Source organism: Lathyrus oleraceus, chromosome 3 (genome assembly GCF_024323335.1).
Source record: "Lathyrus oleraceus cultivar Zhongwan6 chromosome 3, CAAS_Psat_ZW6_1.0, whole genome shotgun sequence".
NCBI classification, from domain to species: Eukaryota; Viridiplantae; Streptophyta; class Magnoliopsida; order Fabales; family Fabaceae; genus Lathyrus; species Lathyrus oleraceus.
In genome coordinates, this window is record NC_066581.1 from 347,855,953 (window position 1) to 347,928,041 (window position 72,089).

Sequence of the window (72,089 nt, forward strand, 5' to 3'; positions counted from 1 at the left end):
GATGGAATTTGTCCATCCTGTGTAACAGGATAAATGTCTATGGGCCCAATATTGAACTGGACAAGGATGACACGGTCTATGCCTTGTGTTCAATATAGACATAAGAGCAAAAGGGTAATTATACACATAAATATTATCATAGAAGGATTTGTCAGATCACATGATATTTTCGTGTCTTGGGTAGCAGTGATGTGTTGCTAGATACCGCTCACTGTTTATTATGTTAAATGCGTGATTTAATATAATTGCCAATGTCGCGAAAACCTACAGGGTCACATACAAAAGGACGGATTGATGAGAGATAGAGTAACTAAGGAACATCGTAAGGTACGGTGCACTTAAGTGAATTGTAGAACATCGTAAGATATGGTGTACTTAAGTAGAATACGAAATATGGTAAGGTACCACGGGCTTAAGTGATTTTGGCATATTATAAGATATGGGCCACATACACTTAAGTGGGCTTTTTGGCTTGCAACCCATACAAGTGGTTCTATAAATAGAACCCTTGTGCAGAAGCATTTTGAGCAGTTGCAATTTCGTTTCTCTTTCTCTCACTCAAAGCCTTCATTCGTAGCAGCTAGCACTGAGATTGAAGGAATCCGTTCGTGTGGACTGAGTAGAGGCGTTGTCATCGTCCAACGTTCGTGATCGCTCCGTAGATTTGCATCAAAGGTTTCAATCGTCACAAGAGGTAACGATTCTATCACTGATCATGTCCATTCGTAAGGATCACTAAAGGAGAAAATTTTAAATTCCGCTGCGTTTTGGATCGCTATTCTCCTTCAGTGGTATCAGAGCCACTTACGAAACCATTGATATGATAGTTGTTTATTTTCTGTATTAATATGATTAAAAGACAGAATGAATCAAAGAATAAACGAGTAATTAAATTTGGCATCATGTGTGTACGATTTGGATGATTGATGTTGACTATGCTTCGGAATCCGACATTAGTATGGTGAAGCAGCGATACATCGATCGTCCATAGGTTACACAATTGAGATCGATCAAGTTATATATATGATATAAGTAATCCTAATGCAAAATACGGTATATATGATATATTGTTTCTGTTTCGTTCATTCAAACACTTAATGGTTGTTTTCTTTTGAGCGATCAATGGTCGTTTGCTTCGGAATCCGACATTAGTATGGTGAAGCAATGACCTGTTGATCAATCCTACTGAATCAACAATCGAGGCGTGCTTGACGGTCTGAAATTGGTGCATTAGGGTTAGTGACGGCACAAGGGTTGTGCTGTCAAAGAGTTGTGAATTGAGGGCTTGTTGGATCACGTCTGTTGACTGTTTCAAAGCGCTGATTTTGGCCGCGTGACGTTCGTCATGGGCCTGTGACGGTCGTAACAAGCTGGACGTGACGGTCGTAACATGCTTTGTGACGGTCGTCACATTCACAGAATCAAAATTCTCGGCGTTTCTGTTTTGTGACCGGACAGCGGACCCCGGCTAACTCTGCCTAGTATGATCGGTCACCGAAATTTAATTTGGTTTTAATTAAATAAAAGAATTAAAATTAATAATAATAATGTGTTTATTATTATTGTCTTGTGGTGATCGGTTATGACCTTAGTTTTCCTTCATTTTGTTTTGGGATTTTAAAATACGACCTGCGTGTCGTGCCTCTCTTTTAATCTCTTAATGTAACTTCTTTTCTCATCTCACTCCCTCGTATGTAAAACGAGTTTCTTTTATATAATGTAATGATATGAAGAAAGAGAAGAATTCAATATCAAATGAGGACAACCTTGAAGATCTTGCTTGGAGAAGCCTAGATCATTATTAGGTTAGCTTAGGTTCTCTCATTGGCTTGGGAGAACAATTGCGCTAGGGGCCATAACTGTTTCATTATGTATGTTGATGCATGTGAATGTATGTTGATGCATGTGAGAGACGATTTATATGATAAATAATCCGGTGAGCTCAGAATAATTGCAAATTTCCTCAAATTAAATATTAAGTTTACGTTTTCCAAGTTTTAGCACTCATCAAGACTAGTATCGGATAATGTAGGTTTCACCTACGCGAGGTGCATGTTCTATATTAGTAAGGTGTGATGGGATAATTGTAATATCCAATTGCTAAAACAATGGGTCAAACTTAACTAAACAAATTATAATAAGATTATATGTGTTTAGAAGCAAGAGTTGGAAATGATCCATGTGATGGATTGGAATAAGGAGTTATTCACCCAACTAAAATATTCGAGAGTTGTATTAAATACAATTGGAAGGAGTTCCTACCTAAATAACCTAGTTTTGTGTAATCCGCCTACGCAGACTTAAAACAAAGTGAAATGTGGATCTCGACCCACTAAAAAATCTTCCAACGGGATTTCCTAATCAAATGGTGAGGGTTATTTGTTTTGAGTAAAATAGTGGGAGCATATTTAATTAAAGGACTAATTAAATATGTTATTGATACTTATATTTCCATTAATTTCATGTAGATTACCATGACAACAAACACCTCTAACAACATTTTGCGATCAATCCTTGCCAAGGAAAATTGTTTGGGACAAAATTTCTGGATTGACACCGAAATCTGAGGATTGTCCTCAAACATGATAGAAAGTTGTATGTCTTGGAGAAACCTGTTCCTGAAGAGGAACCTCCTAGTTCTGCACCTAAGGCAGAAAGAGATGCTTATAAGAAGCATGTCGATGATGCCAATGAAACTGCTTGTCTCATGCTAGCTACCATGAACTCAGAGTTGCAAAAGTAACATGAGAACATGGCAACGTTCAATATGATCGAACACCTGAAGATGCTCTATCAAGAGCAAGCAAGGCATGAAAGGTTTGAAGTTTCAAAAGCCCTTTTTCAAGGCAAGTTAGCTGAGGGAGCCCATGTAGGTCCCCATGTGCTCAAGATGATTGGGTATGTGGAAAACCTTGAAAGGTTGGGTTTTCCCCTTGAAAAGGAACTTGCGACTAATTTGATCTTGCAATCATTTCCAGATAGATTCAGTCAATTTGTCCTAAATTTCAATATGAATGATATGGACAAATCTCTTCCTGAACTGCTAGCCATGTTAAGAACTGCTGAGCAAAATCTGAAGTCAAAAGGGAAGTCCATTCTGATGATCGGAAATGGAAAGAGATAGAACAAAAGACCCACCAAGCAGGGTGATAAAGGGAAAGGAAAGGAAGTTGCCAAACCCAGACCCACTGTTGCTGCTTTGAAGCCTAGTGGAGGCATAGCAAAGGCAAGCACCTGCTTCCATTGCGGTAAGACCAGACACTGGAAGAGAAACTTCCCAAAGTACCTGGAAGATATGAAGAATGGAGTAGAGACTTTAACTTCAGGTATTTTTGTTATTGAAATTAATTTATCTACTTCTGCATCATGGGTATTAGATACTGGATGCGGTTCTCACATTTGTACAAATGTGCAGGGACTAAAAAGGAGTAGAGATTTGGCAAAAGGTGAAGTTGACCTACGAGTTGGCAATGGAGCAAAGATTGCTGCTTTAGCCGTAGGAACTTATGTATTGACTTTACCTAGTGGTTTAATAATTCAGTTAGAGAACTATTATTATGTACATGCAATTAGCAGGAATATTATTTCCGTTTCTTGTTTGGACAAGTTTGGTTTTTCATTTATAATAAAGAACAATTGTTGCTCAATTTATTTGAATGATATATTCTATGTGTCACATCAAAATTCCCATTGAGGGAGTTGGACTGAACTTACGCATCAAGATCCAAACAGAAGAGAAGTTCACTGAACCGCCGTTGACAGGATTCGGCAATTGCAGGGTAACTTTAATTTCTGTTTTTCTCTAAAACATGCTCCAAAATTTTCTCTAATTTTCTCTTGCGAGTTTGACGGTTTCATTAGGCGAACTGGTTGCTGCAACAGCAACAGCAGCTTGAGGTTGGATATTTTCTTGATTGTCGTAGTGAATCTTTGCAGGTTTTGAACGGAGGTTGAGTTGTGAACTGTTTAGAAATTCAATTGTTCATTCGGTTAGAAGTTGAGAAGTGGTTTGATGAACATTTATGCTAGCACAGTACTAGGCTTCTAAATTCACTGTGAATTAACTTCTTTGAACATATGACTTTCTTCTACTTGAACCTCATGGCAATGTGCTAATGCGTGGTTGTGGCTTGGTTGGTTTTGTAGGTTGGTGGAAGTGAACCTGACATGGGCAATGCTACTTGTGAATGAAGGAAACATGATGGAAGCAAGCTAACGTGCACCTTGGAGGATAAATCATGACTCATGGGGAATTCTTTTTGACATTCCATTTGCTTGTTTTTTTGTTGGATGATGGATTATCATCATGCTGTTGTTGGATTCTTTTTTGGAATGAATTATTGGAATGCTTGAATTTAGATTCTTGATGGAGTTTTTATTGTTCATTAAGATTGTATTTGTAGGATTTATGTAATGGGATGAACTTGTATGAAAATGTTGAGAAATGCAATTTGAAACATGATTTTGTAATTTATGAAAATGTTGTAATGCTATTTTGATTTTGAAATGTACTATGGATATAAAATGGATTTTTTTTTAGAAATAATCCAAGACTAATTTAAATATCAATTTAAATAATAATAAAAAATCAGTAGAAAACCCAATTAAAATCAAATTAATCCAATAATTTGTTAAAATTACTTTTGACATCAATTCTAACATCTATTTGAAAATTAAAATCAATTAGAGTTTTGGATCATTAGTAAAAATAACAATTAAAATTAAATTGAAATTTGGAATTAAACTTAATTTGAAATTAAAATCAAAAATTGAAAAATTACAAAAGTCAAATGATTAAAATCCATTTTATAGTCAAAAGCACCATGATCAAAAAGGCATAGACAATGATCAATGTGTAACGAAAATATGGATTTGGGAATGAATGTATGCAAATGAACTTTAGGCCAAGTGCCAAACAAAAATAAAAAATTCAGGACCAAAATCGGGGTATGACACTATGCTACTGCACAAATAAACAATGGACTATATTTCCTTGATCTTGAAATGCCTATTTATAACATTAATACTAAAAGAATGAAACCTAATGAGTTAAATCCAACTTACCTTTGGCATTGTCGATTAGGCCACATAAATGAGAAACGCATTTCCAAACTCCATAAAGATGGACTCTTGGACTCTTTTGATTATGAATCATATGAGACATGCAGATCTTGTTTAATTGGAAAGATGACAAAGTCTCCATTCACAGGAAAAGGTGAAAGAGCTAATGATCTTTTGGCCCTCATACATATTGATGTATGTGGACCACTGAACATACCAGCCAGAGGAGGTTTCCAGTACTTTATCACATTTGCTGATGATTTCAGTAGATATGGTTATGTGTATTTAATGAAACACAAATCAGAGTCCTTTGAAAAGTTCAAGGAATTCAAGAATGAAGTACAAAACAAACTAGGTAAGAATATTAAAACTCCTCGATCAGATCGAGGTGGTGAGTATTTAAGCCTAGAGTTTGATGACAATCTGAAAGAGTGTGGGATCCTATCCCAACTTACTCCTCCTGGAACACCCCAATGGAATGGTGTATCTGAGAGAAGAAATTGAACCCTGTTAGACATGGTCTAATCCATGATGAGTCACGCCGATCTTCCAAACTCCTTTTGGGAACATGCACTACTGACAGCAGCTTACACACTTAACTGTGTTCCATCCAAAAAGGTTGAGAAGACACCATATGAGATATGGAGTGGTAAGAAACCACATATGTTTTACATGAATATTTGGGGTTGCGAAGTTTATGTGAAACGACAAATTTCAACTAAGCTTGAGCCCAAATCTGACAAATGCTTATTTGTGGGGTATCCTAAAGAAACAATAGGGTATTACTTCTACAATCCTTCTGAGGGCAAAGTGTTTGTCGCTCGAACTGGAGTTTTCCTAGAAAAAGATTTTATTTCCAAAGGAATCAGTGGGAGGAAAGTAGAGCTTGAAGAAATTCAAGAATCACAAAGCATTGATACACCTATGGAGGAATTAGAGCAGGAAACACAAGTAGTTGTGGAAGAGCAACCTGCTCAAGTAGAACAAGACCAGCGTAGGTCAAGCAGGATACGTCACCTACCTGAGAGATATGGATATTTCATAACTGATCAAGGTGATGTATTACTCATGGATCAGGATGAGCCTATGACCTACCAAGAGGCCATAACTGGTCCCGAGTCTGAGAAGTGGCTAGAAGCCGTGAAATCTGAAATGGATTCCATGTGCACAAACCAAGTTTGGACCTTGGTAGAGCCTCCTGTAGGAGTTAACCCTATAGGATGCAAGTGGGTCTTCAAAAAGAAGACTGACATGGATGGTAAGGTATATACCTATAAGGCAAGACTGGTTGCAAAAGTATATAAACAAATTCATGGGGTTGACTATGATGAAACCTTTTCACCAGTTGCAATGCTTAAATCTGTTTGGATTTTACTTGCTATCGCTGCATATCATGATTATGAAATATGGCAGATGGATGTCAAAACTGCTTTCCTTAATGGGAATCTTCTTGAGGATGTGTACATGACACAACCTGAAGGATTTGACATACCAGAAGAAGCCCAAAAGATATGTAAGTTACAAAGATCAATCTATGGATTGAAGCGAACTTCCAGAAGCTGGAATCTTCATTTTGATGAAACAGTAAAACAATATGGATTCATCAAGAACGAAGATGAGCCTTGTGTCTACAAGAAGGTTAGTGGGAGCATGATCATTTTCATGGTATTATATGTAGATGACATATTACTCATTGGAAACGATGTCCCTACCCTACAACAAGTAAAGTCTTGGTTGAGGAATTGCTTCTCTATGAAGGACCTAGGTGAAGCAGCCTATATATTAGGAATCAGAATCTATAGAGATAGATCACAAAAACTGCTTGTCCTAAGTCAGAGTACATACATAGACAAAGTGTTGAGACGCTTTAATATGCATGATTCCAAGAAAGGATTCATACCTATGCAACATGGCATGTGTCTATCAAAAACACAATCCCCTTCAACTAAGGAAGAAAGGGATCACATGAATAAGATTCCATATGCATCTGAAATAGGATCTATCATGTAGGCCATGTTATGTGCTCAACCAGATGTCTCGTATGCTTTAAGTGCAACGATTAGGTACCAATCTGATCCTGGTGATGCTCATTGGGTAGCTGTCAAGAATATCCTTAAGTATTTGAGAAGGACTAAGGACTCATTCTTGATATATGGAGGTCAGGAAGAGCTGGTTGTAATTGGATACACCGATGCTAGCTTCCAGACAGATAAGGATGACTTCAGATCGCAATCTGGTTATGTGTTTTACTTAAACGGTAGCGCTGTGAGCTGGAAAAGTTCAAAGCAAGATACAATTGTTGATTCTACAATTGAGGCTGAGTATATTCCTGCCTCAAGTGCAGCAAAGGAAGCTGTTTGGATCAAAAAGTTCATTAGTGAACTTGGCATAGTTCCTAGCGTTGTGGATCCCATTGGTCTCTATTGTGATAACAATAGTGCTATCGCACAAGCTAAGGAGCCTAGATCTCACCAACGATCCAAACACATACTTAGGCGTTATAACCTCATTAGAGAGATAATAGATAGAGGAGATGTGAAAATATGCAGAGTACCTACACTTGGCAATATTGTTGACCCACTAACAAAGTCTCTTGTGCAGTAGAAGCATGATTGCCATACTAGATCTATGGGCATTAGAGGTATGCCTGATTGGCTCTAGTTCTAGTGGGAGATTGTTGGTGTAAGCCCTAGAGGCAAATACTTTTGGTACTTGTATCGAATTATTTATTAATAATAAAAGGATTTTTCTTTATTATATTTGTTTAATAAAGTCCCTAGAATAGCTAGTCCGTTTAGTGTATCAAGTGTGACTTAATCATGAGATCACATTAAACATAAGGACACTATTCTTAAAGTATCTGTAGTCGAGCTTTATTGTGAAGTGGGATAACATTAAAGCATAAGACTATTATGTCTTTAGACTGATGATCACATCTCATAGATCATGGATAAGGAGTTATCAAGTCTTAAACATAGGTATGAATATTAAGAGTAATATGTATACTGGATTGATCCACTATGAGAATACTATATGGAATGTTATGCAAAGTGTCATAATTTATTCTCATGGTGATAATGGGGTATACCACCCTTCAACCTGAAACCACTATGGACCCTAGATGTAGAGTCGAGTGCCTTATTGCTGATTAAACATTGACCGTCACTAGATGACCATAAAGACAATTGATGGGTACTCCACGAAGCATGCTAAGGGACATGAGTGACCTAGATGGAATTTGCCCATCCTGCGTAACAAGATAAATGTCTATCGACCCAATATTAAACTGGACAAGGATGACACGGTCTATGCCTTGTGTTCAATATAGACATAAGGGCAAAAGGGTAATTATACACATAAGTATTATCACAGAAGGATTTATCAGATCATATGATATTTTCGTGTCTTGGGTAGCAGTAATGTGTTGCTAGATACCGCTCACTGTTTATTATGTTAAATGCGTGATTTAATATAATTGCCAATGCCGCGAAAACCTACGGGGTCACATACAAAAGGACGGATTGATGAGAGATAGAGTAACTAAGGAACATCGTAAGGTACGTGCACTTAAGTGAATTGTAGAACATCGTAAGGTACGGTGTACTTAAGTAGAATACGAAATATGGTAAGGTACCACGCGTTTAAGTGATTTTGGCATATTATAAGATATGGGCCACATACACTTAAGTGGGCTTTTTAGCTTGCAGCCCACACAAGTGGTTCTATAAATAGAACCCTTGTGCAGAAGCATTTTGAGCATTTGCAATTTCGTTTCTCTTTCTCTCACTCAAAGCCTTCATTCGTAGCAGCTAGCACTAAGATTGAAGGAATCTGTTCGTGTGGACTGAGTAGAGGCGTTGTCATCATTCAACGTTCGTGATCGATCTGTAGATCTGCATCAAACGTTTCAATCATCACAAGAGGTAACGATTCTATCACTGATCATGCTCATTCATAAGGATCACTAAAGGAGAAAATTTTAAATTCCACTGCGTTTTGGATCGCTATTCTCCTTCAGGCACTTCAACAACAAAGAAAAGCCTTGCAAGACAGTGTCCAGTTCTTGCAAACACAAAGTCCTCAAGAAAGGAATGTCGAGGAGGAGCCTATGGTCTCTCAACTTTTATCCAAAGCCATATGGGATGATCAACCCCCAAAGAACTTTAAGCCACCGTCGCTAATATCTTTCAATCATAAAACTGACCCAATGGTGATCAGATTACAAATCCAGAACTGGAACATGAAACGTGTTTTAGTCGACCCGGGAAGCTCGACAGATGTTCTATGCTAGGAAGCATTCAAGGGAATAAACTTTGATATCACTGAGTTGTTTGCCTTTAAAGGTTCGATGGTTGGATTCTCGGGGGAACCGACGCAGGTGCTGGGACACTTGCCCATGGTAACAAATTTCAGTAAGGGGAAAAGCGGAAAGAGCATTCCATTAAAATACTTAATTGTCAATGTTGTCTCCCCCTATAATATTATTATAGGTAGACCTTCTTTTAATGCTCTAGAGGCAATGTTCTCCACTATGTACCTCACACTAAAATACCCTTTGAAGGATGACCGAGTAGGCATAATAAAAACGGATCAAGAGATAGCAAGGAAGTATTATAAAGATAGTTTGGAGATTAAGAAGGGAAATCTCGCTGATGAGTCAGTCAAAGACGATCAGATAAAAGTGAACTCAGTTAACATCGACCCAAGGGAAGATCCGGTAGAGGATAGTCTTATTCCTATTGAGGATGTAAAAATAATACATATTGGTGTTCAATCATCATAAACAACTCAGATCAACTCTAATTTATCCCTAGAGGAGGAAAGAGAAATCATCAGAGTTTTAAGGAAGAACTTGGATTTGTTCGCGTTGAAGTCGTATGATATGCCCGACATTGATCCCATGGTTGTTTGTCACCACTTAGCGCTGGATCCCACCATCAAACCCATAACACTAAGGAAGCGGGAGGAAGGCAAAGAAAAGAAAAGAGTTGTAGAAGATGGAGTCAGAAAGCTAATGAAGGCCGACTTCATTAAGGAGATCAGGTACCCGACTTGGTTAGCTAACATAGTTATGGTGAAGAAGAAGTCATGAAAATTGTGAATGTGTGTAGACTTCACAGACTTGAATAAAACATGTCCAAAAGATCCCTACCCATTCCCTCACATCGACCAACTCATTAATGGGGATTTCGGTTTCTGTCTTCTTAGTTTTTTAGATGTTTACTCAGGATATAACCATATTTGAATGAATCTGTTAGATGCCCCCAAAATAACATCTATGACCAATAGGAATAATTACTATTACGAGGTGATGCCCTTCGGGATAAAAATCACATGGGCTACTTGCCCCCTCCCATATAGGACGAAACTTGGAGGTGTACGTGGATGATATGGTGGTAAAAACCCCAGAAGATCGGAAGCATGTTGAAGACTTAGAAGAAACATCTGCATCAATCTGGGGTTATGATATGAGGTTGAACCTGAACAAATGTACGTTTGGAGTACAAGCAGGGAAGTTCCTGGGATTTATGTTAACTAGTCAAGGTATAGAAGCAAACCCGGACAAGTTCCAAGAAATCATTAACATGAGGAGTCCGTCGAAAGTGAAAGAGGTACAATAGTTAACAAGGTGTTTAGCCGTCTTATCTCTTTTTTTTTATCTTATGCAGGGGATAATAAGTCAATCCATTTCTTCGTTGCAGTGAGGAAATCAAAGAAATTTCAGTGGACGGACGAATGCAGGGAGGATTTTAAAGAAGTAAAGTGTTTCTCATCTGCATCCCCGGTCTTGATATGACCCAGGGAGAATAAACCACTTATCCTATACTTAGAAGTATTAGACAAAGCTATGAGTCTGGTATTGGTTCAGGAGACCGATAAGGGAGAAAACCCAGTGCACTTTGTTAGTAAGGTGTTGAAGGGGGTAGAGTTACGTTACCAGAAGATTAAACGTCTCGTGTTGGAAGTGATTATCACGACCCGGAAATTAAGATATTATTTTCAAGGACATCCCATTATCGTCAAGACTAATAATTATATTAAACAAGTCTTAAAGAATTCGGATTTGGCGGGGAGAATGGTCACTTGGGTAGTGGAGTTGTCAGAATATGATATAAAATTTATGCCTCGAAGTTGCATCAAGTTTCAAATCCTTGTTGATTTCTTGAATGAATTAAGTGCTCTAGTTTCAGAATAATCGTCGTGCAGATGGACTTTGTATGTTGATGGCCCCTCTAATCTCAAAGTAAGTGGAGCCGGGATAATGCTCGAAGGACCAGGATATTTAATGCTTGAATACTCTTTGTGTTTTAATTTTCAGGCTAGCAACAACCAAGCAGAATATGAAGCTTTAATCACAAAAATGAAATTGGTGAAAGAGGTTGGAGTAACACACTTACTCGTTCAAACCGACTCCCGGTTAGTCGTCAGTCAAGTCAAGGGAGAATTTCAAACAAAGGATTCGTCATTGATCAAATATCTACAAAAATCTATCAAGATGTCCAAAGCATTTGAAAAGTTTGAGATAAATCACATCCCTAGAGGAGAGAATACCAGAGCCAGCCTCTTGGCCCATTTAGCGAGTACTAAGGGAACTAGGTTAAATAAAATAGTAATTCAAGAAACCCTTAAGACACCAAGTATCGACCTAGAGGAAGTCATGATGCTGAAGGAGGCTAAGGGTTGGATGGCACCTATCATTCAGTATTTAATTTAGAACGAACTACTAGAAGAGGAAAGATAAGCCAGGCATTTTAGAAGAATATTCGCAAGATATCTCATCGTGGCCGATCACCTTTATAAGATGGGAAGAGCAGCTCCTATGTTAAGGTGCATCTCGGAGGAAGATTCGATTTTTGTCATGAAGGAAGTATGTGAAGGAGTCTATGACAGTCACATTGGAGGAAAGGCATTGTTCAGAAAGATATTAAGAGCAGGATATTATTAGATGAGCATGTTGTAGGATTGTGCGAAGTTTGTAAGCAGGTGTGAAAAGTGTAAGATGTTTTCTTTTCTTATTCATTCTCCTGTAGTAGCGTTACATTCAACGTTTTCACCATGGTCGTTTAATCAATGGAGGGTAGATATTTTAGGTCCATTTCTCGTGGCATCTGGACAATTAAAATTCTTAATAGTGGTTGTTGATTACTTCACCAAGTGGGTGAAGGCAAAGGTTGTGGCTCGCATCACAACAGAAAGGGTACGCCGGTTTTGTTGGAGAAACATAATTTACCTCTTTGGTTTTCCTGGCGTTATCGTATATGACAATGGCACTTAATTTGCTAGTACCTCAGTTGTTGAATTTGGCAAAGACATGGGAATATAAAATCCGTTCATCTCGGTGGAGCATCCTTAAGCCAACGGTTAGGCAGAAGCAACAAACAAAATCATTTTGTCGGGAATGAAGAAAAAATTGGACGAGGCCAAAGGATTGTGGGGCGAGTACATGCATGAAATTTTATGGTCTTACCACACCACGCTGCATTCAACTACTTGGGAAACTCCCTTCTGGATGGTTTATGGTGTGAATGCAATGATACCAATTGAGCTTAATACACCAACATGGAAGAGTTTAGTTTTTTATAAAAGCATCAACTCGGAAGGCTTAGACATTTCGGCAGACTTGTTGGATGAATTTAGAGAAACGGCTCATGTGAGAGAACTTGCATCTAAACAAAGAATTGCTCGGAGGTTCAATATCAAAGTGAGATAGAGGGGATTTCACGAGGGTGACTTAGTGGTAAAAAAAGTGACTGATCTCACGAATATTGGAAAATTGGCTCCGAATTGGAAGGGACCCTACTGGGTTCGGAAAAGGTTAAATAAATGGGCTTACAATTTAGAGAGCTTAGAGGGTGTTGAAATATCCAAAATTTGGAATATAACTAGTCTTAAATTTTATCTCAGTTAGACTATGTAATAAATGTATTGAATCAAAATTATAGGATGCATTCTTTTCCCTTGCAATGACAAAGGTTTTTAATGAGGCACCCATATTTAAAACAAATGTCTTTATATAGAAAATCCTAGGACATGATCCAGGAAAAATTCCAAGCTCACTTAAAGCCTCTAGTATAACCGGCTTCGTCCGGGTAACGTTTAATAAAACCTTTGGTCTAATTGAAGTCCAAGAGCACTTAAAGCCTCTAGCATAATCTGCTTCGACTGGATAACGTTTAATAAAACATTTAGCCTAACTGAAGTCCAAACACACTTAAAGCCTCTGGCATAGTCGGCTTCGACCGGGTAATATTTAATGAAACCTCTGGCCTAACTGAAGTCCAAACGCACTTGAAGCCTCTGGCATAATCGGCTTTGGACAGAGCTATGTAAAATGAAACCTATGGCATAAGAAAAACCCAAGTAGCTCGGGGCTTCCGGCATCTCGGCTGCGACTGGGTAATGCTTAACAAGAGCATTCGTCTTCATTTAAATGTCAAACCCATAAGGCTATGAATGTCATATAAATCCAGCATACATATGAAGTTTAATGGTGCAATCGATTTATCACTGATAAAGCATCTGACTTATCTTAACTTCCCAAACTCTATGGTCAGAGATAAGATAATTACACCGACCTATAAGGTCAGCCATAAATTCATAACTCAAATAATAATAAATAAAGTTAAAGGGAATGCAAATAAAAGCAATAACTTCGTCGCAAAGCCTTTGAAAGGACTACTTGTTTGACAGGTAAGAAAAATATTGTTTAAAAAAGATACGAGGTGCACATCACCATTAATGGCCAACAAAAAGTTTAAAAATAAATTCAAATTTCATGTTCGTTTTCCTAAGCTTCTGATGCTATATTATCATTTGTCACGCCTCTTGAGCTTTATGCTTCAGGCGAAGCTTCAACCATGTCGATTAGCTACCAGTCCACCACGGTCTTAAAGAAATCCATCTTCGACATGTCTAAGTCTACTGCGATGCATAGAGCTTGGGCTTTGGCCCTGTTAAAAGCTTTGTCGCCAGTATAAAGTAAGTCCACATATGCATCTTGAAGCGATTTCTTCAAAGTCTCATTGAGATTCTGAGATTTCTCTACTTCTTGAGTTAAGCTAACATTAGATGCTTCCAGCTTCGAGCACCTAGTTGTCATGTTTTCATTCTTCATAGTTATTTCTAATAATTGAGATTCTGAAATCTTCTTTTATTTTTTCATCTCGGAGAGTTGTTTGATCAATTTATCTACTTGAGTAGTTAGGGGTTTCAAGTCATCCCTTAACTGGTTCAACTCTTTGTTAAGGCGAATTTCGTTCTGCTCATGTGCATTACCCACTTCAAATAAACCCCTAGTCATAACGGCGCACCTTATTAACTATGCCCCGTGGTTATGGGTCGTTGTTGAGCATCAATAGACTTTACCTTTTCAACATCCTCGAATGCGTTAAGGTGATCATAGAGGAACCTCAGCCCGTCGAAGTTGTTGGACCAAAACTTAAACTAAGAAGAGCGTTTAGCTTGATGACTACTACCTGAATCTTGCATAAGAATGGTAATTGTCAAGTCTATTTGACTGACGCCAATACTCATCAAGTTTTTCATTTTCTTTGGAGAAGTAGGCTTTGGATCCTCAGAAGTAGGGATAGACATTGGTTAGGGGCACGTCATGACGGAAGCCACCTTAGAAATATCCAACTTCTTTCGTTTGAGGGCTCGGGTCTGTATATCTGTAAGGTATCTCTTGGAAGCAGATTGATCTCTGTGCCTTGCTCTAACCTCGACCATCAGCTTTTTCTGTTCGAAGAGTTTGAGGTTTGTCAAGTTAGCTGAAAGGAAAAGTAGGATCAGTAAAAAGGATGATCAATGACTTAATACTAGAATGATAGATAAACATATGGATGATTACCCAAAAAGTTAAGAATTTTTTCAGGGTCATCAATCATCTGTAAAAGATCTTTGACTTTCATTACCTGTAAAATATCAAACACGCCCAAAGATCGAATTTGCTAATCATTCAGTTTGTCATAGTCAATGCCAGAAACAGGAAAGGGATTGTCTGACCAGTAGATCGGGAAATGATGGTTCCCATCTAAATCATACATAACCTGGGGACATCTTGCCTCACTTTTAACTCAAAGGAATTTATCTTTAAATCCCTTATAGTTAGTGGTATAAGTTTGCAAAAAGCTCTTTCCCAAAATTTCACTAGGGAAACCCAACTTCCTTTTTCTGCACCCTTTAACTCGAAAAATGAGAAGAACAAACCTAATGTCGACACTATATCTATTGAATCACAGACAATCTCAAAAGCCTTAATAAAGCCACATCCATTAGGGTGTAATTGTAAGGGAGTTATGTTTAGGATTTTGAGAAGGTCAGATTCGAAGTAGGTAAATGAAAAATGGACTTTAAAGTCTTCGATAACTCCTGAATAAAAATAAAAATATTCGTCTGACACTCCTTTATGATGAATAGTGCATACTTTTTCACCTGTTACACAAGGTTCCAAAATTAGTCTTCATTTCCAGTAAAAGAGACTGAAGTATTGGAACGAAGCTTCAAGATATAGCTTTCATCAACAATATTGTGGTTGTAGCTCAAAACCTCTTTGTCTTTCAAAGATCATGTTGCGTCCATCTGAATATTCGGAAAAAACTTAGGAGGGAGACTCCAAATCAGCGTTACTAGTGGGTGAAGGGATTTCACCGTAAAAGTCTCTAATGATGCAGTCAAAATCCTCTCTATTTAAATAACCCTCACATTCTCGCATACATGTATTCCAAATTCTATTCCTATCATTAAAAATGATGGTGGAAAACCGATTATTCCGTCATAGAGAGGTCGAGGAAGATTTTCTGGGCTTTTCTTGTCCGAACACATTGATCTTTCAGACCTCGTGCTCGGGGGATTTATGTACATCACGAAAAATTAGTTAACCAACCAAGGTGTGAGATCGACGAAGCCTATTTTGAGCACGTGAGTTCTTTGAGGTCGAGTTCGCAATATTGTCGAGAACAATATAGTTAGAAGATCAGTTAGTCAGGATGTCATATACTAATCGAAATCCGGTTAGGCTATCCGAGTAACTAGGGCGGAACTGACTTCCCACAAGTCGAGGATGATTCAACTAGTATAAATCAGATTCGATGATAGGGCTAGGATGTTGTCACACCTCGAAAAATGGGGATACGACTTTAAGCGAAGCGCGATCGCACGCTCGCAATGATGGACTGAACAGAGTCGCCACCGAACTTTATTTATTCCTAAAAAGGAAAGGGGAAATATCGATAAAACCCAAGAAAGAACGACAATGGTTATGGTCATCGCAACCAATATCAGGGTTCAGGAGTCGATTACGCGATGGGAAGGTATTATCACCCCTCACGTCCGTTGTACTCAACAGGAACCATTTAGTTAGTTTCGATTTGAATGTTAGCTTATGTTAGTCTTCTCAAGTTATTAAGTGGGAAAGAATAGAATAGAAGAGAGAAGAAATGTTTTTGGATTTTTTTGACTAAGGACTAAACCTAAGTTTTTTATTAGTGGGCCTGACAAGATTTACAAATCCTGCTCCTACGTATCTCAACATAGAAATCAAGGCTTACGTAGTTCTGGGTAGAAAATGTTTGTTTGTTGGTCGATTTTAGCGAAAGCTATTTTGTATTAATCGAAGAAAAACATTGTTTTACCCAAAACAGATGAGGAGTGGACGCATACCACACATCGAACGGATTTACAAATCTACATTCGGAAAAGCGTCACTTATCTCAACTCAACTATCGTGGCCGAAACATTGTTTTGCATCACTTTAAGACAATATATCTTTCGTTTATGAAAAAAAAATCTTGATTAATCGCACAGCGGCGAGAAAGAGTTTGATTGGTTGGATGTATTTTGAATGATGGCGAGAACTTGAATGAGCGAAACATTCATCTCGAATCCTAGTCTCAGGAGTGCACGGTATACACCATGTTCCATTTCCATCTTTTTTGGCAAAAGTGTTTAATAAAGATTAAATGTTTTGAATTTGATTGAGAAAGGGGTTTGAAGAAACCGCATTGGCAATTTTAGTCGATGGCGAGAGCTAAGATAAACAAGGCATCCACCTTGAATCTTAACCTCAGGAGTGCACGGTATACACCATGTTCCATTTCCATCTTTATTGAAAAAGTGTTAAGGTAGGAGTTAAGTATATATTTTGAGTTTGGAAGACAAATATTTGATGAGAACGAGACATGAGCCTCGGGACCAATCACTCGGGGTTCCATTGGAATGCTAGATTCCAATGGTCCTTTTTCATTCAAATTATTTAAGAAAATTATTTAATGGACAACGAACACTTGGTGAGAATCAAATGTTCAAAGGGTTACGCCAGAATGCTTGATTCCAACGACCCTTATTTTTTCCAAATTAATTATTAAGTGTTTTAAGAATGAAAGAAAAGAATGAACGGTTAATCCCAAACGTGAGGCTCAGGACGAATTATTCGAGGGTTCCCATCGGAATGCAAGATTCAAATGGTCCTCTTCTTTCGTGTTTTTTAAAAAAAAGGAATTTAATCGGGTTGTAAAGATAGTTTGAAAATAAAATTATATTATAGGGATAAAATTAATTTTACAATTTTATATGTATATCGAATTAATTTTATATATATAATTGAGTTCCCACCAGAATGCTAGATTCTAATGGGAGGAAATGAAATTAAATGTCGAAACTATGGAAAGTTAGTGAAATTTAAATCGAAAATTTAGCGAAATTGAAAGTGATTATTTATATGTGTAAAAGTATGAACATGGGTACCAATAACCTAACTAAATTAACTAACACAAAAATCGACTAATCGAATAAAAAACAATATTGGAAATTCAATCATTAATTAAATCTAAAAGGTAAACATTTAAAAATATAAACAACTAAATAACGATTAAATTAAATTAATAAAAATATAAAAGTAAACTAAATAGTAGAAGTTATAAAAATTTTAAATGAAATAGTAAGCATAAAAATAAAAATATTGAGATATATGCTACTCCCAAGTATCGAACCCATCCCACTATAGAAAGTGAAACAACTCTCTCTCCACTAGGCCACTTATGGTCATTTGTTATCTTAATAATAACTTGAATATATGAACCAGAATAGATTAAAATAAAAATTAAAATAAAAAAACTAAAATGAGATGGTTTGTTAAAGGACAACTAATTAAACGATGGAGGAATCCAAAAAGTAAACCCTAGCCGCCTGGCTGTTGGGTTTCCAAAAGAGAGATTAATGGGTGGGGATAAACATACATTAATAATCACTAACACCAACAGACCAAAGTTAATGACAAATTGAAAAAACTAAACGGTCACTTGGTGGGATTTAATTGTCTGTTTCTTTTAAAAAAAGAATAAATAAAAGAAAAAGAGAATGAGAGAACGCATTGCAGGACCCAGAAACACATTCATCTTCCTCACGAAGAATCTCCCTCTCCTTCACTCTCACTCGTCATCTCTCTATCACTCTCACTTCTCAAACTCGCATCTCTCTCTCTTAAACTCGCACCTCTCTCTCTCTCTCAAACTCGTTCAAACTCTCAATCGCTCATTCCAATCTCTCAATCCCTCATTCCATTTCTCCGTCTCTCATTCCATCTCTCGTTATCTCTCAAAATGTCAACGATCCTATTACTTCAAAGAAATTAACAACAAAATAAAAGTTCACCTTTGGCGGTGGCTCGGCGACGACGGCGAGCTTGGATCTTCCTTCTTCACCTCAAAGTTTTCTTTTTTAAGGTTCTTCTCTTTCGCCGCTCAATTCTTCTAGCTCTAGGGTTTTTTCGCCGTTTGAAGAAATTAGGGTTTTCCGTCCCCTCTCACCTTTCCGCCTTGCTCCTTTTATACCCAGCTTTCTAGGGTTTCAGGTGGCTTATGGAGATTCAAAAGAGTATCTCTGCGAAATCTCTTTAGGGTGCTCAAATTTTGATTGCCCTATTTGATGTTTGGTCTGGAACGGTAATGCAAATCTACACTTTCTCGCTCTATTTTGTCTTAATTCTCTTTTGGGATATTTTTTGAATTTTTACAGCCTTTCTAATTACTTGTGCTTTACTGCAGTGAAAAAAACATTGGTGAAAATTCATGAGCGGTTTGACGCTTTGCAGGATTTTGTTGAAGATGAAAAGTAAAGCACTGGAAGCATGATGAGATTCGCGGTTGAAGCGGTGAATCGATTTCGACATAAACTACTCATTGAAGGATTCGTGATGATGAATGACGAAGAGTGAAGCCCTATACTCTGAAATGTCGTGAGTCTCCGTTCTTATCCCTCTTTCAATACGCTTTCGATTTCCTCTTCTTCCTGTTTTTGATTCTTTTCTTTTCTTCTTCAATTTCTTCTTTTCCTGTTGTGGCCCCTGTGTGAGTGCTGTTGTGATAACTGGTGTCTGTTGAAGGTTTGTTAGTTAGAGTGGAATTAGGAATTGTTGTTTGTTACAAATGCTATTAATTCTAAATTAGACTCTTGTCAAATTGAGTCTGCTGTACCATTTTGTCAGTAGAAGCTTGCCCAACCAATTAGTAAGGGCGGATTCAGGTTGTGGCTTTGAATCATGTTGTGGGAGGTTAGGTGGATATTGGAAAGGGCCTCAAACGGCTTTCTAGAAGCACTCCAACTGCAGTTGCTGATGATTTTGCTCAGATTAATGGATAAATTAATGGAAGCTAGTTAGTGAAACTGGTTAGCTATATCTAGAAAGCAAAATGCAGATTGGGCAATAAAGTGCAGGTTGAGTTGGCGGTTAACTGAACTTACGTACAGAAAATGGTGATTCAATTGGCGGTGTTAGGGTGATGTACAGGTTTGGGAGCTTGTTGCCTTTTAATGCATCGTCGGCAGATGAAAGGGATAACCCAATGACACCACCAGACTTGATTGGACTGTGTAGTTCTGTGGAAGAAGGTGATAACTTAAAAGTTTTTTTCCTTTCTCATTGTTGATTGAAACATTTATCTCTTCCCCTTTGAAGATTACGTTGATTGTTATCCACTTGTATGATTGATAAGTTTTCTTTATTATTTTCAGGATTTATACTGAATACATGGCTATCTCAGGTATCTCCGGGTTCAGGTTTCCCAGCCTCTGCTACATGAGTGTTAGAGGATATTTTGGTACCCATATTCCTTTCCAATATTGCGTTTGCGAAACCAAGGGCAATATTTGTAATAGTTAGAATTAACTCTTCATTTTTCATTTCCTGCTGAAATTAATTTGCACCAGGTATGATAGTGATGATGATGATGCATTGGTTTGTGTTGTGTGCAGGTTCATTTTGGTTGGTGGTTATAGCAGATGAAATGAAGAGAATGGTTGAGTGGTTATAGTAGTTGGAGTGAAGGACGATCCAGGGTGAGAGAAAATGATTGGTGAGAGGATTATGAACAAGAATGAAAAAGAAACTGAGTTTTGCAGAATCAATGGATGCTGAAGATTGCAGGTAGCGTATGGTTGTTACGGTTGCAGAGTGAAGGGTGCAGAACAGAATGAAGAGATAAGAGAAAGAGTGAAGAGAAAGATTGAAAAAGTGAAGAAAACTCGTGGCTCGAGCCAATGGTGAGAACTGCCAATTTATAGAGTTTCTATGAAGTGATTTCGTTAACTCTGTTAATCTCTTCTCCCACCAAATTTGTTAACCGTTGAAACTCGGTTAGTTAGTTTGTTTGTTAAATTAATTATTCTGTTAAAATTTTGTTGACAATCTCAAATGGCTTTTGATTCTCTATGATGAATGCAGCTTCTGTTATCATGGATGGTTCAAAAAAATGCAGGTATTTTTGAATTTGGATGCGCAGGCCTCGTCGTTTACTGCGTTTCGCATTTGCTTCAAGCTTGCTTTGGACGTTTGTTCGGTAGAGTCGAGTTTGGGTGTAAAAGGTTCATGTTGTTACCCGTTCGTTGACAGTTAGCTAACCGTTGGAATTTAGTTACATGGTCAGTTGAGAAATGGTTAGAGGGAGTGAAAGATTGTTTTTTTTTGGATCGTTTGATTAGATGCTAGGCTTCAGATGTGGTTAACGGTTGTATGTGGAATTAAAACTATGTATTAATATGGTTTATATATGAAATGGAAAGTTTGGAAGTTGGTTCAAACAATGGTTTCTTGGTTCAATTTTATATGATGTGGATTGGAATGCTTGGAATGCAATCTTGTAACTTCAGATACTATTTGTAATGTTTATGTTGACACATATGTGGTTGTGGTTTATAATTGGATGTAATTAGAATAGAAATGTGAATGTATTATGGTTTATGGAATTGAAATTCTCATAATTGTTGGATATATTTGTTTATGAAATTGAAAATGAATGTATGTATGGTTGAATTGGAAATTTGATGGTCACAGGTTAATAAAAAATGGAAAAGTGAATGTATGACTTATGTTGTAATTTGAACTAATGGTTTAATACAACATTGTATGGTTTAAAGAGAAATTGAGTGGTCGATTACACATATTAAAATTGAATTGGTTTATGTATGGTATAGGATAAAAATGGTTTAGAAGGTGAAAGAAGAATAGGGTCTAAAATGAAAATGAACAAAATAAAGAAATGGACTTTATAATGAACATGGCTAAAAGTGAACATGAGCATGAGTTAAGACTTGGAAAGTGTCAATGGTCATATAGTTGACTTTGGTCAACATGGAAAAATTGTAGTTTTTTTTCTTCATGTATTGATACATTTGAATGTAATAATGGACTAAGGTTCCATGGATCTTAGATGCAAATGAACTTTAGGCCAAGTGCCAAATGAAAAAAATGAAAAAATTTCAGGACCAAAATCGGGGTATGACAGTTGCCCCTATTTAAACATCTTCCACTAGAGGAAAATGAAACAACACTTTTCATTGGATCGCAGTGGGGGATGGTTAAATACCATGGAGACCCAGATTTTGATCCTGAAAAATGCAAATGGTATGATATGATATGCATGGATACAAGACTTTCTTTTTTTGTAATTTTTATCTACTAGGGATATGGTGAACCCTTAACAGGAGATGCTACTAGACAGACCAATCTGTGGGGAATGCTGATGGTCCACAAGGAGACAGACAAATGGTAAAAAACAACTTGTTGGGGAAAACAATCCTGCTGGAGAGTCAGACACACACCGGGGAGTACTCAAAGTGAAATTTGATAAACGATACTTAGAATACAAGATATTTCAGTAGTAAGTTCACATATGACTTACTAAACCCGAATATGAAAAATTTCTACAACAAGTTCATACATGACCTGACAACACCGAAATAATCATAGAGAAAGATTCTTCAAAATAGGTTCACACATGACCTGGTAATACTGGAATAAAGCTCAACAACAGGTTCATATATGACCTGACAATGCTGGGGAATATCAAGAACCTGGTAATACTGGAATAAAGCTCAACAACAGGTTCATATATGACCTGATAACACTGAAACAATCATAGAGAAAGACTCTTCAAAACAGGTTCATACATGTCCTGACACTGGAATAAAGCTCAACAATAGGTTCATATATGACCTGACAATGGAATAAAGCTCAACAACAGGTTCATATATGACCTAAATAAAGCTCAACAACAGGTTCATATATGACCTGGCAATGGAATAAAGCTCAACAACAGGTTCATATATGACCTGACAATGGAACAAAGCTCAACAACAGGTTCATATATGACCTGAATAAAGCTCAACAACAGGTTCATATATGACCTGACAATGGAATAAAGCTCAATAACAGGTTCACATATGACCTGAATAAAGCTCAACAACAGGTTCATATATGACCTGACAATGGAATAAAGCTCAACAATAGGTTCACATATGTCCTGAATAAAGCTCAACAGCAGGTTCATATATGACCTGATAATGGAATAAAGCTCAACAACAGGTTCATATATGACTTGAATAAAGCTCAACAACAGGTTCATATATGACCTGACAATGGAATAAAGCTCAACAACAGGTTCATATATGATCTGACAATGCTCAACAACAGGTTCATATATGACCTGAATAAAGCTCAACAACAGGTTCATATATGACCTGACAATGGAATAAAGCTCAACAACAGGTTCATATATGACCTGAATAAAGCTCAACAACAGGTTCATATATGACCTGATAATGGAATAAAGCTCAACAACAGGTTCATATATGACCTGAATAAAGCTCAACAACAGGTTCATATATGACCTGACAATGGAATAAATCTTAACAACAGGTTCATATATGACCTGACAATGCTCAACAACAGATTCATATATGACCTGAATAAAGCTCAACAACAGGTTCATATATGACCTGACAATGGAATAAAGCTCAACAACAGGTTCATATATGACTTGAATAAAGCTCAACAACAATTGGACTTTTAACCGTAAGTAATGGATTATAACCAACATTTAACGGATTTTGCCAACAACAATTGGACTTGAAAATGACTGCGAAAACCGGATGTTGGTTTAAGGGCACCAAATACAAACTGGAATTAGAGGTCAAAGGATATAGGATCAACAACAAGACCTGGGTTAATGCAAAATGGGCACGAAGTACATTTCGGTTATGCATGATTTGGATTTTTTTATGCATGATGTATGAATGATCATGATATGAGAATGCTGACACTTGAGTGGACTGGGAGTTGTAGAGGCTTTTTATGGATATCATGATTCCTTAACACCGAGAACTCAACCAAATATTTATGATAGATGTTGTCAAAGGAGAATTCTATCCAGCTTGGCAGCCACAACTTAGCAAATGGGATCCTTTTGTAGGATTAACGAATCGTGCTAGCATAATTTACGGGCACTCGTCTTAAACTCAAAAGTTGTTGACATATGGCAGAATTTGTTTGATCAATTTGAAAGCATGAAGGGGGTCTGCTCCTCTATGGCTCATCTTGCCCCAGTCTGTTGGGACTTTGGAAATGTTCACCTTGAAAGTGAGTTTGGAAACAACTTGCCATGAGACTCCCTCAAGATGGCTTGCCTCAAGTGTTTGAAACTTGCAATGGTCCGAACTTGACTAACCAAATGTTGGAATGATAGACTCTTGATTGACTTTCCTTGGATAGTTGGACTTACTGAGCTCTGAGGTGGCTTGCCCCGGTCTGAGTCTTGAAGCAAATTACTCTTGGCGAGATGACCCTTAGGGTGATTAGCTCGAATTAACTGATGTTCAAAGTGATTTGCCCCTGACTAGACTTCTTTCACTTCATCAAGTTCCTCAACTGTGTATTATTGGAATTTCTTCGATGCTAAGTGTTGACTCGCAAATAAGATTGTTCTTTCAAAAATGGTAATTTTAATGCAATGCTTATTACAATAATATAAGATTGTTCTTTCAATAATATAAGATTGTTCTTTTAAAAAAAGTAATAATATATTTCCACTCTTATTACAATAATAGAAATAAATTATAAATTTATAAAGATTAAAATTAAATAATTTACTTTTTAAAATGATTAACAAAGTAGAAGAAACTAATAACGTAGAAGCACTTTGCACGGAAAGAAAGAGGAATACAAAAGTGGTTTGTTTGTGCTTGGAAAGAGAAAAAAAATTAATAGAAAAAGGAAATGAAGAGTCATTTTTTTATTCAATGCATATATTTTATTTAATATATAAAACTAATCATTTATCAAAAAAAAGAGTGTACCAAATAATTACATTTAATGGGATGATATGTGTGAGAAATTAAATTATTCAATATTTATTAATTAAATGGGGACTTATTACAGAAACTTCTTCCAAATTTGTATCATATTTAATATAGAAATATATTATTACTACTATTACTAAAATTGTGGTAATTATGGTGGGGCATGAGCCAACTCTTTGAGGCAACTCTCTCTCTCTCTCTCTCTCTCTCTCTCTCTCTCTCTCTCTCTCTCTCTCTCTCTCTCTCTCTCTCTCTCTCTCTCTCTCTCTCTCTCTCTCTCTCTCTCTCTCTCTATATATATATATATATATATATATATATATATATATATATATATATATATATATATATATATATATATATATATATATATATATAATCTCCTAATTGATGGACATTCATAATCATGTCATTTATAACACTCTTTCTTGAATGTCCGTAAAAGATATGTCTCATTAAAACCTTACCACAAAAAACGCAGTGGAAAAAAATCTAGTGAAGCAAAAAGAGTACATGTCTTTTTAAGATATTCATTCTCCCCCTTAGCTGAACGATAATTTCTTTGTCTATGAAGACCAATCTTTCACACTAGTTGATTAAAAATTCTATTAGAGAATGATTTTGTGAAAAGTTCAGTAAGATTATCACATGAATAATTTGTTGGATGCTTATATCGCCACTCTTCTGAAGATCATGGGTGAAAAAGAACTTTGGAGAAATATATTTTATTCGGTCTTTTTTAGTGCAACCATCTTTCAATTGAAAAATGCATGTAATATTATCTTCATATATGATTGTTGTATTTATTTTTCAGGAAGTTAAACCACAAGTCTCTTGTATGTGTTGAATTAGAGATCTCAACCAAACACATTCTCGACTTGCCTTATGTAGTGTCAAAAGTTCTGTATGATTAGATGAAGTTGTGAGTGCACTTTCCATTTAGAAATATTTTGAATGATTTCAAAATTAGAACACTTAGTATTTGTGTATATTGAATCTTATCCTCAATGTCAACATGTACATTTTTCTATTAGGATACTTAAAATCAGGTTATAAATACTTTTAGAAGTTAAAATTAATTTTTGATGTGAAAAACTAGTCTATGTGTCAACGCATAAGGTTTTCAGATTGACACATAGAAGCCTTTGTTGAGTATAACACATAAGATTTTCAGGTTGACACATAAAAGACACTGTCCAGTATATGTCGACGCATAAACACTTCAGATCGACGCATAGGTCCTTTAGGTCGACACATACGTCATATAGGTCGACGCATACTGAATTTGCAAAACCAAATTTTATGTCCATTCGAGATCAATGCATAGAGTCTTTAGATCGACACATAGAAGCATAAAATTCCAAAAACTTGTAATTTTTCTAAATTCTATTTTTTTCTATTATTTTTCTTAGACACATATAATGATGCGGCGTTGTTCAATTTTAGAGCTTGTTGTGTGCATCATGATAACGGACTAGTTGCTCAAAATAATATATGGATATGCAGAATTACAGTGAAGGAGGAAAGATGAAAATCTTGTCTGAGGCTTTATGAAAAAACAGCAAGATGTCTCTGGATGATATTCTAGAAAATACTGATGTAAATGTATGTCAAGTTTCAACGCTTCGTATTAGCTGTTTGTATGCTGCTGTAGGTTTCGATTGAGCTAATGATAAATGAAAAAGTGAATTAATTTTGTAGTTAAAAACTCATACGCAATAAAACAATTGCAAAATAAGAACATAATAGTTTAACGAAAAAAGATTTCATGTATCTATTACACTATTTACTCGAACATAAGCAATAGACACAAAAGTATAGAAGATGGATAAAACACTGGAAAGTCCTATAAAAGTTCTTAGTACCCAAAAGTAAGTCCAGAAGAAGATAAACTAAGCAAAGACAAATCCGGCAAAGGTATATCCATCTCCAAATACTGCACAACTTGCCTCATATTTGGTCTAGCCAAAGGTTCTGAAATTGAACACAACAAGCCAAGTTTCAACACCAACTCAACCTCTTCAGACACATAATCTGTTCCCAAATTTACATCCTTTGCCTCAAGAATCCCACCTCTTTTCCAACACTCAAAGACACAATCAACAAGAATTACACTCTCATTTTCCCCTACCTGATCTATAGGCTTCCTTCCACAAACAACTTCAAGAAGAAATGCACCAAAAGCAAACACATCAGAAAATTTTGTTGCTTTACCTGTTCTAATATGCTCCGGAGATAGATACCCCACAGTTCCAACCAAATGAGTTGCGTCAGGATCAGCACCATGATCATACAACCTTGCAAGACCAAAATCTCCCAATCTACCATTCAATTCTGCATCTAATAACACATTACTAGCTTTTATGTCTCTATGAATCACAACTTGCTCCCATCCTTCGTGCAGATAAAACAAACCCGAAGCAACACCTTTTATGATTGTGAATCTTTGACTCCAATTCAAGCTCATTTTTGGTTGGTTGTATAGATAGGTGTCTAAGCTCCCATTAGGCATGTAATCGTAGACCAGAAGTAACTCACCTTTTCGCCTGCAACAGCCAAGAAGTGGAACAAGATTCCTGTGACGAAGACGACCAATACTAACAATTTCCGACACAAATTCCTTAATTCCTTGTCTTGATTCATGAGACACCCTCTTCACAGCAACCTCAAGTTTGGAACCTGGCATCACACCTTTGTAGACTCTACCAAATCCACCAACTCCCAGTAGCCCCTTTTCCCTGAAACCCTTTGTGGCAAAGTATAGATCTTTGAACTTAAATCTATGTGGGCCATACTCATGTTCCCAATCTTCAAGCAACTCAGCAAATTTCTTCTTCCTTTTTATATAATAAATAACCCCTAAAGTTATCATGAAAACCAAACTTAGCAAAAGCAAAGGTAACCCAACAGTTAGAAATCTGGATTCTTTTTTCTCACCAAATCTTGGTAGCTTAGGAAGTTCAGAAATCACAAGGTTTTGAGCTTGACCATTAACCTTAAAACTCCAACCAAGAATATAATGAGAAGTATAAACTGATCCAGTAGCTGATGAAAATCCAACATACATACTATTGTTAAGAATTGGAGAAAGATCTTTGACAAACGACAACAAAGGTTGTTTTGGTTTAACAACATCAATAGGAGCTAAAGTAACATCAATCTTCTTCTTCTCACCATCATATTCAATCCATACCTGCATAGGATAGCCACTGATAAGGGTCAAATCCTTGAGTTGACCATTGCTATCATAATATCCTGCCGGAGCTGAACTAACTGATTTCAAATCATTGATATCAATACCAACATGGTTATTATTGATATCATTAAACTCACTGCTTTGAATAGTATCAAGTTCCACCCCAAAAACATGGTTGCTACTGTTTCCATTGTTGTATTTGTCAAAGAGACCAAGGTACTGACTTGGTAGTGAATTTGGCAACCCTTTTGTTGGAGAAACAACAAAGACAATTCCATGACCACTAAGAGTTGGATAGTCAGGTTCAGGTCTAATGGCAAATACAAAAGTGGTTGAGAAAGAAGAAACACTTCCATTAGAATTGTTTTTGAAAACTATAGGATTTGGATAGAAAGCATGTGCTTTTTCTTGTTTGGTGTCAATGGCGATTCTGAGTAACCCATTGGAGGCTAACTCGGCAATACCATCAACATACAAATAAGATGATTGGAATCCATTATAGGTGAAACTGATATCTTTACTTGCTCCCAATGTAATAAAGGAAAACAACAACATAAATTTGAGGAACATGACTATAGTTTGTGAATAATAATTCTCTAGTTCTGTTCAGTGTTTATTTATTATTTATATGATATCGTCATAAGTGAAAGAAAAATATTGCTTCGGGTTTGGAATACTCTCTAGGCCACTGAACGGCACTTGATCCAGAATCGGAATCCCAATAAGATGAGAGTATTCTTCCAAAGTCGGCAACAACTGGAAGTCCGGAAATAAGAAGCAATGATGCAACGGATCGTAGAACTGAGCCAAGGTACTCATCAATCCTTCATCAACCTGAGTGGTGAGCAGAGGTAGAAGCTTCCCATAGCGAGCCTTGAAACCCAAGGGATCTAATACATATGATGTCAGATTCCTTAACTCTTTTACATCGGGCTGCTTAAAGCTGTACTTCTTTGTATGCCTTTTCGGTCTTTCCATGTCTGAAAATTTTGCAAATAAACCCTTTAAGTTCCTTGAAAATTTTCTCTTTTGATGACATGAATGCGGATGAATGCGTGAATGCATGAATGCAACAATCACACTCAAGGATCAAACAAAGCACGCTAAACAAAGGTCGTGGGAAAGCTCTATGTATCCCTAATATCAATCATCCATTTTGGTGGATTTAGGTTTTCACCTTATCGACACCCAAGTTCCATTGATATTAACGGTACATGAACCGGTTCTAACATTCTTAATATCAACCAGCCGCTTTGGTGGATCTTAGGTTTTACACCTGATCCGGGATCCATTGATATTAACAATGTTTGAACGACTCAACCACGAATCACAGGTTTGTTGAGAGTCACGAGCATGGAGTCTCGGTTAAGAACCACCCAAAGGGAGTGTACTAGGGTTTAAACCTGCCAGACATGTTCTATCAGAGGTTCCCATAATCATCGTTCCATCTTTCGAATATTATCGGAGGAACGAATACTCGTATTCCAAGAATATTCTCAAGAGGAACTCTTATGAGTGTAGTATCGCGTAACAATCGCATCAGAACTGACATCTGAACGACCTCCGCACTACGTTCCTAAAAATAGGCCAAGATGGGTTTGGTAAACTACGGTCCTTGGCTTCTGCGGAACATGATTGAAAGAATAATGCCTAACCACAAATGACTTGTGTGACATTATTAGTTCAACATGACCTCCACCAAGTGAATGGGCTCGCAAGTCAACTGGCTAAGGAATACTCCACACCAGTCGACAAGACTACGCCATTCTCCTATCCTAGAGTGCACTCGAGTTCGGGTATAGAACTCATCTCACAGATCACCAAAGCAAACAACAATTGTATATCAAGCAATTCAAACATTACAATCAATACAGTGATCCCAAATTGTACAAAAATATGTCATATAACAAATGATAATATAGCACAACAAGGGTGAAAAGTAGGCAATACCACCAAGGATCGATTTTTCCCCAGTGGAGTCGCCACTTTTCTGTAGCGGTGTATTCGTCGCTATATGATTTTATCGATTAAACCATAAGCAAGTTATACAATGAAATTTCGAGTCGCCACCGCACTTTTATTTATCCAAAGGACTGGCTAAAAAGCGAACAAAAGCCTAAGAAGTTTTACACGTAGAAAACTAATAAAAAGATCAGAGATTCTGGGTAAGGGGTAAATTACGCAATGGGAAGGTGTTAGGCACCCACTACGTCCTAGGTACTCCTAGGGAGCCCTTTTCACACTTGTTGTATAATATTGTTATTTGTTATGACATAAACATTGTGCAAACATGATTGGGATGATGAGAAAAGAATATACAATTTTTATTGGGTTTGAACGGATGAACCCGCTGCCTACGTACCTTCCATCAAAGATAAGGATCAAAACGCCGTAGTTCGGCTAAAAGATTTCCAAAAGTTGGTGGATTCAATTTTAAACAACAATAGCACTGAGGCTTTTCATTATCAATGGGAGAACACTCGACCAAAACCAACATCCACCATGCGAGGATAGCTTCGACGTACTAGAGGGGTTAACCCTGTTTTCAGTACGGAAGTCTTATTGTCGACTCACTAAAGATAAGGTGAGGTTTACATCAACCACAATGATAATTGAAACCTATGGCTAATGCATGAAAAGATTAACAATGGACAAAGCCAAAACAAGTGAATGAGTGAAGTTAATTGATTGTGATTATGAAAGTGAAGTCAAAGTATGATTAAGATTGATTTGAAAGAAGTATTATGAAAATGGAGTTTGAAAAAAGTCAAGGACTTGGGGTCCAGGTTTTTAGTTAGAAAACATGAAGATGTTTGCACAATATCTATGTCAAGTTTGAAAGTAATGTGTGAAAAGGTTTAGGACACAATGGGGATGAATGGATGGAGATGGATTGTAAAACTTCTTAGAAGGTTCACTTCTTGAAATCATATGAGAGATGATTCAAGTGTGTCCTTTGGAATGGAAATAAGCAATAATAACATAAACAAACAAATGATACCGGATGCCACTCAATGGTCTTACTCCAATCTCACAAACAAAAGCGGATATCGGATACCAATAGATGGATTTACACCAATCTCCTAAAATAGCAATGGATATCAGAGGCCACTCAATGGACTTACACTAATCTCCTAAAACAAAATGAAACTTGGATACCGGATGCCAATCTGTCTGGACTTATACCAATATCCAACATATGATCATAGGAAAGCAAATGCCAACTTGCAGGGACTTACAGTTGCAACCTCACATAAACAAAGGAAAACAAAACATGGATGTCAGATGCCAATCTGTCTGGGCTTACTCTAACCTCCACAGTATGGTCCTAGGAATACAAATGCCAACTTGCAGGGACTTACAGTTGTATCCTCACATACAAACAAACATAGCAACATGTGATTATAGGAAAGCAAATGCCAACTTGCAGGGACTTACAATTGCATCCTCAAACAAAGCATCAAGCAAAGATAAGATGAGTGGCCAAGGTGATGGTCTTATACTCACTTCCATATCATAGGAGCAATGGCCAATGAATGGTCTTACAATTGTCCTCAATGGGTAAACAGCAATGATAAGTCATAAAGACAAATGAGATGATTATGCATTAATGAGCAATAAATGATGATGAGTGCACAAAGCATGCAAGCAAACATGTGCATATGAAGCAATCAATCAATCAATCAATATCAAACAGCACACTCTATAACCAAACAAGGAGGCTCACACAAGAGGGTTAGGCATTGAAGCCAACTGGAAATAGGTTAACAGGTGCTCTTAACCTTGCCATTTAGGGGCTAAGGTGAAGCAGATGAAAGGAGATGAGGGGTGTGCCTCACTGCTCTTATCCCTGGTCAGGGAGAGCATCTGAATATCAGAAGGTGTGGGAGTTCAGAAAGTAGGAACTCTCTCCACATATTATTGACTCGATTGATCTTGGGCTTGGATCTCAATGCTACAACCATGTAATGGGAGCAAGGAGAAGACTCACTGAATAGTAGGGGATAGGTTGCTTATCCCTTTGATCTACCAATTGCCTTACTTGAAGGACTTTTCCTGCTTGGGACAAATATAAACACACACAAGCATTGCCTCTTAAGGAGGACTTCAGACAGTTTGCCCGGCCAAATAACAGGCCGGGTCTCCAGACTACATGAAGAAATAGGAATTATACCTCAAAGCAAATTGCTATTAAAGCAAAGCAAAGCAAGTTCAAAGAACTTAAGCAACTAATGGTACCTGAAATAGTCAAACAAATCAGTACACAGTTCAACAGTTAAAGCAAAAGGAAACAGGAGTCAACAGTCAAACAGATAGACAAATGTGCAAAGCACAAGGCACAAGGCTTATGAGCCAAGCAACCTACAAAACAAAGAGGTTAGCACATGATAAACAATCAAGCTCAAACAAATTGGATTGTTCTCTTTGAAGCATTTGTAGCTCAACCTGAAACAATGAACTCAAACATAAGCCAGGAGACCACTAGGACAAGCCTAGGGTCAAAAATAAATGAGAAAGTCAAAACAGCAAATGAAAGTAAACCAAAATCAAGTTCAAACATTTAAGAATCAAGAACAATTGTTCTCAAGTTCATATCATGCATCATCATCATTTTATAGACAAAAGAAGTCAAAGCATGGCAAATGAAAGCTCATAGAAGTCAACAGCAAGACTTAGCTCAAAACCAATCATAATCAATTCCAAAAATCATCAAATAAATCATGATCAATCATAATCCATAACATGACATGCATATCAAATTTCAACTCAATTGGATCATGGGAAGATGGTCAATTAAAATCAGGAAGTCAAGATAATTTCAAGTATGCCCAAAGAAGTCAAACAAACATGTATCAACTTCAAAAAATCATAACTAAATGAAAACAGATGAGAAATGAATGGGATCAACACCAATGCAAAGCTTAAGATGTCTAGTATGCACATGTAAAATTTCATGATCATCCAATAAGATATGAGAATTTCACAAAGGATTTGGCAAGATATGTCATACAAAGTCAACATTTGACTAGGCAGGGAAGAAAAATCTCAAACAAATAGGAAATGGCACAATTAATTCCAGGAAAATTCACACATCAACTAGACATATAAGAGATGGCTCATGTAAAATTTCACATTAATTGGAGGTCAGGAAGCATGTCTACAAAAATCATGAAATTGCATATCAATGGTGTGACACAAATTGTCACACCCTACTTCCAAAATTCATATCTCACAAACCACATATGATAAATTCAAGAACTCTACATCAAAACAAACATGAATGAGTGTAGATTAACCACAAAAAATTTCAGGGGCATTGGATACATCATCATCATTTCACAAAAGAATTGGCAAAAGGTGTAAAATGTGCATACATGTCAAGAAACCTAATACCATTTAAAATCCAGCCAACCAAAAATTCAGCAAAAATCATGATAAAATAATAGACATTCATGTGAACATGATGCAAAAATTTTCATGAAATTTGGAGTTGAAATGAGTGAATTATGATTTTTGTAAGATGAGGAATGAATTTGGAATAACATGAACAAAGTAACATGGTTCAATGGTCAAAGTGTTGACCGAGTGGCATTTTTGTGAATACGTGCATCATTTATCAAAACGCAACGTTTAGCACACGCAGAGGAAATGTTGTGATTGGCTAGTTCTCAATGGAACAGTACACATGCAGACGTGAAACCCAGAAAACTGGAAAATAATTAGGGTTTAGCACAGTGTTTAGGGTTCAAGCTACAGTATTCATCTTCATCAACCAACAACCATCGTGAAATTCAAACATGCCCAGAAACATCAATCGAGCACACCATTACGATCAGCAAGCAACACATAACACGAATATGGCATCCATTTTCACTAATTCATCTTGAACAAAACAAATCGAGCAAAAACTTATTTGAGCATAAAAAATGAAATCCAGATTTCTCACAGCATAGTTAACCAATTCGATTGATACAAGGTTCACAATACTCAGCAAGGCAAGAACTACACAAAACATGGCAACATTTAGAGAAATGAGAGATTCGAAACTTTACTTGATTTTGAAGAAAAAGTGAAACAGTGGTTCTTTGGATGCTTCAAGCTCAAAGAGGTGGAGATTATAGTTGGAAATGATGAATGGAGGATGGCTGGTAGCTCACAGACCTTGGGAATAGCTCAGATTGAAAATCACCATTGTTGTGCTTGGAGAAAACAGAACACGAGTATGTTGTTCCAGCTGGGGTTTGATGCTTCCAATAACTTCCAAATGATGGCCAGATGATGAAACAATGAAGGTGGCTTGTGGTTCTTTGAGAGTTTTTTGCAGATTTTGGAAAAATGAGAAAATGGATTTTTGAGAGAGTGGATGACTTCTGTTTTCACAATGTCTGCTAGGGCTTCCAAAAGCTCAGAAAAAGAGTTTATATGGTCTGTTTTAGCTTGGCTTAACAAATGCTAATCATGTTTAACTCAAAAATACCAAATTGCCAATTTTGCTAAACTTCAACCATTTGCACAAGGAGGGTGTGGTCTTCCCGAGTTGGGCCTTGAACATGTTTCAAATAACCTCTTAAGTGAATCCCAATTGGCCAAATTGTTTAAAAATTGCTAAATCAAAAAGTCAACTTTTGGTCCACACTTGAATTTAAATAAGACAAGTCCAAAAATGCCATTTTGATCCATAGATTTTTGGTACATGAAATTTATATTTTTGGAAAGAGGAGATGAAATGTGGTTTGTAGGAAAAAACCCCACCAAAATTGGCCAAATGGTTTGAGAGATATGGCCTTTTGAAGTTCAAGATTTTGTGAAAATGAATTGATCATATCTTGACAACCATACATGGGATTTGAGAGTTCTTGGACTTTTTGAAAATGGGAGAACAAGATCTTCAACTTTCATGTTGGGCAAAAATTCATTTGAAGCTTGTATCATGATGTAAGTTTAAGATCAAGAAGTTTCCATTTTTGGCAGTTGAAATTACAGGTCCACTTTCTATTTTGGGAAATTTCTGATTTTGCTCCAAATTCTTCCATGATGAGGTTTGGCATGATGTATGAGGCTTGTATGGACATGAATGAGCTCCTTCAAATCAATTCCATCCATCAAATCACTGATTAAATCCACAGTTGACCAAGTTTGACTTCCTGTTGACTTTTCTAGGGTTTTGCATGATTGAACCACTTCTGATGAATTCCAAACCCTAATTCCTTGAGAACTTGATTCCAAATGATGTCCCAAGTCATATGAACCCTTGATTATTGATCATGGTGCCCAAATTCTGCAAGAATGGCCACCAGGCACTACAATGACTGACTTTGACTGATTTTGACCTAATTGGCTGATGATTGCTTCAGCTGCAAGTAACATGGTTAGCTGACAATATTTTTGTACTTTTTGAATGATAAACATATGAAAAGCAAAGATATACAAATGCAAGGCATGCTTGGTGATCAAGAACCACACTCACAAGGCAAACTACTCACTAGGAGGGAAGCCAGGGCATGCAATGATCCTTGAGGCCATGATATGATATGATATGGGCCATGAGGGATCTTAGGGCCAAAATTGGGGTCTTACAGATGCCCCTATTTAAGGTCATTCTAGCCGGAGAAGTGAAGTTTAGAAATCTTCATCTCGACGCGGTAGAATGGGCTTAAATAACAGTAATGAGACAAATTTTGGTCCCTAAGAGACCTCATGATGCAAATGTATGCATGCAAAAGACACAAATTCTGTGGGGAAATTGATTCACAGAGAAGAAAAGACGATCCATCGGAGTGATATACTCACCAGGAACAGAGACTCTGACAAGACTCTAGTTGGGGATAAACAAAACTGACACAGCGTGAACAAGACACGACTCTGATTAGGGAAACAGAAAACAGACTGGAGACCTCACTGGGGAGTGAAGGACTCACACTGGGGAAAAGAATTCCAAAGGAAAATAAATCCATTGGAGAGACACAAGCTGACTCGTGGGGAGAAGCAAAAGGAAAACTTCACTGAGGAAGCACCAAAGAAATGAGATGTTACCGGTATAAGAGTAACAAAAAATCAGGAAGGAACACCAAGGATACCGGGTTGTAGGTATGTAACAAGTGACCGACCAAAGACGTGAATTGGTGTGTGTTCCAAAACACTCATCATCCTGAAGAGAGCGAAAGCAAACTTGTTTATAGGATGGATATTTGATTCTGTAAAGAATGCAAATCTTACTCAGTTGGGGAAACAAACAAAGTGTTCGACAAAAGAGTGCATGAGATATATTATCTATAGCCGTCAAGACGTAGATAATGTACTCGCATGGAAAATTATCCTGAACCGGGTTGTAGGTTGTTTGTAGGATAAAATCCGAAATCGTGAATTGGTTTGTGTTCCAAAACACTCATCACCCTGAAGAAAGCTAGAACAGCAGACTTGTTTATAGGATGGATATTCGATTCCACAAGGAATACGAATCTTACTCTGCAGAGAAAACAATCAAAAGATTGACCCAAGAGTGAACGAGATATAATATCCATTACCGTCAGAACGTGGATATTATACTCAAAAGGAAAATTATCCTGAACCGGGTTGTAGGTTGTTTATAGGATAAAATCCGAAATCGTGAATTGGTTTGTGTTCCAAGACACTCATCACCCTGAAGAAAGCTAGAACAGCAGACTTGTTTATAGGATGGACATTCGAATCCACAACGGGAAAACGAATCTTACTCAACTGGGGAAGATCAACAAAGGATTCCGACCATAGAGCGCATGAGACATATTATTCATAGCCGTCAAAACGTGAATAATAACCTCGCAAGGAAAATTATCCTGAACCGGGTTGCTGGGTTGTTTATAGGATAAAATCCGAAGACGTGAATTGGTTTGTGTTCCAAAACACTCATCATCCTGAAGAAAGCTAGAACAGCAGACTTGTTTATAGGATGGACATTCGATTCCACAAGGAATACGAATCTTACTCGACTGGAGAAGGTCAACAAAGGACTCCAACCAAAGAGCGCATGAGACATATTATTCATTACCGGCAGACCGTGAATAATATACTCGAAAGGAAAATTATCCTTAACCGGGTTGTAGGTTGTTTATAGGATAAAATCCAAAAAGAAAGGCATCGGGATACCAGAATAGGTATATAATGATGACCAATCAAAAGGAGCAACAGACATTACCGACAAAAGGGTAAATGAAAGGCGATCTGCTGAGGATAAATTGCAAGCATCCGGCAATTATCCACAGGGACTAGCTGGGGATGCATTGGTATACAACCAATGATCTGGGGAACAAATCACTAGCAAACGGTGAAAGGACCCACTGGGGATGAAATTGCTAGCATACGGCAATTATCCACAAAAGACTTGCTGGGGATATAAGTGCTGATCTGAGCAACTTATCCAAGCAAAGGAACATCAACATCAAGAACTAGATGAAGATAACCACAAGGGAAAATGTCATCGGTTGGGATGAACAACAAAGTTAACTCTGCAAGGAGAGAACAAGGGTTTACAACTACCGGTTTGTAGGTAGAAAAACCGCAAAGATAGGACTTACGACTGCTGGTTTGTAGGCAGAGGGCCAAAAGATGGGTGGAGGTGACCACAAAAATTAGGGTTTACATCTACCGAATACGGGGTAGAAGACCAACAATTCCGCGTGGGGATAGAACAAATCACAAATCCGCACGGGAAACCGAGATAGGGTTATAACAAACCGCAAACTGCTGAAGAGCAGGAAAAATAGGATTTACGACTACCGGGTAGTAGGTAGAAAACCAAAAACTCTGGCTGGAGAATAAAAGGTGTATAACCACAAATTCTGTCAAGAAAGCCAGGAAAAGTAGGACTTACAACTACCGGTTCGTAGGTAGAGGCCCAAAAACTACTCCGCTGGGGAACAACCCGCTGGGAAGCACAAGACATATGACAAATAGCCAATTCGGGAATGATCCGAAAAGACGGACTGAATAAAGACACGTCCTAATGAGGATGTAACTCAAATAGGAAAATCCATCCCAATATATGTGTTGGGAGGAAACGGAAGAAACCGTCATCCACGAGGATATATCTCAGTGGGGAACTGCAGAAGGAAAGACAACATTTTCTGCTTATGGGGCTGACTCTATATGGAGAGATTTATAACACCCGACATCTGCTTAGGGAGATCTGTAAAGAGATCTATATCACCACAGCAGGAGACAACAATCAAAAGATATATGGCAAGAAATGCAACATGAATATCTGAATGTTTATGAATATGCATGAATATGCGTGATTTATGTTTGATGAATGCTGACAAAACAGACAATTCTAACACAAATAGGTTCAGGAGCAAACGTCCGGTATTATACTTCCAGGGGAGAAAACCAGCTGGAGAGCCAATCTGCGGAGATCTATATGCTGAGAAGCAAAGATCTGCGAGTACTGCTAAAGAAGCAGAGGATCAGAGATATCAGGAAATAACCCAATCAGGGTACAGAAAGTCACAACGGGCCAAATAGCCACCAAGACAAATCTGTAGGGGAACAAGAGAAATCCCAAAGTATATCTGCAGGGGTTCCTAGTGTTAACTGTGAAACAAAGGGTGCATTGCACAAGCACAAACTGCTGTAGAAGCAACTCCACACAACTCCGTTGGGGAACAACCCACTGAGGGAGAATGATATCATCCAAATAGAATCCAACTGCATAAGCAATTCTACTGGGGAAAACTGTCAGCTACTCTCTTGGGGAACAAGCCACTGAGGGAGGACAGATCAAACAAGTAGATTCTGCAACAAACCACTCCGCTTGGGGAGAATATACATAGCAAACTGATCACAACAAGTAGATTCTGCAATACAAGCCACTCTACTGGGGATCACAAACAGTCAGGAAATCAATCCGTTCACTGGAGGCCAGAGCCATCATCCGACCATACTGGGGATTGAAGGAGTATTCAACAGGCAAAAACTGCCACAACAAGCATTCTGCAGACTAAGCTGAGGAAAAGGTGGTTGAAATACTGGGATGTCAACCCAAATCAACCACTGAATAGGAAAATAAATCCTGCTCTGCTGAAGAGAAAAACTCTGATGGAGAGATAACAACAATTCCGCAAACGACTTCGCCGGGGAGAAGGTAAAGTACCGGGTATCAAACCACTGTCTTACCGAGTCTTCAAAAAGAAGGCGATCGTGCTGAGGAAACAGCCAATTCCGCTGGCAACCGCACTGGGAAGAGTGACAACAACTCTGCTCGCAACTCCGAGGGGAATATCAATCAACAGCTATACTCATGACTGTGCTGAGGAGACAAATCAAGTCTGGGGCAGGCGACCCACTGGAGAAAGCGACGGGGCACCAGGATGACAAATCATCAACCGCCGAAACTTCACAAGAAAACACCCATGCTGGGAAAAACTGCTGCTGGAGAAAACGAAGTCTTCAACAACACTCTGCTTGCGATTATACTGGGGAACAACCCCACCAACAACTTTGTTTGAGGAACAACCCCAACAAAGATCTGAAGAAAGAAGATACCACCAAACCAGGAATATGAACAAATGTCTTACCTGTTGGAAATCATGCCACCCTCGGGAGAGCACTGAGATATTCTTGAGTATCCTTTCAATCTTGTGAATGTTCACTTTGTTTAAAACAATATTTTTGAAAAATTTAATTTGTTTAAGACAATGACATTTTATCAATTAAAACATGCAAAACATTTGTTGAATTGAAACAAATAAGAGTGCAAATAATTGGATAAAAAGCTCAAATTGATTTGATGGAATGGTAGCCTGCAAATGGCAAGACTCCATAGATCTGTACAAATTTGAAATCAGTGATGTATATTGGAAGAGGGCTACATTGAACATAATGATCCTTTCTCTACCAATTTGAATCTCGATGTATCCGAAGCTTCGGTTGACGACGAATCGAGAATCTTCTGACGAAATGACGACTGTGGAACAGAAAAGTCTTGTCAGGATGCAGTTACTTGCCAAATCCCTAATTTTTGCCTAGATTGCCCCAGGGTGAGGTACTCAATCTAGCGGGATGCAAATATATTCTTTTTTTTTCAAGTCTCTAATTTTTGCCTGAATTACCCTTGCGGGTTCTCCACCGAGACGCTCATTTTTGCCTAAGCCGCCCTTTCGGGTTTTTAACTTAGCGAGCTATTCTGTTTTTTTCATTTGCATATACTTTTTTTTCTAGGCAAAGTATCTCTTGACTGCATCTGAATTCACAGGACGAGTGAAATCCTCCCCATCCATTGTTGTAAGCATCAAAGCACCGCCTGAAAAGGCTCTCTTAACAACATATGGACCCTCGTAGTTTGGAGTCCACTTGCCCCTGGAATCGGGCGCGAAAGACAAAACTTTCTTGAGCACGAGGTCACCTTCTCGGAACACACGAGGCTTGACCTTCTTATCGAATGCTTTCTTCATTCTCTGCTGATATAACTGACCATGACACATGGCAGTTAATCGCTTTTCTTCAATTAAATTCAACTGATCATAACGACTCTGAATCCAATCAGCATCAGTCAACTTGGCTTCCATCAAGACTCGCATTGATGGGATCTCCACCTCTACTGGGAGAACGGCTTCCATGCCATAAACAAGAGAGAAAGGGGTTGCCCCTGTTGAAGTGCGTACAGACGTACGATATCCATGCAAAGCAAATGGCAGCATATCATGCCAATCTTTGTACGTGACAGTCATCTTCTGGATAATTCTCTTGATATTCTTATTAGCAGCTTCAACAGCCCCATTCATCTTAGGTCTGTAGGGAGAGGAATTATGGTGTGCAATCTTGAATTCAACGCACAACTCATCCATCATCTTGTTGTTCAGATTGGATCCATTATCAGTAATGATCCTCTTTGGCACACCATAACGGCAAATCAGCTGGTTCTTGATAAACTTCACAACCACCTGTCTGGTTACGTTCGCGTACGAAGCGGCTTCAACCCATTTGGTGAAGTAATCAATTGCTACGAGAATAAACCGATGTCCGTTGGACGCTTTCGGCTCAATCATGCCGATCATGTCGATTCCCCACATAGAGAAAGGCCATGGTGATGAAATCACATTCAGAAGTGTCGGAGGAATATGAATCTTATCCGCATAAATTTGACACTTGTGACATTTCTTCACATACTTGCAACAGTCAGACTCCATTGTCAGCCAATAGTAGCCTGCTCTCAGCATCTTCTTAGCCATGGCATGTCCATTGGAATGAGTACCAAATGAACCCTCATGGATCTCAGTCATCAACAGGTTTGCTTCGTGTCTATCCATGCATCTGAGCAAAACCATATCAAAATTTCTCTTGTACAGCACTTCACCACTGAGGTAGAAACTGCCTGACAACCTTCTCAAAGTTTTCCTATCCTTCACAGATGCCCCAGGCGGGTAGACCTGGTTCTGGAGGAAATTCTTGATATCAAAATACCAAGGTTTGTCATCTTTCACGTCTTCGATTGCAAATATGTGAGCTGGTCTGTCCAAGCGCATCACAGTAATATTGGGGACATCATTCCACCACCTGACCACAATCATGGAAGCAAGCGTAGCAAGAGCATCTGCCATCCGATTATCCTCTCGAGGAATGTGATAAAATTCAACTTCTGTGAAGAAAGTTGAAATTCTCCTTGCATAATCTCTGTACGGAATGAGACCTGGTTGATTCGTTTCCCATTCTCCCTTGATCTGATTGACAACCAAGGCCGAATCACCATAGACATCAAGATACTTGATTCTCAAGTCAATGCATTCTTCAAGTCCCATTATACAGGCTTCATACTCCGCCATATTATTCGTGCATTTGAAAGTTAGCCTTGCTGTAAACGGAATGTGTGAACCTTGAGGAGTAATGATCACTGCCCCAATTCCATTCCCATATTGATTAACAGCGCCATCAAACACCATCGTCCATCTGGAACCAGGTTCTGGACCTTCATCAAGTGTAGGCTCATCGCAATCTTTCATCTTCAAATACAGAATTTCCTCATCAGGGAAGTCATACTGAACAGACTGATGATCTTCAATCGGCTGGTGCGCTAAATGGTCAGCCAAGATACTACCTTTGATAGCTTTTTGAGCTCGATACTCAATATCATACTCAGACAATAGCATCTGCCAACGGGCAATCCTCCCAGTTAAAGCAGGCTTCTCGAAGATATACTTAATTGGATCCATTCTGGATATCAACCAAGTCGTATGATTTATCATGTACTGGCGCAAACGCTTAGCAGCCCAAGCCAAAGCACAGCACGTCTTCTCAAGCGTAGAGTACCGAGACTCACAATCAGTAAACTTCTTACTGAGGTAGTATATAGCAAACTCCTTCTTTCCTGATTCATCTTGTTGACCGAGTACACAACCCATCGAGTCTTCAAGAACTGTCAAATACATAATCAGAGGTCTTCCTTCCACGGGCGGAGACAAAATCGGAGGTTCAGACAGATAATCTTTGATACTGTCGAAAGCTTTCTGGCAATCCTCGGTCCAATCATGAGACTGATCTTTCCGGAGGAGCTTGAATATCGGCGCACATGTGGCAGTCATGTGGGATATAAATCTGGAAATGTAGTTCAAGCGGCCAAGAAAACCTCGGACTTGCTTCTCAGTTTTGGGTGCAGGCATCTCTTGTATTGCTTTGACCTTTGCAGGATCAACCTCAATACCTCTTTCACTTACCACAAAACCCAACAATTTGCCGGAACGGACTCCAAAAGTACATTTGTTCGGATTCAGACGAAGTTTGAACTTTCTCAAACGCTGGAAAAGCTTCAACAAATGCTCAATATGCTCAACTTCCGTTCGGGACTTAGCAATCATATCATCAACATAGACTTCTATCTCCTTGTGCATCATATCATGAAACAAGGTAGTCATAGCTCGTTGATACGTGGCTCCGGCGTTCTTCAAACCGAAGGGCATCACTCGATAACAGAATGTTCCCCAAGGTGTGATGAATGTTGTCTTCTCCATATCCTCTGGTGCCATCTTGATTTGATTATATCCGGAAAATCCGTCCATAAAGGAAAAGACTTTGAATTTGGCTGTATTGTCTACCAACATGTCAATGTGTGGTAGAGGAAAATCGTCTTTTGGACTAGCTTTGTTCAAATCTCTGTAGTCAACGCACATACGGACTTTTCCGTCCTTCTTAGGAACAGGCACAATGTTGGCCACCCATTGAGGATATGTAGAAGTCACCAGAAACCCCGCATCAATTTGCTTCTGAACTTCCTCTTTGATCTTCACTGCCATATCTGGATGAGTTCTTCTGAGCTTCTGCTTCACAGGCACGCACTCAGGCTTTAAAGGCAGGAAATGTTGCACAATATCTGTATCTAAACCTGGCATGTCTTCATAGGACCAAGCAAAGATATCTGAATATTCTCGTAGCAAGCTGATCAAATCTTCCTTGACAGACTCTTCCAGAAGTGCCCCAATCTTCACCAGGCGAATACAATCCTCAGACCCCAAGTTGACTGTTTCCAAGTCTTCGAGATGCGGCTGAATGATCTTCTCTTCGTGCTCAAGGAGGCGGGTGATCTCATCAGGAATCTCTTCAACGTCATCTTCCTCTGCCTCAAATACAGGGAATTCAAAATTGGGAGATGGCGTTGGATCATTATGTTCAATGGGTTTTAGGATCAACCTGCATAATGATTTTGGTTAAGGAAAAAACTTTAGAATTTAAACAAGCAAATCATTATGCAGATGAAAAATGTTTGCTTTTATTTTTGTTTTTATGGTTTTTTGTGATCACTGATTTCATAAAGAAAAGCAAAAAGTGAAAACAAAGGAAAAACAAATGTTTAACAATGCGAAAATTGAATGAAACCATCATTGTATATATGCTTTGCCAACAATGTCATCACTTCTCCTTTTGGCATGGGAGAAAGGTTTTAAACAAAGTGAACAATTTACTCTGATCTATGGATAACTGTAGGAACATCCACAGTGACCCAATTGTGGCAGACACCACCAGGAATAACAAAATTGTTCAAGTCCTCTGCATCTTCTTCTTCAATGATAGCAGCAGCTTCCTCTTCTTCAGGTTGATCAGCGTGAATGAACCCTCCACTTGTGAACAAACCTTGCTCGTTGCATGCCCCAGAACCATAGCCAATGCCAGCCCGGGATCGGTTGTCTTCAAGTTCAAGCACTTTCCCTAATCCAGCAACTGCACCACATTCAATGGCCAGCTTCGCATCACGGTAGGAAGTGAATGAAGGAGACTTCTTCTCGATTGGTTTATCAATAGATAAAGCTTGGAATTGAGTTCCAACTTCATCCTTTGCGTCAATGTACGAGAAAGAAGACAGATGGCTAACCAGGAGAGCCTTTTCTCCCCCTACTACAACCAATTTCTTGTTTTTGACAAACTTCAGCTTTTGGTGTAGGGTGGATGTCACGGCGCCAGCCTCGTGAATCCATGGTCTGCCTAAGAGACAGCTGTATGATGGGTGGATATCCATTACTTGGAAAGTAACCTGGAAATCACTTGGTCCTATCTTGATTGGGAGATCAACTTCCCCAATCACGGTCTTGCGCGACCCATCAAAAGCTTTCACAACAACCCCACTCTGCCTCATAGGAGGACCTTGATATGACAATCTGGAGAGTGTGGATTTCGGCAATACATTAAGAGAAGATCCAGTGTCCACCAACACATTGGACATTGCATCAGATTTACAGTTCATGGAGATATGTAAGGCCATGTTGTGGTCTCTTCCCTCCTCAGGGAGATCAGCGTCACAAAAGCTCAAAGTGTTGCAAGCGGTAATGTTTGCAACTATGCTATCAAATTGTTCCAGGGTGACGTCGTGATCAACGTACGCCAGATCCAAGACTTTCTGCAGAGACTCCCTATGAGGTTCTGAATTCAGCAGCAAAGAAAGAATGGAAATCTTGGAGGGCGTGTGTAGAAGCTGGTCTACAATATTGTACTCACTCTTTCTGATGAGCCTCAGCATCTCATCAGATTCTTCATCAACAATGCCACTTGGGCCAACTGAAGAAACAGGAGTCCTTTGTACGGATGAGGAGGGTTTGGCAACATCAAGTGCCGGATTCTGAACATTCACAGCGGTCCCCACAGGGCGCTCAACAGTATCAGAAACAGTAGCCTTTGGAGGCGCAGAAAACACACGACCGCTTCGGGTCAACCCACTAACATCAGCAATAGTGGTTACGGAAGTTGAAGGCAAAGGCACTTCGACCCCATCTTGGACAGCAACAGGACTGTACCGGAATGGCACAGCTCGATCAGATGAATAAGGCACAGGGCCTGCCGGTTTGATCACCAGAGAAGAGGAAGCCTTGGGCTTGTTGCTATTGTAGCGAATAACAACGGGCTCAGGCAGCTTGAACACTGGTGATATGACATTCACCTCAGGTTCAACTACATCAACATTGCGATTCTGCAGAATCTCAATGGTACCCTCATTCAACATCTTCTGAAGTTCACGGCGGACCCGGTCGCAACCTAAGCGGTTAACCGAACAGACGCGGCACTTGTCGTGGTTATGCTCCAAGTAACTGTACTGACACAGCATCTTATGTAAATCAACCAACGACTGCCTGATGTGGCTGACATACTTAACCTTGTACCTCCCAAGGCACTCCTGAATCATATTCACAGATTTCCCATGCGAAGGCAATGGGTTCTTGGTGACATTCGGGTTTGAGTCCTCAAAACTCAGAATTCCGCTTCTCATAAGGTCTTGCACCTTAGCCTTCAGCTGGAAACAATTTTCAATGTCATGGCCCGGAGCGCCAGAGTGATAGACACAATGCAGGTCAGGCTTATACCACCACTGAGGGTTGACAGGTATAGCCGGAGGATCTCTCGGAGAAACCAACTTCCGCTCTATTAGAGAGGGATATAACTCCGCATAAGACATAGGAATCGGATCAAAACTGATCTTCTTCCTTTCATAACCCATGTTTGCTGGATTACTCGTACTCCCACGAGGCTGGTAGGCCTGTTGCTGTGGACGAGATTGTTGTTGTTGGTACTGCGGTTGTTGATATTGCTGTTGATGCTGATATTGTTGAGGTTGATATTGCTGATGTTGAGGAGTATTGTCCTTGAAAACAGGCGCTACGTGAGCCACCTGGTGCTGATGACTGGTATGTCGTGCAGGCTTCCTCTGAACAGAGGGTTTTCTATGCTTCGGCTGAGATTGCACGGCATGTGCTTCCCCTTCTTTCCTCTTAAACGCCCCATATCGTTTAGAGGAAGAACCATCTTCTTTCGCCAACCGTCCCTCACGGACCCCTTCTTCCAGACGCATTCCCATGTTCACCATCTCGGTGAAATCAGAGGGAGCGCTTGCCACCATCCGCTCATAATAAAATGAGCCAAGAGTCTTCAGAAAGATCTTGGTCATTTCTTTCTCCTCAAGCGGTGGAGTGATTTGAGCTGCCAGCTCACGCCATCTCTGGGCGTACTCCTTGAACGATTCTTTATCTTTCTGCGACATGGACCTGAGTTGATCTCGGTCAGGCGCCATATCGACATTGTACTTGTATTGCTTGACGAAAGCTTCGCCAAGGTCGTTGAAAGATCGGATGTTGACACTGTCCAGGCTCATGTACCATCTGAGCGCGGCACCAGACAGACTGTCTTGAAAATAATGAATCAGGAGTTGATCATTATCAGTCTGTGTTGACATCTTCCTGGCGTACATGACCAGGTGAGCGAGTGGACAGGTGTTCCCCTTGTATTTTTCAAAGTCTGGGACCTTGAATTTGATTGGTATCTTGACACCGGGAACTAGGCAGAGTTCGGCTGCAGACTTGCCGAAGAGATCTTTGCCTCGAAGAGTCCTCAATTCCTTTCTCAGCTCAAGGAATTGATCGTTCATTGCGTCCATCTTTTCATGAACATCTGAGCCCTCAGAAGCCTCAGAGTGATAGATGGTGTCGTCTACCCTAGGCATGGTATGCACGACAGGAGGAGCGGGAACGGGGACCGGGCTAGATGCCGGCATTTGAACAAATGTTGGAGCTGGCAGATCAGGCATGAAGCCTGGAGGCATCCCCCAAGGAAAACCGGGAGGCATGGCATTGGGCTGATGGGCACTGACTGGCACCGTTGAAGTAGCTACTTCTGAAATAACCGTCCTCTGAACAGGAGTTGCTGGCTGTTGAGCAGGCTGGTTCTGAGCAGCAAGGAGTTGCTCCATCAAAGCGCCAAGTCTGGCGACCTCTTCCTTTAGTTCTCTGTTCGCTTGTTCAAGTTGCTCCATGACCCTTGCTGAATTGACCCGCGTATAATACCGGTGAGTCAGCTTGTCTTCAAAATAAATGAAGAACAGAGGTTAGGAACAGAAGACCAGAAAAAAGGGGTACCTGTTTATGCAAGAATGATGCATGAAATGCTTGTGCAAATGCTTTGTTTTCAAGGAACCCTTAGGTTTTTTATTTGCAATATTTTGAATATTTAAACATTTTAATTGCTCATGGAAGATATTTCATTCAATATATTGAGACAAAGGAGTACAGCATTTTTTAATTATTACAAAGAGAAAAGGTAAATGACATCCTATGGATCCCTATTAGCTCGGGATGCTGGACGACGAGAAGTGCACAACTTCTTGATCTCTCTCTCATAGGCAGCCTCCATATCAGCTTTCTCTTTCGCAAGTCGATCGTACCTCCTCTTCCAGAATTTGGATGACTGAGGAAGCAGAGAAGTCCAAGTGTCGTTCGGATCGTCGATCACTCGGTGCTCGAGAAATTCAATCATAGCATCCTTCTCCTTGAGCTGCTGCAGCAATTCCTCTCTTTCACGGATCCAGGCACGCGAAAGGTCTTCTTCTCTCAACTCCTCTACACGTTGGGTAAGGAGGGTTGAAGGCCCAGCCACATCCAACAGTGTAGGTCTCGGATGATCATACGGCATCAGGTAGGTGGCAGCTCTCTGTCTGACCCAAGAGGTGTATGGCTCCAAAGCAATGCAGTTCTTTGGACCCAACTCGTTCCTACTCTTCTTATGAATACTGCGCCATGCACGGACAAATCTGGCTTTCAGGCCTTGGGGATCTTTACCCTCCTGGAAGAACACACCTTCTAACAGAATGTTATTAGGTTTATCCTTCAGGGGGAACCCAAGCTGACGACGTGCAAGAATAGGATTGTAGGTAATCCCACCACATGTACCAAGAAGAGGCACATTAGGGAATTCCCCACAATAATCAATGATCTGGACGGTATCATACACGCGATCATACCAGGTGATATCATCATTGGTGAGAGACATGAGTCTCTGAGACCACCGTAGACATCCCTTGTTCTCCTTAAAAGCAACTGTCTGCGGCAAGTGCGAAATAAACCACTTGTACAGCAGGGGTAAACAGCAGACAATGACTCTTCCATTCTTCATATTCCTTAGGTGCAAGGAGACATATGCATCGCCCAACAAAGTCGGAACTGGATTAAGGACTGAAAAGATCCTAATGGCGTTCATGTCCACGAACTTGTCGAAGTTGGGAAACAACACCAATCCGTAGATGAGCAGCACAAATAGAGCCTCAAAGGCATCCTCACTCATGGCCTTCCCATAAAAGGTAACTTGGGCAATGAGGAACTCGGAAGGAAAACCTTGAATTCCGCCTTTGGTAGTCAGATTAGCTCTAATCAGATCTTCATCTATATGCAACAAGCTGGAAATCTCTCGAGCAGATGGAATACTCTCTAGGCCACTGAACGGCACTTGATCCAGAATCGGAATCCCAATAAGATGAGAGTATTCTTCCAAAGTCGGCAACAACTGGAAGTCCGGAAATAAGAAGCAATGATGCAACGGATCGTAGAACTGAGCCAAGGTACTCATCAATCCTTCATCAACCTGAGTGGTGAGCAGAGGTAGAAGCTTCCCATAGCGAGCCTTGAAACCCAAGGGATCTAATACATATGATGTCAGATTCCTTAACTCTTTTACATCGGGCTGCTTAAAGCTGTACTTCTTTGTATGCCTTTTCGGTCTTTCCATGTCTGAAAATTTTGCAAATAAACCCTTTAAGTTCCTTGAAAATTTTCTCTTTTGATGACATGAATGCGGATGAATGCGTGAATGCATGAATGCAACAATCACACTCAAGGATCAAACAAAGCACGCTAAACAAAGGTCGTGGGAAAGCTCTATGTATCCCTAATATCAATCATCCATTTTGGTGGATTTAGGTTTTCACCTTATCGACACCCAAGTTCCATTGATATTAACGGTACATGAACCGGTTCTAACATTCTTAATATCAACCAGCCGCTTTGGTGGATCTTAGGTTTTACACCTGATCCGGGATCCATTGATATTAACAATGTTTGAACGACTCAACCACGAATCACGGGTTTGTTGAGAGTCACGAGCATGGAGTCTCGGTTAAGAACCACCCAAAGGGAGTGTACTAGGGTTTAAACCTGCCAGACATGTTCTATCAGAGGTTCCCATAATCATCGTTCCATCTTTCGAATATTATCGGAGGAACGAATACTCGTATTCCAAGAATATTCTCAAGAGGAACTCTTATGAGTGTAGTATCGCGTAACAATCGCATCAGAACTGACATCTGAACGACCTCCGCACTACGTTCCTAAAAATAGGCCAAGATGGGTTTGGTAAACTACGGTCCTTGGCTTCTGCGGAACATGATTGAAAGAATAATGCCTAACCACAAATGACTTGTGTGACATTATTAGTTCAACATGACCTCCACCAAGTGAATGGGCTCGCAAGTCAACTGGCTAAGGAATACTCCACACCAGTCGACAAGACTACGCCATTCTCCTATCCTAGAGTGCACTCGAGTTCGGGTATAGAACTCATCTCACAGATCACCAAAGCAAACAACAATTGTATATCAAGCAATTCAAACATTACAATCAATACAGTGATCCCAAATTGTACAAAAATATGTCATATAACAAATGATAATATAGCACAACAAGGGTGAAAAGTAGGCAATACCACCAAGGATCGATTTTTCCCCAGTGGAGTCGCCACTTTTCTGTAGCGGTGTATTCGTCGCTATATGATTTTATCGATTAAACCATAAGCAAGTTATACAATGAAATTTCGAGTCGCCACCGCACTTTTATTTATCCAAAGGACTGGCTAAAAAGCGAACAAAAGCCTAAGAAGTTTTACACGTAGAAAACTAATAAAAAGATCAGAGATTCTGGGTAAGGGGTAAATTACGCAATGGGAAGGTGTTAGGCACCCACTACGTCCTAGGTACTCCTAGGGAGCCCTTTTCACACTTGTTGTATAATATTGTTATTTGTTATGACATAAACATTGTGCAAACATGATTGGGATGATGAGAAAAGAATATACAATTTTTATTGGGTTTGAACGGATGAACCCGCTGCCTACGTACCTTCCATCAAAGGTAAGGATCAAAACGCCGTAGTTCGGCTAAAAGATTTCCAAAAGTTGGTGGATTCAATTTTAAACAACAATAGCACTGAGGCTTTTCATTATCAATGGGAGAACACTCGACCAAAACCAACATCCACCATGCGAGGATAGCTTCGACGTACTAGAGGGGTTAACCCTGTTTTCAGTACGGAAGTCTTACTGTCGACTCACTAAAGATAAGGTGAGGTTTACATCAACCACAATGATAATTGAAACCTATGGCTAATGCATGAAAAGATTAACAATGGACAAAGCCAAAACAAGTGAATGAGTGAAGTTAATTGATTGTGATTATGAAAGTGAAGTCAAAGTATGATTAAGATTGATTTGAAAGAAGTATTATGAAAATGGAGTTTGAAAAAAGTCAAGGACTTGGGGTCCAGGTTTTTAGTTAGAAAACATGAAGATGTTTGCACAATATCTATGTCAAGTTTGAAAGTAATGTGTGAAAAGGTTTAGGACACAATGGGGATGAATGGATGGAGATGGATTGTAAAACTTCTTAGAAGGTTCACTTCTTGAAATCATATGAGAGATGATTCAAGTGTGTCCTTTGGAATGGAAATAAGCAATAATAACATAAACAAACAAATGATATCGGATGCCACTCAATGGTCTTACTCCAATCTCACAAACAAAAGCGGATATCGGATACCAATAGATGGATTTACACCAATCTCCTAAAATAGCAATGGATATCAGAGGCCACTCAATGGACTTACACTAATCTCCTAAAACAAAATGAAACTTGGATATCGGATGCCAATCTGTCTGGACTTATACCAATATCCAACATATGATCATAGGAAAGCAAATGCCAACTTGCAGGGACTTACAGTTGCAACCTCACATAAACAAAGGAAAACAAAACATGGATGTCAGATGCCAATCTGTCTGGGCTTACTCTAACCTCCACAGTATGGTCCTAGGAATACAAATGCCAACTTGCAGGGACTTACAGTTGTATCCTCACATACAAACAAACATAGCAACATGTGATTATAGGAAAGCAAATGCCAACTTGCAGGGACTTACAATTGCATCCTCAAACAAAGCATCAAGCAAAGATAAGATGAGTGGCCAAGGTGATGGTCTTATACTCACTTCCATATCATAGGAGCAATGGCCAATGAATGGTCTTACAATTGTCCTCAATGGGTAAACAGCAATGATAAGTCATAAAGACAAATGAGATGATTATGCATTAATGAGCAATAAATGATGATGAGTGCACAAAGCATGCAAGCAAACATGTGCATATGAAGCAATCAATCAATCAATCAATATCAAACAGCACACTCTATAGCCAAACAAGGAGGCTCACACAAGAGGGTTAGGCATTGAAGCCAATTGGAAATAGGTTAACAGGTGCTCTTAACCTTGCCATTGAGGGGCTAAGGTGAAGCAGATGAAAGGAGATGAGGGGTGTGCCTCACTGCTCTTATCCCTGGTCAGGGAGAGCATCTGAATATCAGAAGGTGTGGGAGTTCAGAAAGTAGGAACTCTCTCCACATATTATTGACTCGATTGATCTTGGGCTTGGATCTCAATGCTACAACCATGTAATGGGAGCAAGGAGAAGACTCACTGAATAGTAGGGGATAGGTTGCTTATCCCTTTGATCTACCAATTGCCTTACTTGAAGGACTTTTCCTGCTTGGGACAAATATAAACACACACAAGCATTGCCTCTTAAGGAGGACTTCAGACAGTTTGCCCGGCCAAATAACAGGCCGGGTCTCCAGACTACATGAAGAAATAGGAATTATACCTCAAAGCAAATTGCTATTAAAGCAAAGCAAAGCAAGTTCAAAGAACTTAAGCAACTAATGGTACCTGAAATAGTCAAACAAATCAGTACACAGTTCAACAGTTAAAGCAAAAGGAAACAGGAGTCAACAGTCAAACAGATAGACAAATGTGCAAAGCACAAGGCACAAGGCTTATGAGCCAAGCAACCTACAAAACAAAGAGGTTAGCACATGATAAACAATCAAGCTCAAACAAATTGGATTGTTCTCTTTGAAGCATTTGTAGCTCAACCTGAAACAATGAACTCAAACATAAGCCAGGAGACCACTAGGACAAGCCTAGGGTCAAAAATAAATGAGAAAGTCAAAACAGCAAATGAAAGTAAACCAAAATCAAGTTCAAACATTTAAGAATCAAGAACAATTGTTCTCAAGTTCATATCATGCATCATCATCATTTTATAGACAAAAGAAGTCAAAGCATGGCAAATGAAAGCTCATAGAAGTCAACAGCAAGACTTAGCTCAAAACCAATCATAATCAATTCCAAAAATCATCAAATAAATCATGATCAATCATAATCCATAACATGACATGCATATCAAATTTCAACTCAATTGGATCATGGGAAGATGGTCAATTAAAATCAGGAAGTCAAGATAATTTCAAGTATGCCCAAAGAAGTCAAACAAACATGTATCAACTTCAAAAAATCATAACTAAATGAAAACAGATGAGAAATGAATGGGATCAACACCAATGCAAAGCTTAAGATGTCTAGTATGCACATGTAAAATTTCATGATCATCCAATAAGGTATGAGAATTTCACAAAGGATTTGGCAAGATGTGTCATACAAAGTCAACATTTGACTAGGCAGGGAAGAAAAATCTCAAACAAATAGGAAATGGCACAATTAATTCCAGGAAAATTCACACATTAACTAGACATATAAGAGATGGCTCATGTAAAATTTTACATTAATTGGAGGTCAGGAAGCATGTCTACAAAAATCATGAAATTGCATATCAATGGTGTGACACAAATTGTCACACCCTACTTCCAAAATTCATATCTCACAAACCACATATGATAAATTCAAGAACTCTACATCAAAACAAACATGAATGAGTGTAGATTAACCACAAAAAATTTCAGGGGCATTGGATACATCATCATCATTTCACAAAAGAATTGGCAAAAGGTGTAAAATGTGCATACATGTCAAGAAACCTAATACCATTTAAAATCCAGCCAACCAAAAATTCAGCAAAAATCATGATAAAATAATAGACATTCATGTGAACATGATGCAAAAATTTTCATGAAATTTGGAGTTGAAATGAGTGAATTATGATTTTTGTAAGATGAGGAATGAATTTGGAATAACATGAACAAAGTAACATGGTTCAATGGTCAAAGTGTTGACCGAGTGGCATTTTTGTGAATACGTGCATCATTTATCAAAACGCAACGTTTAGCACACGCAGAGGAAATGTTGTGATTGGCTAGTTCTCAATGGAACAGTACACATGCAGACGTGAAACCCAGAAAACTGGAAAATAATTAGGGTTTAGCACAGTGTTTAGGGTTCAAGCTACAGTATTCATCTTCATCAACCAACAACCATCGTGAAATTCAAACATGCCCAGAAACATCAATCGAGCACACCATTACGATCAGCAAGCAACACATAACACGAATATGGCATCCATTTTCACTAATTCATCTTGAACAAAACAAATCGAGCAAAAACTTATTTGAGCATAAAAAATGAAATCCAGATTTCTCACAGCATAGTTAACCAATTCGATTGATACAAGGTTCACAATACTCAGCAAGGCAAGAACTACACAAAACATGGCAACATTTAGAGAAATGAGAGATTCGAAACTTTACTTGATTTTGAAGAAAAAGTGAAACAGTGGTTCTTTGGATGCTTCAAGCTCAAACAGGTGGAGATTATAGTTGGAAATGATGAATGGAGGATGGCTGGTAGCTCACAGACCTTGGGAATAGCTCAGATTGAAAATCACCATTGTTGTGCTTGGAGAAAACAGAACACGAGTATGTTGTTCCAGCTGGGGTTTGATGCTTCCAATAACTTCCAAATGATGGCCAGATGATGAAACAATGAAGGTGGCTTGTGGTTCTTTGAGAGTTTTTTTGCAGATTTTGGAAAAATGAGAAAATGGATTTTTGAGAGAGTGGATGACTTCTGTTTTCACAATGTCTGCTAGGGCTTCCAAAAGCTCAGAAAAAGAGTTTATATGGTCTGTTTTAGCTTGGCTTAACAAATGCTAATCATGTTTAACTCAAAAATACCAAATTGCCAATTTTGCTAAACTTCAACCATTTGCACAAGGAGGGTGTGGTCTTCCCGAGTTGGGCCTTGAACATGTTTCAAATAACCTCTTAAATGAATCCCAATTGGCCAAATTGTTTAAAAATTGCTAAATCAAAAAGTCAACTTTTGGTCCACACTTGAATTTAAATAAGACAAGTCCAAAAATGCCATTTTGATCCATAGATTTTTGGTACATGAAATTTATATTTTTGGAAAGAGGAGATGAAATGTGGTTTGTAGGAAAAAACCCCACCAAAATTGGCCAAATGGTTTGAGAGATATGGCCTTTTGAAGTTCAAGATTTTGTGAAAATGAATTGATCATATCTTGACAACCATACATGGGATTTGAGAGTTCTTGGACTTTTTGAAAATGGGAGAACAAGATCTTCAACTTTCATGTTGGGCAAAAATTCATTTGAAGCTTGTATCATGATGTAAGTTTAAGATCAAGAAGTTTCCATTTTTGGCAGTTGAAATTACAGGTCCACTTTCTATTTTGGGAAATTTCTGATTTTGCTCCAAATTCTTCCATGATGAGGTTTGGCATGATGTATGAGGCTTGTATGGACATGAATGAGCTCCTTCAAATCAATTCCATCCATCAAATCACTGATTAAATCCACAGTTGACCAAGTTTGACTTCCTGTTGACTTTTCTAGGGTTTTGCATGATTGAACCACTTCTGATGAATTCCAAACCCTAATTCCTTGAGAACTTGATTCCAAATGATGTCCCAAGTCATATGAACCCTTGATTATTGATCATGGTGCCCAAATTCTGCAAGAATGGCCACCAGGCACTGCAATGACTGACTTTGACTGATTTTGACCTAATTGGCTGATGATTGCTTCAGCTGCAAGTAACATGGTTAGCTGACAATATTTTTGTACTTTTTGAATGATAAACATATGAAAAGAAAAGATATACAAATGCAAGGCATGCTTGGTGATCAAGAACCACACTCACAAGGCAAACTACTCACTAGGAGGGAAGCCAGGGCATGCAATGATCCTTGAGGCCATGATATGATATGATATAGGCCATGAGGGATCTTAGGGCCAAAATTGGGGTCTTACATGCATGGATACACTCAATAAGAAAGAATAGTGAACAATGGAATTTATCTGGCTCAAACCTTACTAGTTAAGGTATATGAAGGTTGAGTACAAGTCCTTTGATTCTTTTCTCATCCTTTGCCTTTAAGTTGTAAGTTTCTTTCCTGATGATCAAGTTTCTCTTGGTTCATTTATTCAATTCTAAAGTTGGAAATTTGTAAATTTGACAGAAACATAACTACAAACTTGTTCATTAAAGACAACCTAGGTTGTAATGGAAAGGCATGCACGAATGGTTAATTCTTCTTATTTAAAGTCTCAAATAACATAATGTAATATCTAAGGGGAAAAAAATCGATTATAACCGATGGGTTACCTCCCATCCAACACTTCTTTTTTGTCATTAGCTTGATGCCTCATGCCTAAGGCATGTCAAGCGCAAGGGATACCCTCACGCTAGTCAATTCACTTGTTTTAATTCCTTTGTCAACCTTACTACCTTCTTCTTCCAGTTGATATCATGTCTCTAGATCATCCACATAAGGTGTCCATTCATACACATTAAACACCATATTTTCCTTGTTGAACTTCAAGACAAGTTCACCTATTTCCACATCTATCAAAGCTTTCCTGGTTGCCAAGAATGGGCGTCCAAGAATAATTGATCCTCATGAATCTCCTTACATGTCAATTACCACAAAATCTGTGGGGAAGATTAAACCATCGATATGCACTAATATGTCTTGTACGATACTAAGCGGATGAGTAGCAGATGAATTAGCTAAAGTGAAAGTCGTATTACTCAGTATGATCTCTCCCATTTTCAACTCTTTAAACATATTCAACGGAATGTCATTGATACTAGACCTTGAATCACATAAAGCATGTGCGATCTTTACTCCCCAATGGTACAAGCGATTATGAACTTTCCCGGATCCTTCATCTTTGGTGGCATTGCTCAAGGCACTGTCGTCTCATCTTTCTCTATCATGTTCACTTCTTTTTTAACAACTTCTTCTTTGCATCCTTTAGCAATGCATGCATAAATTTAGAAAACTTGGGAATCGGTTCTAAAACCTCATGAAACGAAATACTTACTTGAAGTGTAGTCATCGTCTCTTTGAAATTTGCAAACAATCCCACCTCATCTTCCTGTAATGGTTTCTTCTTGATTGTAGGATAAGGTGGTTTTATGTAATTAGGTAGTTCTGGATTGGGATCATTAAGAATATTCTTCTTAGTCCTTCTCCAGAGTTTTTATCTATTAATTGTTCAATGGTAACTCCTATCTCCTCTTGGTCACCCTGGTTGTTACTCTCCTCTTTCTGAGTCATCATTTCATCCTTTACCATCAAAACCTCTTCAGCTATTTCATCTTCACCCTTGTTGGTGGCCACCTTAAAACATGTTTCTACAACCTTGCATGATTCATTATTAGGATTATATACAATGTTACTTGTAAATCCTCCACTCGAGCTAGGTAAAACAATTATTTGTCTAGATAACTGACCAATCTGCATCTCTAAGTTTTTTATAGACGCGTCATGGTTCCTACTCATTGTCTCATGGTTTTTATTCACTTGATTGAAACTACTCTGAGTGGCCTTAATCAAATTTTACAAGGTCTCTTCCAGTTATGAAGGATTCCTTTGGATTGGAGCTTGTTGTCCTTGATGTATACCTTGTTTAGCACTTGAATTTTGGTTATTGCTCCATCATAAATCCGTGTGATCCTTCCATCTCGGATTGTAGGTGTTGGAATAAGGGTTATTCTTCTAAAAATTGGCAAATTGGGCTTCTTTCCTTGACCCTTCCAAATAGAACCTTCCGTTTTCATGCCCTCCACCTTATAAATCACACCTAAGTGCTTGTATTTGGCTCACATTAGCTTTACTTAAGCCGCTTTCAACTAGCTTTTTGTTTAATAACTCAATTTGGGTTAAAAGTGCAGTATGAGTATAAACAGCTAAAATACCATTGGGTGTGCCAAAAGTTTCAATTTTTACTAACCTGTTGCTCTTTGTCTGATCTCATTCATGTATGTCTTTTCAATCAGGTCTTTAACTTGTGGTTTGGTCATTGATTTGGCCGTAGCTCCCGCAGAGGCATATAATAACACGCGTGTCTAACTCGTGAGGTCTTTGATGAAATTCTGCATTTTCTCATATTATTAATATTATGATTTAGGCACCTGCATAATAAAAGTTTGAACCTTTCCCATGAGTCATATAACGATTTAGTTTCCTGTTGCTCAAAATTCATAATTTCTGCTATTTGCTCAGCAAACTGCATAGTGGTGAAGAATCTCTCTAAGAATTTATCCTCCAACTCCTTCCATATTAGAACTGTTCCATTTGGAAGGCAAAATAACCAATCCTTAGCCCTTCCAATTAATGAGAAACCAAACAATTGTAGCTTGACTTGGTCTTCTGTGACATCATTTGGTTTGCACATCAAAGTTGTTTCGTAGAAGCGTGCAAGATGTGCCCACATGTCTCTAATCGCATTCTCTTCGAAAGGATTATCTTTTAAACCTGAAAGCACAAAATTTTAAATATCAAAGTTAGATGGGTTTACCGGTACAAACCCTATAGAAACTTGTCCTTCATTGGTACTTTTGCAGTAATCCCTATAGTTTGGGGTGGTGCAGCTGCCATGGTGATCTCATCTTCGGTGTCCGAAGAAACCAGTGGTTGATCTTCTGCTAAGATCTTTGAGCTAGAGTTGCTTCTCTAACTTCTCTCCTAATAGCATGTATGGTTATTTAAATTTCTTGACCATACAGTGTCAACGTCGATCTTGAGTTACGCATACACAAACAGGAAATACCTTTGCAGCACTATGATTAACAAGAAAATAAAACAAAAATAAAAAAATAAAAATAAAACGTTGCACAAGCGGTGCCTTGTTGAAATATCAACAGTCCTCGGTATCGACGCCAAAAACTTGATGACTTCTCGATAAGTGTACCGATAATGTCGCGGTAATATCTATGATCGAATGCACATGGACTGCTATTTAACAAGACAAAATTATGCAATGCATAAGAAATAGTAAACAGGAGGGTTCATATTCAAATACGAAAATAAACAAAGTGTTCAGACAGAATTACGAAAGAGGTCAGGTTTTGTATAGAATCTCATATTTCTCTATTGTTGATGTTTGATGCATAAATGAATGATATTAACACTATAATTCCACGGAGAATTAAAAAACTACTATAACCAATCCCCTAGGATATAGCTCACTGATCACTACTCGGAGTTTTCTATCCCTAGTCTGTAACACCCCGATAAAATATGATAATTATTTAAATTAAGTTAATAGTATATTTATTAATTTAATTAAATAATTGGATTATTATTGGAATATTATTGGAATTATTATTATTATTGGAATAATATAAATTGGAATATAAGGTTGGAATCAGAAAAGAGTCTCATTTGGAAAAGAAGGGTTTTCACGTGAAAACCAGAGGAGCGACAGAAAGTGAGAAAAGGGCAAAGAGGAAGAGCAGGAGAAGAAGGTTGAAGAAGGAAGAGCTTGAAGCTAAAGGATTTGCCGGATTAACTCAGGTAAGGGGGGTTTATCGTCGTTTAATGGGTATTATGGGTTAACATGTAATGGATAGTAATAAGCCGTTGAATTGACCCTAATTGGGATGATGAGTGCTGAAAAATTATGATGAATAAGTTATGTTAAAGCTGTAATTGAATCTATATTTGGGTGGGTTGTGATTTTCCGAACGTGTAGCTTTTTGCGGAATTGGAATCGGAGGTCCGGAAGTCCTCCAACGGCGGAAAATGCGGAGAATTCTGCATTCTGCTTCGTGTTAGCGCAGGAACAGCTTTTTGTCTTGCGTTAACCCAGGGTGTTAACCGGTTAACACTGTTATGAATTGTGAAAATATTGTTGTCTGTCTTGCGTTAACCGGTTAACCCAGGGTGTTAACCGGTTAACACTATTAAAATGTGCCAGGAAGCGTGTTCTGTTTGCGCTAACCGGTTAACCCAGGGCGTTAACCGGTTAACACTGTTGGAAATGTAGAAAAACTGATATTTTAAATATTGTGAACAATTGATGATTGGCCTATATTGGTGTATGATATAGGAGGGATCAATTTCCCGTTGTTTTGAGCAGTGTAGGTATTAGTAGAGTGTGCTAATACTGTGATTGATTATGTGGCATGACATAATATGATTTTGTGATAATTGTATTGATGATGTATGATGGTGTGCATAATGTTGTGAATATATCTATTATGTATGCAATTGTGGATGGACTGTTTATGGCTTAGAGTGTGAGCATATGTCCATTGTGGATTGTTGTTGATGTTGCATGCTAGGTGATTTAGCGTGCATAGTATGGCCTTTATGGTGGTAGCTAATTCCCATGGTGAGGAATTAGTGATGAGTTATTATGGATTTTTGTTGATGTTTGCATGCTAGGTGATTTAGCGTGCATAGCATAGCCCTTGGGGTGGTAGCTAATTCCCATGGTGAGGAATTAGTGATGTGAGTCACTAGGTCTCAAATGAGTGGGACTAGTGAGCTTGGTAGCCGTATCTGGATTTGATCGGTGAGGTTGAACTATATGTTCACGAATAGTCGGTACCGCATGCATGGAGTCTCATTGCATAATATATGTATGGCGTATAATATGAATGGATGTATTCCAATATTATACGTGTGTTTTGTGTTGGGTTGAGTATGATTATGATTTTTGAGTTGATGTTGCCGTTGCTGAATGTGTGATCTGATTTGGGTGATGAAATGTGTTAAATTACTTAGCATTACATGATATTTTATAATGCTTATTATATCGATTGAGGAACTCACCCTTACAACTATGTTTCAGGTAACGAGCAATGATTGAGTAGAAGCTAGTGCTTGGAGTCTAGTGTAGTTCCTTAGTGGGTCATGCTCTGGTAGATGTAACATCGGGACGGGATGTTTTACTTTGTTTTTCATTTTGGTTATTGAACAACTTTACATGTAATGTGTTACATGGTTTGCATGATTGCTTTGATCTCTATCCGCTGCGTATTGTGCAATGTTTTATTTTGATTAATAAATGAGCATGACAAGTTATTATGGTGAATGGTGTGAAGTGTCAAGTGTGACACCCTTAATTGCATATCTACTCTGATTTATATTTTGTGTTTAATTAATTATTGGGGTATTTTAGAAGGGTGTTACATAAGTGGTATCAGAGCATAGTCGGTCGAGTCGAGTCGTAATTATTTTGTTTCCCTGTACGTGATAGGTGTTGTGTAACCCTATCAGTACTTATTGTTTTAGCTTGTTGGGTTTTCAGAATAGAGATGGCTGGAAGAGGTAGAGATGATGCTGCGATTGCTGTGGCTCTGGGTATGCTAGCTGGAGTACTTGGAGGAAATCCGAATGTTGTGGGACTGGGAGCTGCTCGTCAACTGAGTGAGTTCCAGAAGAACAATCCTCCAATGTTCAAGGGAGCATACGATCCAGATGGTGCTCAGAAGTGGTTGAAGGAGATCGAGAGGATCTTCCGAGTGACTGAGTGTGCCGATAACCAGAAGGTCAGGTTCGGTACGCATATGCTGTCTGAGGAAGCAGATGATTGGTGGGTTGCTACCCGCACTGAGTTGGAAGCTGCTGGGAATGCTGAGATCACTTGGGCGGTGTTCAGAGAGAGATTCCTGAGGAAGTACTTTCCAGAGGATGTCAGAGGAAAGAAAGAGATAGAGTTCTTGGAATTGAAGCAGGGCAATCGGTCTGTTACTGAGTATGTTGCTAAGTTCACAGAGCTGTCGAAGTATTACACTCCCTATGATGAGGCTACTGGGGAATTTTCAAAATGTGTGAAGTTTGAGAACGGGTTACGTCCCGAGATCAAGCAGGCTATTGGGTATCAGCAGATTAGAGTGTTTTCTGACTTGGTCGACTGTTGCAGGATTTTTGAACAGGATACCAAGGCCAGAGCGGAGAGCTATCAGCAGAGGGTTGATAGGAAAGGCAAGAATCAGAATGATCGTGGGAAGCCGTATGCAGCTGGCAAAGGTTTCCAGAGACAGAGTGGGATGAAGAGACCTAGTGGGGGAGACTCCAGTGCCCCTGCTAAGTGTTACAGATGTGGTCAGGCTGGACATCGTTTCCATGAGTGTACCAGTAATGAGAAGAAGTGTTTCAAGTGTGGCAAAGGTGGTCACTTGGCTGCAGAGTGCCGGTTGAAGACTATGACTTGTTTCAACTGTGGAGAGGTGGGTCATATTAGCCCACAGTGTCCTAAGCCGAAGAAAGAGAACCAGTCGGGAGGCAAGGTCTTTGCTTTATCGGGTTCTGAGACTTCTGCAGATGATCGTTTGATCCGAGGTACGTGTTATATTAATGGCTTTCCTCTTGTAGCTATTATTGACACAGGTGCGACTCATTCCTTTATATCTTTGGATTGTGCTGTGAAACTTAAATTAGAGATATCTGAGATGCATGGGGGTATGGTGATTGATACTCCTGCGAAGGGTTCAGTGACTACTACTTCAGTTTGTTTAAATTGTCCTTTGAGTATTTTTGGTAGAGACTTTGGGATGGACCTCGTATGTCTTCCACTAGTACAGATTGATGTTATCCTGGGTATGAACTGGTTGGTGTTTAACCGAGTTTCTATCAACTGTTTTGATAAGACTGTGATCTTTCCCGAGATTGAGGAAGGAAAGAGTTTGTTTCTATCAGCAAGGCAGGTGAATGAGGCAGAGTTGTTTATGCTGTTAGCGACTTTGGAGGCTAAAGATAAACTGGTGATTTGCGATCTAGCCGTGGTGTGTGATTTTCCTGATGTGTTTCCTAAAGAAGTGAATGAATTACCGCCAGAGCGTGAAGTTGAGTTCTCGATTGATTTGGTACCTGGTACTCGGCCGGTGTCGATGGCTCCGTACCGTATGTCTGCTGTTGAGTTAACTGAATTGAAAAGTCAGTTGGAAGATCTGTTGGATAAGAAATTTATTCGTCCGAGTGTGTCACCGTGGGGTGCACCAGTGTTATTGGTTAAGAAGAAAGAAGGTACTATGAGGTTGTGTGTGGACTACAGGCAACTGAATAAAGTGACGATCAAGAATCGATATCCTTTGCCGAGGATTGATGATTTGATGGATCAGTTGGTTGGTGCGAGTGTGTTCAGCAAAATAGATTTGAGATCGGGGTATCATCAGATACGTGTGAAAACTGAGGATATTCAGAAGACTGCTTTCAGAACAAGGTATGGACATTATGAGTATTCTGTAATGCCTTTTGGTGTGACTAATGCGCCTGGGGTATTTATGGAGTATATGAATAGGATTTTCCATCCATACCTAGACAAGTTTGTTATGGTGTTTATTGACGATATTTTGGTGTATTCGAAATCTGAAGAAGAGCATGCTGAACATTTGAGAGTGGTTTTAGGAGTTCTGCGAGAAAAGAAGTTATTTGCTAAACTGTCCAAGTGTGAATTTTGGTTAGAAGAGGTTAGTTTTCTTGGTCATGTGATTTCAAGAGGTGGTATTGCTGTTGATCCTTCTAAGATAGAAGCGGTATCTAAGTGGGAAGCTCCGAAGTCAGTTTCTAAGATAAGGAGTTTTCTTGGACTTGCAGGTTATTATAGGAAATTCATTGAGGGATTTTCTAAGTTGGCGTTACCGTTGACGATGTTGACTAGAAAGGGGCAAGCGTTTGTTTGGGACTCAAAATGTGAAGAAGGTTTCCAAGAGTTAAAGAGAAGGTTAACTACTGCTCCTATTCTGATATTACCAAGTCCATCGGAACCATTTGAGGTTTACTGTGATGCTTCATGGTTGGGTTTGGGTGGTGTTTTGATGCAGAATAAGCAGGTTGTAGCTTATGCTTCGAGACAATTGAAGGTTCATGAGGGGAACTATCCGACACACGATTTAGAGTTGGCAGCTGTGGTATTTGTTCTGAAGTTATGGAGGCATTACTTGTACGGGTCAAGATTTGAGGTTTTCAGTGACCATAAAAGTTTAAAGTATTTGTTTGATCAGAAAGAGCTGAATATGAGACAGAGGAGATGGTTAGAGTTTCTGAAGGATTATGACTTTGGTTTGAATTACCATCCGGGTAAAGCAAACGTAGTGGCTGATGCATTGAGTCGGAAATCATTGCATATGTCTATGTTAATGGTTAAGGAATTGGATTTAATTGAGCAGTTTAGAGACTTGAGTTTGGTGTGTGAGAGTACTCACAATAGTGTTAAATTGGGAATGTTGAAGTTAACGAGTGGTATTCTGGATGAGATTAGAGAGGGTCAGAAATCCGATGTTCTTTTGGTTGATAAGTTGACTCTAATGAATCAAGGTCAAGGTGGTGAATTCAGAGTTGATGAGAATGGTGTTTTGAAATTTGGTAATCGGGTGTGTATTCCGGATGTTACCGAACTTAAGAAGAGTATTCTTGAGGAAGGACATCGTAGTGGCCTGAGTATTCATCCTGGGGCTACAAAGATGTATCATGATTTGAAAAAGTTATTTTGGTGGCCGGGAATGAAAAGAGAAATTGCGAGTTTTGTTTATTCTTGTTTGACTTGTCAGAAGTCAAAGATTGAGCATCAGAAGCCGTCTGGGCTAATGCAACTGTTGGCTATTCCAGAGTGGAAGTGGGATAGTATCAGTATGGATTTTGTTTCTGGTTTACCGAGGACAATTAAGAATTTTGAAGCTATTTGGGTGATTGTTGACAGATTGACAAAATCGGCTCATTTCATTCCGATCAGAATGGATTATCCGTTAGAGAGATTAGCTGAGTTGTATATTGAGAAAATTGTAAGTTTCCACGGTATTCCGTCGAGTATTGTTTCGGACAGAGATCCTAGATTTACATCGAAGTTCTGGGAAGGTTTGCAGAGGGCTTTGGGAACTAAGCTGAGATTGAGTTCTGCATATCATCCGCAGACTGATGGTCAGACTGAGAGGACGATTCAGTCACTAGAGGATCTTTTGAGGGCTTGTGTTTTGGAAAAGGGAGGTGCTTGGGATTGTTATTTACCTTTGATTGAGTTTACCTACACCAATAGTTTTCATTCGAGCATTGGTATGGCACCGTTTGAAGCTTTGTATGGTAGGAGATGTCGGACACCTTTATGTTGGTATGAGTCCGGTGAGAGTGTTGTGGTTAGACCGGAGATTGTTCAACAAACTACGGAAAAGATTAAGATGATTCAGGAGAAGATGAGGATTGCTCAGAGTCGTCAGAAGAGTTATCACGACAAGAGGAGGAAGTCACTTGAGTTTCAAGAGGGAGATCATGTGTTTCTTCGTGTTACTCCGATAACTGGGGTTGGTCGAGCTTTGAAGTCGAAGAAGTTGACACCTCGATTTATTGGTCCTTATCAGATTTTGGAGAGGATAGGGGAGGTAGCCTATCGTATCGCTTTACCGCCGTCACTTGCGAATTTGCATGAGGTTTTTCATGTGTCTTAGTTGAGGAGGTACATTCCTGATCCGTCGCATGTGGTTAAAGTAGATGACGTACAAGTGAGAGATAACCTGACTGTTGAAACATCACCTATGAGGATCGAGGATCGAGAGTTGAAGCAGTTGCGGGGTAAAGAGATTGCTTTGGTAAAGGTAGCTTGGGGAGGACCAGCAGGTGGCAATGTGACTTGGGAACTTGAGAGTCAGATGAAGGAGTCTTATCCAGAATTATTCGCTTGAGGTATGTTTTCGAGGACGAAAACTCTTTTAGTGAGGGAGAGTTGTAACACCCCGATAAAATATGATAATTATTTAAATTAAGTTAATAGTATATTTATTAATTTAATTAAATAATTGGATTATTATTGGAATATTATTAGAATTATTATTATTATTGGAATAATATAAATTGGAATATAAGGTTGGAATCAGAAAAGAGTCTCATTTGGAAAAGAAGGGTTTTCACGTGAAAACCAGAGGAGCGACAGAAAGTGAGAAAAGGGCAAAGAGGAAGAGCAGGAGAAGAAGGTTGAAGAAGGAAGAGCTTGAAGCTAAAGGATTTGCCGGATTAACTCAGGTAAGGGGGGTTTATCGTTGTTTAATGGGTATTATGGGTTAACATGTAATGGGTAGTAATAAGCCGTTGAATTGACCCTAATTGGGATGATGAGTGCTGAAAAATTATGATGAATAAGTTATGTTAAAGCTGTAATTGAATCTATATTTGGGTGGGTTGTGATTTTCCGAACGTGTAGCTTTTTACGGAATTGGAATCGGAGGTCCGGAAGTCCTCCAACGGCGGAAAATGCGGAGAATTCTGCATTCTGCTTCGTGTTAGCGCAGGAACAGCTTTTTGTCTTGCGTTAACCGGTTAACCCAAGGTGTTAACCGGTTAACACTGTTATGAATTGTGAAAATATTGTTGTCTGTCTTGCGTTAACCGATTAACCCAGGGTGTTAACCGGTTAACACTGTTAAAATGTGCCAGGAAGCGTGTTCTGTTTGCGTTAACCGGTTAACCCAGGGCGTTAACCGGTTAACACTGTTGGAAATGTAGAAAAACTGATATTTTAAATATTGTGAACAATTGATGATTGGCCTATATTGGTGTATGATATAGGAGGGATCAATTTCCCGTTGTTTTGAGCAGTGTAGGTATTAGTAGAGTGTGCTAATACTGTGATTGATTATGTGGCATGACATAATATGATTCTGTGATAATTGTATTGATGATGTATGATGGTGTGCATAATGTTGTGAATATATCTATTATGTATGCAATTGTGGATGGACTGTTTATGGCTTAGAGTGTGAGCATATGTCCATTGTGGATTGTTGTTGATGTTGCATGCTAGGTGATTTAGCGTGCATAGTATGGCCTTTATGGTGGTAGCTAATTCCCATGGTGAGGAATTAGTGATGAGTTATTATGGATTTTTGTTGATGTTTGCATGCTAGGTGACTTAGCGTGCATAGCATAGCCCTTGGGGTGGTAGCTAATTCCCATGGTGAGGAATTAGTGATGTGAGTCACTAGGTCTCAAATGAGTGGGACTAGTGAGCTTGGTAGCCGTATCTGGATTTGATCGGTGAGGTTGAACTATATGTTCACGAATAGTCGGTACCGCATGCATGGAGTCTCATTGCATAATATATGTATGGCGTATAATATGAATGGATGTATTCCAATATTATACGTGTGTTTTGTGTTGGGTTGAGTATGATTATGATTTTTGAGTTGATGTTGCCGTTGCTGAATGTGTGATCTGATTTGGGTGATGAAATGTGTTAAATTACTTAGCATTACATGATATTTTATAATGCTTATTATATCGATTGAGGAACTCACCCTTACAACTATGTTTCAGGTAACGAGCAATGATTGAGTAGAAGCTAGTGCTTGGAGTCTATTGTAGTTCCTTAGTGGGTCATGCTCTGGTAGATGTAACATCGGGACAGGATGTTTTACTTTGTTTTTCATTTTGGTTGTTGAACAACTTTACATGTAATGTGTTACATGGTTTGCATGATTGCTTTGATCTCTATCCGCTGCGTATTGTGCAATGTTTTATTTTGATTAATAAATGAGCATGACAAGTTATTATGGTGAATGGTGTGAAGTGTCAAGTGTGACACCCTTAATTGCATATCTACTCTGATTTATATTTTGTGTTTAATTAATTATTGGGGTATTTTAGAAGGGTGTTATCTATTTTAGAAGTGTACCGATAATGTCGCGGTAATATCTATGATCGAATCCACATGGACTGCTATTTAACAAGACAAAATTATGCAATGCATAAGAAATAGTAAACAGGAGGGTTCATATTCAAATACGAAAATAAACAAAGTGTTCAGACATAATTACGAAAGAGGTCAGGTTTTGTATAGAATCTCATATTTCTCTATTGTTGATGTTTGATGCATAAATGAATGATATTAACACTATAATTCCACGGAGAATTAAAAAACTACTATAACCAATCCCCTAGGATATAGCTCACTAATCACTACTCGGAGTTTTCTATCCCTAGTCCACCAGGGTAAGTAGGATTATGCAATGCAATAAAGCGTTAATGTACTAGCCATTACTCGAGGTCTCCTATCCCTATACAACTAGTGTAACCACAACAATTGCCCTAGGTTCAACACATAGACTAATGGTCAGTATTCCATATGTGCCCAAAATCAGATTAAAAGAGTATCTCACATAAAAAGCATTAAGAATAAAAATCAATTGAATAGAATTATAGGTCAAAATACTCATGCAATATCAAATCAAACATATGTCCCAACAATATTGGAACAGGTTCATCAAACACAACCTAACCTAGAGGGATTTAGCTACTCATAATTCAAAATACAATACCAAAAACAATTAAGAAGAATGGCATATGAGCTCCCTTGAAGGATTGACCTCCAATGGCTTCAAATGCTCTAAAAACTCTCTTCTGGTGTTGTAAAACTCGTACTTGCCATGCAAAATTTCGTAACCTTTGAAAAAGTGTAGAAAGTCCCCTTAAAAAGCCTTCAGAATGGACCAAAACACTTCAGAGAAGTCTAGAAAAAGGGGTCATTGCACGTATGATGACCTACTTTGCATGTACGATGTAGTTGATACATCCCTAACGCACGTGTGATACTGCGCGTGATTAGCTGCGCGCTTTTACTCCCTTTTCACCTGATTTTTCACTAAGTCCCTATTTCTTCACACTTAGCTATTTTTCCCTCATTCTTTGATATTTGTTCTTTATTTTTGCTCCTCTATAACTTGTTTTGATCTGTTTCTTTGACCGAATTCATGCACTGATGGAGTTTCATCACAAATGTTAGTAGGTCAAGATATTTGACTAATAATTGCCCAAAGCAGTATCACATCAAATCTTCCACGTGGCTTGAGATTATTCACCACTATAATACGGTGATGGAAGGAATTAGATGGGTGATATGTATGGGTGAAAACATTAATTACTAGAATGGAAACTAGTTAGGGAGCCGCTTAGTGAGATTCTGGACATTCTGCTTCACATAAGAACTAAGTTGTTCACTAATGCGAGTGACCTAATTGAGGGTGGCATTGGATTATCCCTAATTTCATATCAACAAAGAACCCATATATTGCTTTACATATTACACATGTATCGATCCATAGGGAAAATGTTTAAGATATATTAGTCAGGAAGCACGCAAGCAACAATATCTTGTCAATGAAAGAAACACATAGATACTCGGAGGATTGTCATAATTCTCAAGAATGGGAAAATATGATTTCCCAAGACCTCCTTGTGTGTCCTTCATTTTTTGGAGTCTAATCCATAAAATGTTACCTTGCGATGTGAACCTACTGAATAAGGGGTGCAACTTGGCTTCAATGTGCGGTTTATGCTACAATCAGACGAATTCTTTGACCCATATTTTTGTTTCAATGTTAGTTTGTGGTGGCTATTTGGAAGGAGTTAACCTCAAAATCTAGGATAAGATTTTTTTTGAAAGCTAGTTGAGGATCTTCTGCAGATGACTACACTAGGCTAGCATCCTAAACTTAAAGACACGACTTCAGCTGATTGGTCTCACACGGTCCATCACACCTAGCAAGCCAGACATGAGAGGAGGTTCAACTGTTCTACCCCTTTGGTTCAGATAATAGTGGGAACCATTTTCGATCATGCTAAGATCAGTTCCTCACATTCAAAGAGATGGATATCGCAACGTAAGATATAATTCGATATTTTGGATAAATTGCAGATTAAGTGCGGATATAGTTATGCTTTTATGTTTGTTATGTTTTTTTGGTCAAAGTCAAATAAGGGGTGGACGAAAATAAACACTGACGAACCAGCTCAAGATAACTTATTTGAAGGGGAAGACATTGTTAGGGACCACCAGGGAGGGTTCCTAGGTTCTTGTTTTTATTGCTAACTTTGGACCGAACAAGGTGTTGCTTGCAGAGCTTCTCTCTATTATGATAACATTAGAACATGTGGCATTAAAGGGTGGTCCAAAATTTGGATAGAGACAGACTCCAATGGAGTTCTTCATTGCATCATTGGAGTCTTCATTACATCATGAATGAGACTTTGATGTTATAGAAGCTCCGGAACACATGGGCTAATTACAAGAATATTTGGATTTTTAAAGCATTCACTCATATTAAAAGAGAAGGTAACATGTGCACTGATAGACTAGTTAATCACGATCATGTGATCTTGGACACTCAATGGTGGAATTCGCTTCCTCATTTCATTAAAGAAGAACTCTATAAGGATAAGTTGGAGTTACCTAATTATTGTTTTGGTTGATTTAATGTCTAAAGTCTGGAGGATGGAAGGACATGTTGGAAGGTAAGCCATCCCTAATCATGTTTAGTTTTTTCGTCCGAGTTTTGATTTGTTGATTTTCTCTAGGTCAAATTTAACTGCCCATATGTATATATCATCGTTTCTTTATGCATATTAGCATTTATTTGGTTAAAAAAAGAATTCATTAATTAAAATTTTCAAAATAAATCTGGGACTAAAACCCTGACCCTTGGGATTGCTTTGGACGGATGTGCTTACCCGTTGCACCACAATCATTCACATGTAACGGCAATAATATATCAACAAAATAACATACAAATGTAACTAAAGTTGTGAACTATTTTATACCAGTTGAAAAGGCTCCCTCGTGCAAAATTAATGAAAAGCGTGTGGCCAAAAAACATACTAGCTTTGGAAAAATTGATATATTATGCCTAAATTTGTAACTTAATATGTAAAAAAGTATTTAAATAAATAATTAAAATAAAAAAGTTGACTTATTCAAAAGAAATTGGAAAAAAATTGTGGTTTAGATGCATAATTTTCCAATTGACCCTTACTACAAGGTTCGAAGATAATTCTTAGTAGGTCCCGAATGAGAGAAATTTCTAAGTGGCCTTGTTGTTATAGGTTCGAGAAATTTCTTTGTAGGCCCCCAAATATGGCTTTTGTTTCACATGTCTTTTTTGTAAGAGAAAAATTGTTTCGTATTTCTTTTAATTTTTAACCATATTCTACTTTGTATTTATAATCACTAGCATTCATATAATTAAAAAACACTAATATAATTATTTATTTAAAATTACTAATATTTATATATTACATTTAAATAAAATAATTTAAATATTTAAAAATCAAAATAATAAATGAGTGGCGGAACATGCAAAATAAAAAAAGTACATAAAAAACTAAATATTCGTAACTAACGTCTAAATAATATTTACTAATATTGCTTAAGTATCCTCTTATGTCTAAGCTAAATTTATAAAATTCTTTACTATCTCTTGAAAATTTTAAATCTAAAAAAAATATATAAAAAAATATAAATAAATAAATAAATAACAAATCAATCTAATAACATCCTATATGATGTTAATTAGTTCGGACTATGGATTTTCAATATTTTATAATTTATTATCATTTAAAATTAAATAAAATAATTTATATATTTGTAATCTATTTAAATAATTTAATAGAAATTATAACCTATTATAATTATAATGCCAAGTTTTCGATTTTGTAAATTTTGAGAAAGCTTCTTTTGTATATTTGGTTTCTTTTCTTGGTATAAAAGGTGTGTGCGTGTGGGCTAAATATCATGTTTCATTTAAAGAAATTTCAATTTAAGATTGTAAAATGTATTTTGAGTTATCTTAATGGAACCTTCTAACACGGTCTTGGGTATCCTAAAAGTAGCACATGTAGTTTAGTAGATTTTTCTGATTCTGACTTTGATTGGTGCAAGTCGAATAGGAAAATCACTAGTGATACTTGTTACTTATTTGGAAGCTGTTTAATTTCTTGGCATAGTAAGAAGTAGCATATCGTTTCTCTTTCTACTGCCGAGACTGAATACTAGTCACTGGTAGTTGTTGTGCACAAGTCTTATGGCTAAAGCAACAATGGTTAGATTATGATTTAAAACCTAGATGCATTCTGATAAAGTGCGATGGTAATAGTGCGATTCCATACTGCTTTCAGGATTACCAACCGGAACCTACAAACAACCACATGTCTTTTCAGCATGTTTTGGCCTCACTCACACGTTTTCTAGGAAACTTTCCAGAAGGTCATCCATCCAAATACTACACCAAGTCAAGCACGCTTAACTATGGAATTCTTATTTGTTAGGCTACCGAAAATAATATGCATCATTTTGGTATAGATAGTATCAATCAATCCTTATAAGTCTTCTTTCAACCATGCAATCTCATATCTGCACAACCATCTACTCATTCCGATGTGAATTTGGGCGACCACTCCCCACCCTTTTCGGTCTCGAGTGTTACAACCACTCCCGCCCTCTTCGGCCTCAGGTGTTACAATAAGCCTCACCAAGAACCCGATACTCCCTTCGCGAACTAAACACATCTAGATTCGATACCATTATCTTAGAGATCATGTTGAAAAAGAGGATTTTGTTTATGAATACGTTGACACTAAAACTCTGTTTGCTGACATTTTTACAAAATCATTATCATTAGAACCTTTTTACAAGATCTATAGGGATTTGGAAATCTCAGATTCCTCGTGCTTCTGTTTAGTTTCATTTGCTATGTATATTCTATTTTCACTAACACTAGTTTGTAGCAAATCGTAATTTTATCGACTACATTAGTATGTCTCTATAACTCTTGTATCTAGTTTATATCATTGTGTGTATGTT

General features: G+C 38.4%; 1 protein-coding gene across 1 annotated transcript; it reads right to left on the reverse strand.

The window, feature by feature from the left end:
- Window positions 1-26,439: 26,439 nt before the first annotated feature.
- On the reverse strand, window positions 26,440-28,471 carry LOC127127595 (L-type lectin-domain containing receptor kinase IV.1-like). Its single transcript, XM_051056845.1, has one exon. It carries the CDS (start codon window positions 28,454-28,456, stop codon window positions 26,549-26,551), a length of 1,908 nt encoding a protein of 635 aa, XP_050912802.1. The 5' UTR covers window positions 28,457-28,471; the 3' UTR covers window positions 26,440-26,548.
- Between the last annotated feature and the right edge of the window lie 43,618 nt (window positions 28,472-72,089).

What these genes read in the sequence shown, in the direction of transcription:
- LOC127127595 (XM_051056845.1), bottom strand. Translation starts at nt 28,456, where the DNA reads ATGTTCCTCAAATTTATGTTGTTGTTTTCCTTTATTACATTGGGAGCA.